This window comes from Chelonoidis abingdonii, chromosome 11 (assembly GCF_003597395.2).
Source record: "Chelonoidis abingdonii isolate Lonesome George chromosome 11, CheloAbing_2.0, whole genome shotgun sequence".
Lineage (NCBI taxonomy): Eukaryota > Metazoa > Chordata > Testudines > Testudinidae > Chelonoidis > Chelonoidis abingdonii.
In genome coordinates this window covers 49,162,270-49,232,225 of record NC_133779.1, presented here as the reverse complement: position 1 = coordinate 49,232,225, position 69,956 = coordinate 49,162,270, and the positions used below count along the sequence as shown (strand labels likewise).

Genomic DNA, 69,956 nt, shown 5'->3' with positions numbered 1-69,956 from the left:
ATTTCTCCCACCATGGCTCTCTCACAAGAGCTCACATATTTCTGGCTGCTGTCACCAGTGCACCGCATCCTTGCCGCCACAGGTTCTATTGGCAAAAGATGCACCACCCCGCCAGGTCTCCAATGCCAGAGCCATCCCAGCAACCCCAGGACTGAGAATTGTGGGTGCATCCAAGGCTGTGTGGAGGGAAGGCAGGATTTCCCAGTGAGGATCTGTCACAGGTCACTAAGGGAAGAGAGATGCCCTCTCTTAAAGGCAAGGGGAGCAGAGATCAAGTCACTGGGAGAAGCATGGGATGCTTGACTGAGGGAGTGGACTGCTCATAAACACACCCACTCCTGCTAGAGATTTGTGTTTATGGCTTTCTTGGAAATCATTAAACTTGGTAAGAACAGGCCCTGGAGCCTTTCACCTCTTAATCACTGGATCAAAGGCAGGTCTATACTTCGCAGCTACCATGGATTATCTGAGCACCTAACAATCTTCACAGATTTAGCCTCAGTCCCACTGCGAGTTAGAGCAGGGATATGATCACCATTTACAGAGGGGGAACAGAAGCACAGAGACAACACTTGACAGGCAGGGAATCAAACTCCTGTTTCCTAAGTCACAGGCAAGCGCTATAAACATTAGGCAATCCTGCCTCTCTCCAAACAGCCTTGGCTGACGGCTGTTCTATCAAGTAAGTTCGGTGGTCTCAGCCCAGCTTCCAAGTGACAAGTACACCACTCACCCAAAATGCTGACCCAAGTAGGCCAAACTCCATCACAGGACTGACAGACCTCCAGGTCAGTAGCCTCAGCGGGGAGGCCAGTGATTGAATGAAGCATGGAGGGGGATGTGGGGGGGAGAAGGGAGCTCACCCTGCCACTGCCCTATGAATAAATAGCACAGCACTTCTCATCAGCAGATTTCAGAGCACTTTACACAGGACATCAGCCCCATTTTACAGATGGGGAAACTGAGGCACGGGCAAGTCACTTCACTTCCCTAAGGTCACCCACCAGCAGAGAGAGACACCACTAAGACCAAAGCCCCAGGACGACACACTATCCGCTAGGCCATACTGCCTGTTGGTGGGCTTTGCTCTGTCCAGCCAACATTGTTCCCACAAGCGCTAACAGTAAAGCACTCTCCTTCCCCAGAAGTGTATCCTTTTCCAAATAGCCCTTCAGGCCTCTAGGAAAGGAGCAGACATTTCCTTGCTGGTTATAATCCTTTAGAAAACAGGCCAGCAGGGGAAGCTGGGTAGGATGTGATTTCAGCCCAGCCTCCACCTAGCAGAGGAAAATCGCCTCCCTAGAATTGAAACAAAGCTTGGGCAAAGGAAGAGGAAAGGGAGAGGACGACAGGACAGGAAACTCCTGCTCTTCAGACAGCGACACAAAACCTGCTTCTAATTCAGTCTGTAGGAGGCTGATGGCGCTTGGTGTTTGCACAGGCAAGGAGACAGCAAGGCCTCTGGCCAGGAGGAGGGGAGAGGCTTTTGTCCTGGTGTGTAAAAAAAGAACCAATGTCAAGTCTCCAGGCGAGAGCCTGGTGCAGGCGCCTGCCCTGTAATGGGGTGCAGCCACCCTGGGGGACACAGAGCGCCTGCTATCTCTGCAGATGGGCTGAAGACAGGGAAGGCAAAAGCAGTAACGCTTTCACACACCCAGGGCCGGTGCAACCATTTAGGCGAACTCAGCGGTTGCCTAGGGCGCCAAGATTTGGGGGCGCCAAAAAGTGGCGCCCCAAAAATTTTTTTTAAATGGTTGCAGCCGCTGCTGCTGGAGGGGCTGCGTTGCCCCCGGGGTCAGCGAGCCGCAGCCACAGCCCGGCAGCCCAGGGCGCCCCCTCCCTTGGGTAAGGAGCCCACTGGGGGTCAGTCCGCCACCTTGCAGACAGCCCGGCAGCACAGGCGCCCCCGCCTTCCCAGGGTCCATGCGAGCCGCCGCCGACCAGCCCGGACAGCCAAGTGGGTTCCCCTGCCAGGGAAATCCCTCCGGCTGACCGCTTGCCGCGGCAGGCGGCTCTAACCTGTGGTCAGGGGCCTGCCGGCTGCAGCGCAGCCCGGAGATTTTCCCTGGTCACGGCGCCGCCGATGGTGGGTGGCAGGGAGCGCTCCTCGGTAGCGTCCTGTATGTTGTGGCCTGTCGTGATGGTCCAGTACGTCTCAGCGCGGTCTCGGTGAAGGACCGCCCACAGGCACCACTGCGGCAGCTCCACCGGAGCCGGGACACGCCGGGGGCGGCAAAATTGCGTCGCCTAGGGCGCTCAAATCCTAGCGCCGGTCCTGCACACACCTCAGAAGCGTTTGTCTCCAGTAGTGTTCAGACCCCTGACTGCACAGGCAGGGACTTGGCCACAGTCACTCTAGCCTCAGTTCCCCCTCTGTTAACAATCAAGTAAATCAGGGTTGGCAGGACCTCAGGAGTGTATCTAGTCCAACCCTGCTCAGAGCAGGACCAATCCCTCAACTAAATCATCCCCGCCAGGACTTTGTCAAACCTGACCTTAAAAACCTCTAAGGAAGGAGATTCCACCTACCTAGGCACCCATTCCAGTGCTTCCATCCTCCTGTGAAAAAGCGTTCCTAATATTCATTTAAAACTGCAACTTGAGAACATATACTCCTTGTCTGTCATCTGCTACCACTGAGAACAACTAATCCACTCTTTGGAACATCCTTCCCTTTCGGACAAGGTAGTTGAAAGCAGCTGTCAAATCCTCCTCATTCTTCTCTTCTGCAGACTAATAATCCCAGTTCCCTCACCTCTCCTCATAACATGTGCTCCAGCCCCTAATCATTTTTGTTGCCCTGTGCTGGACTCTTCCCAATTTTTCCACATCCTTCTTGTAGTGTGGGCCCAAAACTGGACACAGTACTCCAGATGAGGCCTCACCAATGTCAAATAGAGGGAATGATCACATCCCTCGATCTGCTGGCAGGCCCCACTTATACAGCCCAAAATGCTGTTAGCCTTCTTGGCAACAAGGGCACACTGTCGCCTGATATCCAGCTTCTCATCCACTGTAACTGCTAGGTCCTTTCTGCAGACTGCTGCCTAGCCATTCGGTCCCTAGTCCTGTAACAGTGAATGGGATTCTTCTGTCCTATATGCAGGACTCTGCACTTGTCCTGTTTGAACCGCACAATTCTTTTGGCCCAGTCCTCTAATTTATCTAGGTCCCTCTATATCCTATCCCTACCCTCCAGTGTATCTACCACTCCTCTAAGTTTAGTGTCATCTGCAAACTTGCTGAGGGTGCAATCCACACCATCCTCCAGATCATTAATGAAGATATCGAACAAAAGCAGTCCCAGGACCGGCCCTTGAGGTACAATGGAGATAAGATACTTTGAAATGTACAGAGGGAAGATGCTACATAAGAGCAGGGCTGCCCAGAGGGTAGGCAAGTGGGGTGATTTGCCCCAGGCCCCAGGCTCTGCAAGGGCCCCCCGAGACTATAGTAGTCTATAACATTGCAACTTATTTTTATGGAAAAGGCCCCCGAAATTGCTTTGCCCCAAGCCCCCTGCATCCTCTGGGCGGCTCTGCATAAGAGCAAGGCAATTTTAATCTCTAAACGTCCCTGCTCTCTGTCTCAGGCCCATCGCTGTAAAAGTCTTCACCAAAACGGTGTAAATAAACCAGTGTCACCGACCCCTGCCTTGCAAAAGGAGCTGATGCTGCGTGCTCACCGGCCACAGCACCACTTCCTTGGCCTGTGAGGCTGCGAACAGCATGTTCCCTTCTCCCAGGAGTTCCTGTCATACCACAAGACTGAAGCCCTCTGTGGAGCCCTTGCAAACACAGATCTTACAGCTTCGCTTAGCTCAGCATGTCTCGCTGCAGAGAGCAGAGGAGGAAACTTTTAACAGCCCCTTTCTGCTGAATAGCAGTTTAAAAATATGACAGTGAAGGGTTCAACAGGGTTCGGCAGCCTCTTCTTTTGAATCCCGTGTTACAGGAAGAGGAACAGACTCTGCAGTGACAGCAGCTAGGGGGAGAGTAACAATGACTGGATATGGGGAGACAGCATAGACAACCCATTGAACTCCTGGCCACATGCTATTCATGATATTAACCTGGGGAACTAACTGAGGCAAAGGATTACTGAGGTTAATTTATGGAACTCACTCCCCCCTGACATGAATTAGAGCTGGGTAAGGAACAGCAATTCCATCAGATTTTGAGATTTCAAAACTTGGTTTCATTCCCATTTGGAACAAACACCAACAATTTCAAAGTTCTTCACCCATTTTGACTAGGAGGCAGAGGGGGGTCTCACCTAGGGGTCAGAGCAGGCATCCAGGGCAGAGAAACAAGACCGAGGGTTAAGGCCAAGGCAGAATCAGAACTGAGAAGGGCCAGACCAGGTTACCTGGAATCTGAGAAGGCAGGAACAGGACTGGGCCAAAGCCAGCACCCTGCTGCTGCTGCTAAGAGCAGGTGTGCTGATCCCCTCAGCCAGTCAGGCAGCTGGGCCAGTCTGGAGGCTTAACTGGGCCCAGATGCACTCGTTAGACTGCAGGGTAAGCTGGCAGGTAAGCGCCTAGCAGTGGGCCCTTCCATCAGACAGAACAGGGACAGTCACATGGTGGGTTCCCTCAGAGACAGGGTAACTGGACTTTGAGGAGCTGGGAGCCAGGATTCACAGGGTACATCTACGCAGGGATAAAAGACCCGCGGCACAGCCATGTCTGGCCAGCGTCAGCTGACTCTGGTTCCAGGGCTAAAAATTGCTGTGTAGACGTTCAGGCTTGGGCTGGAAGCCCGAGTTCTGGGACCCTCCATCCTTGCAGGCCAGCCGTGGGTTTTTTATCCTGTGTAGTCGTACTCTCAGGGCCTCCCGGTTCCCAGCCAGAGGAGCAGGCAGGGTAGGGTGACCAGACAGCAAGTGTGAAAAATCAGGACTGGGGTGGGGGATAATAGGAATCTATATAAGAAAAAGACCCCAAAATCAGGACAGGACTGTCCCTATAAAATCGGGACATCTGGTCACCCTAAGGCAGGGAACCGCCTCCACCAGAAACCTGTCCATTTTCTGGCAGAATTTCATGGCAATCGGCGCCGTCGTGCAAAAAGTTTCAGTCGCCGCAGACTGACCAATTCCAACCCTGTCACCATCCCTGCCTCCAGCTCTCCCTGCCGGGCTGAGGGGGTCAGCCTCATAGGTACCCGGCCGCACTGGGCTGCATCCACCCAGATCTGCTTCGCAAGCTCCAGCCCCCAGGTGAAATGAAAATAAAACCCCATTGTGGGCAAAGAGGGCAGGAGAAAAAGGAGCAGAATCTGGCCTGTCGGTCTTTCGGAGAAAGCCCCTGGGAATGTTTTCCTTTCGCACTGAGTCATAGGTTGTGAAATCCATGCTGCTGCAAGGGTGGGGAATAACCCCATGGTTATGTAACTGGCTCCGAGGAAGGGCAGCTGGCAGCACATGAACAGACAGAGCCTGGGCGGGAGCAGGACCGGGACCCCAGCAGCCTACCTGGGACATCGTCTTTGTGCAGGGAGACGCAAGTTGGTGACAGGGACAGCCCTGGAGACACAAGGGGCCTTATTCTGAGTCACATCACAGGGCCTGATTCTCTGGTTACGTTCTGGGCCCTGTTCTCAGACACAGCCAGGCCCCTCTTGGCTTCTCTGGTGGCGGGAGGGGCCCCCTGAGACCAGGTGAAAACGCCCCCCTGAGAATCCCCCCTGCGCCTCCCTGGCCAGTGTGGATCCATTAGCATAAGGGTCCTGTACCCCCCGCCCCCAGCATAGGGGGTTGCTTGGGGTGTGGCTGGAGCACGTGTGCTGCAACAATTCTCTGCTCCCAGGGGGCCATGTAGGGTGACCAGATGTCTCAATTTTATAGGGACCATCCTGCTTTTTGGGTCTTTTTCTTATATAGGCTCCTGTTACCCCCCACCTTGTGTCCCGATTTTTCACATTTGCTGTCTGGTCACCCCAGCCATGGGTATCAGCACGTGATTCAGAACAGGCTGGAGGCTGCTGAGCTCAGTGCTCCGCGGGTTAATCCAGCACCCAGGGGGCTGGGGAGTATCAAAGCTTCCCTCTCCTCAGGTTATTACAGTGCCTGCCTGACTGATGACAAGTGGGACATGCAGCGCTGGGAAGAGGAACAATTTCCCAGCCTTCCTGCTCTGCCAGGTGTCTGTCCCTGATCATTTCTGTCAGGCAATTACACCCTCACCTCCCTCGGCTTTGAGAATTTGCAGCCAGGCTGGAATGGTTCCACCTACTGCGGCCACCAGGTCTCCTGAGCGCAGCTGGGAAAGTGTTTATCAGCAAGAAACATTTGTTGTTCAGCCCTCAGGAGGCTGATGACATGGGGGCTTGCGGATGTGCAAACACACACCAGACGCACGCACACACAGACACGTACACACACGTGCGTGTGCACATACTGTACCCACATAAACATGCACACACGTGTACCCCCACACACAGACACACACGCACTGGCGTGCACATGCACCAACGTGCTCCTGTGCGCACACATGCATGTACACACACAGCCCCACCCACGCACACATAATCATGTACACACATATGTTAGAGAGCTTATTCCTTCACTCTCTCACTTCCCTGGTCCTTCTCGCATGAACAGAAAGCAACAATACCCGATGTCTGAAGGTGCAAACCATTCAGTGTTTATTGGGGTAAACTTCCGGCAAGCTTAAATCGAGTGAAAGATGGCCCTTACACGGATTCTTTCTTGTATACCTCTATAACGAGCTAAATGATAAACATATACCTACATTCTTAAAGTATAAGCCTTTACAGACAGGCTTGAATATCTATATCCTAACAACATATATACAGCCCCCCGCCCCCCCCATAAACATGCACACGTGTACCCACACACATACACACACACTCCTATGCATATCCACATGCACACACGTGCATACACACATGCCATTTCCCCATCGGTAAGTTGGGGACAATGTTAACTCCCCTACTGCACCTCACTGATATATTGCAAGGCCTAATTAAAGCAGGTTCCTCCAGCACTTGGAGACCCTCTGCAGAAGCACTGAGCGCATGATCACACTGGCTGAGTGGCTTTGCCAGGTAATGCTCGCAGAGGGCTTGGACGATGGAAAGCCCTGTCATAGCACTATACTAAGCAGGATGAATCTGCGTTCTGGAAAGGTGGAATAGGGTTAGCCGACTGGAATGCTGAGGTTCTGATGGGCATTCACAAATGGGAAAGAAAGAAAGAAAGAAAAGAAAAATCATAATATACAAGGGATCCAGAGCAGCGCCGGTGTTAGTCCTTTGGGGGCCGAAGCAGGAGTATTTGGGGATCTACACGTACTAATAATTAATAGAGCTAGGCAGGGCTATAAGCAATTGATGAGTCTACCTATGCCTAGCACTGGGTCTGATCCAGAGTGAATCCAGCACCAACTTGTCCCATTCCATTAGATAAGGGGTTGCCAGGAGTAAATGCCCCTGCACTCTGTGCCAGCTCCCCTCCTCTGCTCCTTGGCCCTGGGAGAGGTAGCTGGAGGGTGAAATGGTGCAGTACAGGATGTTCTGTCTCAGCCACAGAGGCATCAAAGTGCCTGTGAATTACAAGCAGCCGAGTGACGTTAACAAGCAGTTGGTGCCCCAGGTACGCACAGCCAGACTCAGGGCGGGGGGTAGGTGCATGTGCGTTCACTGCTTCACTCTCCTAACTGCTCATTACTTTCACTCAGCCTTGCTGCCTTGGGGGAGTTGCCCCAAAAGTTAGTGAGGGAGGCGAGCTGCAATTACATTATGTAACAAATGAAAGAGGAGCAACGTTCCAAGTGCAACCCAAGCTCTTGGGGGGCGAGGGGGGGGTGATGGATGGGAGCTGGGAGGAGCTGTCTACCAGGAGCCTTTCGTAGCCCTTGTCATTTCTAGTGGGTTGCAGAGACTTTTCAAGGTCGCATCTCCCGAGGCCTGATCACCAAGTGATCTAACTCATCATATCTGCAATGGAGTCCTAGCAATTAACACCAGCTAAAAATCTTGCCCACTGACTTCCATGAAGCTATGGCCGATTTACACTGGCTGGGGAGCTGGCCCCTCAGCTTGCTAGCCAAATCCAGCCTGGGTTGGTAATGATGGGAATTAACCTGGAAGCAACTGGTAACCTCGTTCCCACCTGAAGGCCGTTAGGTGACGTGCGTGAAATAAATTTGGTGGGTGAAGCTTGTCCTGCCGCTGTCCTTGCGGCTATTTTGCCAGGAAGAGGCCTGGTGAGAGGTATAAACCAGGGCAAATGATGCCAACTGGTGTGGCCCAGAAGAAAGATCTCCCTCTCCCCCATTCATGCTTCTCTTCATCTGGAGCCTGGGTTTGAATCCTCACTAGGAAGCCTGCTGTGGAACTAAAAGGCATTACCCTTAAAACTGATACAAGGAAAGACTTTAGCTGCATAGTTAATCTGTGGAACTCTCTGCTACAGGAGATCATGGATGCTAAGACCTTAGTAATAGATAGGTATCCAGTCAGTGCCCAGCACAGAAACAAAGGGTTAATCCTTTAAACTTTTCTGATTGACAGGCAAATGAATGCTTAGGAAGATACTTAGCTATCACAATACTCTAACTTCATATCTGTATACTATTTTTTCCCCAAGGCATCTATCACTGAACTAACTATACCACTAGAGGCATTAGTCCTTCTGTCAAGACGACAATAGGTTCCGTCCACTCTGCCTCCCCACCCTCTTCCCCTCTGATTTCTTCCGGCCCAGTCTCCGCGCAAGCGATCTGAAATGCCAGATCTCAGCACGGAAACCCATTTCTGCCCACGCAGCACCTTGCATCACGAGCCCAGAAGCTGCTTTCTGGTCTGTGCTGCAGAGCTGGCTTCCTCCGGAAAGCGAAGTAAAGCTCCATCCAGAACAACATGTTCTTTCCTGTGCAAAGCACCTCAGCAGTACATATAGAAACAACACATGTAGAAACAGGGCTGGCTCTGTGGTGGAGTTGACCAGAGAAGTCACCAGGGCTGGCGCTTCCATTTAGGCTACCTAGGTGATCACCTAGGGCACCAGGATTTGGGGGGCATCATTTTGCCACCCTCGGCGGCAATTCGGCCGTGGGGGGTCCTTCTGCGCTCCGGGTCTTCGGCGGCAATTCTGCAGTGGGTCCTTCACTTGCTCCAGGACCCCCCGCTGAAGTGCCCAGAAGACCAGGAGCTGCGGAAGGACCCTCCCACCGCAGAATTGCCGCCGACCGGGGCACGGAAGGACCCCCGCCTAGGGCGCCAAAAACCCTGGCGCCGCTCCTGGAAGTCACCGCCATGGGACTGAGCTATAACTGTGGTCCAGGGTGCCCTGGAAGAAGAGCTGTGTCTGTAGCTGATTTTTCAGCTGATGAGCACTTCTGAAAAGTGTGTGGGGGGGGAGGGATTGAGGGGGGTGGAAGTCTTTGGTGTTAATGTGAAAACGAGATTTTATTTCCCCAAATTTTTTTATGGCAAATAGAAAAGTTGGGGGGAAAAATAGCTTCAAGTCAAACGAAGCATTTTGTACAACTCCAAATGAAATGGTGCGTGTTGAGTTTTGAGCCGTTTATTAGGGATTCTTTGGGGGCAGGTCTCTGGCGGGTGTTAGCCAGGAGGGCAGATGAAATGATCACAGTGGTCTCTTCTGGCCTCGGAATCTGGGAGTCTATCCAGGAGCTTTTTTAATGTTTGAAAAATAAAATTGAAATCAATTTCAAAGAGAAAGTCAAAAAAATCAAGATGGCCGGCCTCTTTCGGCATTTCTTTGGAGGGAGATTGATTTTGTTGGGGGGTTTTTTTGGAGGGGGGGAGGGTGTTACATGAACAATTCGATGAAACTGGTGCAAATTTGTGAAACGTTTCAGTGTCGCCGTGTCTGGATTTTTTGCTGTTTTTTTTTTTATTATTATTTTATTTTTTTTGCCCAGCTCTAACAGGAAGCCCCGTATGGGATCTGCCTCCGTGGCCATCTCAGCTGAGAAGCATCCCTGAGCTGTAACCAGATCAGGTTCCTCATGGCCTGGGTCTCGGGGACTTGAAACAGGCTGCAGTAGGGCCAGGCGGCCGTGAGCAGCCCCGTCCCACAGCGAGGGGCCAGGAGATCCTGGCCTAACCAGCTGCAAGCCCCCGTGCTTGTGGCACTGTGCCGGTGCAGCCCCATTCGTTCTCCTAGGGGCGAGCTGGTCTGGGAATAACAAGGACCACTGAGAAACGGTACCTACTCCATCACGCCTCCTCTCTCCCCCTGTGCCACAGGCAGCCCTTAGTCATATCATCTGAGAGTCTGCGGTCAGATTGTCCAGTCTGACCTCCTCCACATTATGGGCCACCAGACACCACCCAAGCCCGACTACCCGGATGAGACCAAAGTCTCACAGCCCTCAGGAGACTCAGCTGTAGTGTGCCACGGGCGGAGAACGGAGGGGACCGAGTTAAACCAAGCCCCGAGGCCCCCGCAACGGCAAGGAATTGATCAAGTGCAGCGCTCTGTGCTGGTGTGAACAGGGCCTACATATCTGTAGACAGGCCTTCAGATATCTCCACAGGCCAAAGAGGCCAGAGTGTTGCCAGGTGTCAAGGCATCTCTTTGGGGCAGACCCTGCATCCCCAGTGGCTACCCGTCTGAGCCCACTCTGGCTCTGCTTCCAGATGGCCAAGAACCTAGTGTCTTTGCCAAGATGCCTACAAAAACACTCGACAGTGGTTAGCCCGCCAGATCAAACCCATAGTCAATGCAGTCCAGCATACCCTGCTTCCTGTCTATATCAGATCAGCCCGGAGGTCCCATGTGGCACGGTACCTGCCTTCCAGAAGCCGTTAACACCTGACACTTCCATTAATTGGCAGAAATAAGCCAACCCCAGAGTGCACCTGTCTGATTGCAGCACCACATGCACGGGGACAAGGGAATCCATGTGCAAACGTTTTCCAATTGCCTCGGCCACCTTTCAGTGCTGACACTCTCCCCCCCCGCCCCCGCTCCTGGGGCAAGAACCTCCGATAATAATCCTTGTTACATAGTTTCATTCCTAGCAGCCCAGCACTCGAACAAAAAGAATCTGCAGACAGCCTGGGGCTGGTGTCAGCTCCACTGGTGCCAGCAAGGTGGGACTGGCCCGGCTGGGCACGTGCAGGGCAACCTGCCCAGTAAGTACCTGAGCAAAAGAGACATCTGCCGTCGACAGCAACTTCCAGTCCCTGGGTGCTTGTGAGTCACGTCCAGCTGGGGCAAGGAGAGCCTGGAATGAGTGAAGCACAGATCAGCCTGCCCGAGCAGCGCTAGCATCCAGGGCAGGGGGATGCCCAGGACAGAGCTGAGGGCGTGACTGCAAGTGAAAACATTCACATTCACACCCCAGTGCCCGCTCCACCCTGGAAAACAGCCTCAGCCGCATGAGAGGATCCCCGGCTGCTGTCAATCAGCAGCTCTTCCCCAGCTCCTGTTTTCGCCAGCGGAGCCTCTGACCCAACGTGGTTTCAAATCGCACAAGGGTCCAGCTGAGCCTGAAGGCCAAAGGTCATGACACTGCAGGGTTGTGGCCTTCCGTAGGGAGGTGCTGCCACCTGTCAGGCAGAACCGTCTAGCACCCAGCCGGGGCACTGAGGTCAGCAGTGATGGAGCAAGGGTGTCTCAAGCCAGCCATCCTACTGCACAGCACCCCTTGGGGACCAGCACTGGCCCAGAAGGGAGAGCACCCCCTGCTGAGCTTACAACCCCCTTCCTGGCCCCTCCGTGGGGTTTCCTAGCTGGTCTCCCCCAGGCAGGTTCTGAAGGGGCAGTGCCCTGCTTCACGCAGGGAGATGGGCTGCAGAGGCCAACCCGACCCTCAATGAACAGGGCTGCCTTGGCCTCAGCCGGCTCCGCGGGGGTCACTGGGCTTTTCCTGTCCCTGTCCTGTGGGAAGTGATTGTCGGTGGTGTCACCAATGCACCAACACTGCTGGCCACAGAACTTATCCCCCCGGCTGCCTGCTTTCAGCATCGGGGAGGGCTCCAAATGCCCATAAACTGCCTGCCACCAGGGACGTGGTAACAGGATGGGGATGGTGTCATTACTGGGCTGGCTCTGTGGGCATTGAGGGGAAAGGAATGAAAGCGGCGTCTCTTCAGCGCAAATGGCTGGGCTGGAGCATGCTGGGAAGTGTTATCACGTCTCACACTACAGCCAACGGGTGGGAGCAGGTCAGTGAGCATGAGCAACCCTACAATAACAACCAGCGTGCGCTGATCACTGCTCACCAGTGACCCTACAATAACAACCAGAGCGCGCTGATCACTGTTCACCAGTGACCCTACAATAAAAACCAGAGCGCGCTGATCAGTGCTCACAAGTGACCCTACAATAACAACCAGTGTGCGCTGATCACTGCTCACCAGTGACCCTACAATAACAACCAGAGCGCGCTGATCAGTGCTCACAAGTGACCCTACAATAACAAACCAGAGTGTGCTGATCACTGTTCACAAGTGACCCTACAATAACAACCAGAGTGGCTGATCACTGCTCACAAGTGACCCTACAATAACAGCCAGAGTGCGCTGATCACTGCTCACAAGTGACCCTACAATAACAACCAGAGTGTGCTGACAATAACAAACCAGTTCTGGGCATGGTTGGGACCAGGAGTCGGTGAGGTGACCTGGCAGGGATGGTGCGCAATCTCGAGGCAGATAGTTGAGGGGAGGAGGTCGCCCCTGGGGCCAGGGGCTGAGATCCCAAGGCTGGGGCAGACGGCTCCGATTCGTAAACCTCACTGGGAACAGGCTGTGCCGTGCACAGTGAGCCAGGAGATCGAGTTCTCGCTAGTCCCTCCCTAGTTCCCCGCCTGGGGAGACAACACTCTGCACGTAGGCTCCTGCTCCGTCTCAGCAGCCTGGGATAAACAACGGCCACAGGCCCTGGAAGGGTGGGACGGTTTCCATGAACCCGACCCATCTGAGCTGCTCCTGACGTTCACCCTGTTCCCTGAGCCACAAGCACAAGGGCACATAAACACGGCCAGCTGCTGTGTGGATAAGGCAGCACATCTGGCCTGTGCAGCCAGATCCCCCGTCCCATGAGTGGCCCGAGAAGGCGAGGAGTGAGGCTGGCGCTTTAAAGCTGTCCCTCTCTTAGCTGCGATGAGTTTTGGAGCAGGGGATGTCTCAGCTGGATTCCCACTTCTCCAAACCACCACTACCCTCTGCGCTAACTGCCCTCCTTCACTGGCCTCTTGGATGGCGCACGGAGGCTGAGCTCCCCCTTTCTCGTGCAAGGGCAGAGATGAGCAATACTGGGAAGGGAGCAGCTTGCACTACTGCCTGGTGCCCTGTGGAGTAATTGAACGCAGGAAATCCAGCACCTTCTAACTGGAGCACAGACAATTTCCACGTTTCTTTCCAAAGAACGAAAGAAAGGGGCTCTCTGTTATTTCCTACAGGTGGAGGTTGCACTGAATTAACTGAAATCAGTGTAAAAACCATGCAGTTGAAAACGGGTGCAAATTTGTGCCTGGCCATTTCACGCCATTTAAACTCTGTTCCCTCTGTTTCATAGATTCTCTTGCTTTCTCTGTCTCTGGGGAGAGGATGAGAGAACAAACAACACGTGAGAGATGTGCAGTCACTTTGCGTAACACACGCCTGGAAGGAGCTCAGAGACTCCGGCAATGAGCGTGGTACGTAGTAACAAGGCGTAGTACAGTTTAGATTCATAGACTATAAAACCAGAGGGGCAGCTGTAATCATCTTACCTGCCTTGTATTACCACAGGCCTTCCCTGAATTAATTCCTTTTTGAACCAGAGCATAGCTTTAGCTTGCGTCTGTAAATGTATCCAGGTGAGCTGAATGGCAACAAGCCAGATTGAAATCAATTTAAGACATCCGTGCACAGGGTTGCATCAGTTTCACTTCAGTGGGTTTAGAATCAGGCCTACAGGCCTGATCTATACACACAAGGGTGTATCTAGCTCGGTGTAAGGAAAGCGGAACTGTACAGTCCTCCGCAGTGTTGGTCCAGTTGTGGGTAGCGATCAATCTATCGGGGATAAATCCACCCCCGAACGCGTTCCCGTGGACTCCAGGACTCCACCAGGGCGAGAAGCAGAAGTGGAGTCGACGGGGGAGCTGCGGCCATCGATCCCGCACCGTGAGGACAGAAGGTAAGTCAATCTAAGATACGTCTACTTCAGCTACGCTATTCTCATAGCTGAAGTTGCGTATCTTAGATCAATTCCCCCCACCCCAGTGTAGACCAGGCCAAAACAGAAGAGCTCTTGGGGGAGAGGACTAAGCTACACTGGTATGTTATAGGGCACCTTTATACCAGCAATACTGTGTCCGCACCAGGAGTTGTACTGGTGTAACTGTCAGTGAAAATCACACCCCTAACTGACATAGTTAGACTAGGGCAAAAATCTGTGTGTCAGCTCCACCAGGCCTCAGTCAAACTGCTACAACTTTGCGTTTACCGTTATACCAGCCCTTAATCCAATGTACTGCAGGCTACCCTGCTGTCCTACTCCGAGCGCTGCTTGGCTGTGCATCTCCAGGTGAGGCCAAATCACCCACCGAATAGCCACAGGTCACCCAGTGACCGTGCCACATCCAGAGATTCGACAGCTGCCCATTCTCCCTGGACGTCATCCCAACTCCCCCTCTCCGGCCACGGCAGGCCAAAGGAAAATTCCATGCCGCTAAAAATCCCAGCTTGGTGCCTTGCCCCACACCTGCCCCTTCCAGCTGCCACCTGCCAAGCCCTCAAGCCCTTTGCATGGAAAACATCTGAGACTCTTTGGCTTTGACATGGAGCACCACGAGCAGGGACCGCGTTGGATTTAGGGACAGGGCGCTGGAAACAGGCATGATCCAAACAGGACGTCACAGAGGAGCCGTGACGTCGTTGGGAGACAGCCTGGACACTCCCAGCTTTGTCACTGCTTTGCTCTATGACTGTGGGCAAGTCAAGGAGCTGCTCTGTGCCTCAGTTTCCCCACTTACAAAACAGGGAGGATGACACTGACCTCACCAGGAGGCATTAGGGGCCTAATTCTTTTCTCACCTATGCTGGGGAAAAAGTGGAGTAATTCCATTGACATCAATGGGGTAACATGGGTGGGAGACACATTAAGCCAGCCCTCTGCTTGTAAAGGGCTTTGAGAGCCTCAGACAAAAGGCACTACTGAGGGGCAAGCTAAAAATTACCCAAAGCACGTGCCCAGGCCTCATTTTCCATTGCCTCATTCCTTGGGCAGCTGCCCACCCCACTGCAAAGTGGGCAAAGGGAGACATTTTCAAACGAGCTTAGGTGACTTGGGTGCCTAAATCCCACTGGCTTTCTCCATGCAATGCTCCTTCTTGTATGGGAATGAACTACATTGCTCCAAGGCACTTTCTTACCACTAGAACTGCTGCCGTGCCAGGGTTACACTGCTTTATCTAGCCTGGAGGAGCTGCAGGGGGACGGCTTGAGTGTAGGCAAGACCTGAGAGAGCGAAACCAGTGAAGCAAAAGAAATTTAGTTGGAGAAAAAAAGAGAAAACAAACGAGGGGAGAGAGGATAAACAGGCAAAATTAACCACTGGTAAATGGGCCCAGATCCTGTGCTGATGTAAATCAGTGACTGATGGCATTGGTGCCAATTGAGGGTCTGGGGCAAAGGCAGAGAACCCTGCACTCTTTCTGTGCCCTGTGGAAATCTCGCCCCATCCCCGTGTATCCACTCCCCTTCCCAGCACCAGCTGTTTTTCTGCAGTGGAATAAGCCTCGGAAAAGGGGCGGTTCCCCTCTTCTGCTCTTACTCATGCCTGGCTGCTTCTTGGAAGTGGCTAAATATAAGAGTTCTTGGAAAGCGGCTGGAAAACAGGGCTGAGAGGACATTCCAGCGGGCGCTGCAGGAGAAAGGCATGTGCAGCTCTGTAAACAGCTCCCGTTTCCCACCCACCTGCCACCTCTGGCTAGAGCCAGCTCCTGCCTTGCCAGAGCCCGCGCACACACGACAGCTGCAGCCAGACAATCCAGCCTTTGGCGGTTGATCAAGCGCAGGCCCGGCTCCAGCAACTTATTCTCAGAGAGGGAGACAAACAACCCGGGATGAATTTCACACGCATGCTTGGTCCCACAGCCGAGCCTTGGGGCTAGGAGCCAGATCCAGGAGGGCCTGAGTGGGTCTGAATCGCCCCGCACCTCTCTGTCTTTCCAGCTGGAGCAGACGTACCCGCATGGGACTGTGATCCAGCGAGCACATTAACCACAGCAGCGCAGGCACACTGGCACTAACGGCTAGCCGCAGTGAGCTACTCAGTACATAGTCAGGCTACTCTGAGCTAGCACTGGAAATTACATCCCCCGTCCGAACGCAGACATCCCCAAGCGACAAAGATGCGCTCGCAACGCCCGTTCCGGTCCAAGGGAAGACAAGGCAGTTTGCAGCTGTCCCACCAGTTAGCAGGTCAAGTGAAAGACTACAGGGGAACGTAGGTGACAACAGCAAACTGCCTCGTCTTCCCGCGCATTTTACCTTGAGTTAGGAACACACTGTTATTCCTAAACCTGGTCTACACTTACAAGTTTTGCCTGCATAGATCAGCTGGTTAGTGTGAAAAATACCCTCCTGGAACAACCTAACTCCACTGGCCACAGCCCCAGCGTAAATGCAGCTGCTTTCAATCGGAGAGTTGGTATAAGCGATACCAGCAAGAGCTGAAGCTGGATCTCCGCTAGGAGGGTTTGCGACTGGAGGGCTGCCAGGAACGCTCCACTGTCAAACCCTCATGAATGGGCTTACGGAAGAAGCAGACGTTGATTGAGACAAACCTCATCCTGACGTGCTTGCAATCTAGGACCTGGACTAGACACAAAACTGTCCCACTGTAGCTATTCTGGGATAGTTAAAGGGGTACAACCACCCAGTATAACTTCTCCCCTTTTCGGGATGGTCTGAGCACCTTTATACTGGTATGACTGCACCCACACTCAGAGGGAGTGGGCTGCTTTCACTGTCCCGTTAAACTAGACTGGTTAAAGCAGCTCCCCTTTGGCATGGAGACACCCCTGTAAAGAAAGACACACTGAAAGTGCAAGGGGAAACTGAGGCACAGAGAGGGGGAAGTTGCCCAGGGTCCACAGCACAAGCCAGGAATAGGGTTAGGCATCACTCAAATCCCACTCAGCAGTGGTTGGGGGAAGATCCCACCAGCTTGGACCGCAAAGAACGAGCTGGGCTAACAACAGACAAATCCTTTTATTCCAACCGTGATTAAAAAGAGACAATGTTAAAAAGCTGCAACAAGTCAACCAGACTGTGATGCCACCTATTGTCCGAGTCCAGACAACAAAAGCTGCTACTTTAAAAACACCTGGCAGAGCCTGTACCATAAAGGTTTTCCAACTGGTGTGTTTCGTTTTGTGGTGGACCTTGGTGGGTTTTGCTTTTGCAACTCTGTCGACACCTAACAGTCACACACACACACTCTCTCTCTCTCTGACACAGACAGCTCTGCTTGGAACGCAAACAAGCAGCCTTCCTTTCGAATTTCTCAACGACAGCTTCGCAGAGAGGAATCCAAATGATTTCCTCCTATCTCTGGCTGCTCTGCTGTTCCAGGGGCCTGATCTGAAGCCCAGCGAAATCCGTGCTAACCTTTCAATTGACTTCAAATGGCTTCAGCTCAGACTTGGTGAGAGTTTAGTCTCTTGGGTGACTCTGTTTTCTTCAAGATTTAGATTCTCATCTCACACCAGACTGACACCTACGTGGCTTCACTGACTCCTGATTTATGCCAGAATAAGTAAGCTCTGAATCAGGCCGTTATTTCTACTGTCTGTACTGCATGGTGCCTATGAGCACTGGAGTCATGGACCACGTCCCCATGGCGCCAGGTGCTGGACAAACACAGAAAGAAGAGATAGGTCCTGTCCCAAAGAGCTTCCAATCTAGGTACATTCATTTCATGTCATTTCCATTCCAAACCCATCCCTTTCCCTCGAATTAACCCCGAGGTCCAAATTCCGCTCGCTTCAACTCCATGGACTTGCACTTATGGCTCCGAAAGGAGAATTTGGATCTCAGGGCTCTGGAAATTAATAAAACCCAGAGCGCCTCCCGCTGCCTGATCCTAGCCCCCAAGCTCCCAGTAAAACCAATTTCTCTGGCCAAGTTGCAGGAGGGGTGGGAAGCAGCTAATAGGCCTCCTGGCAAGGGCTTCAGTGTTTGAGGCATTGGCCATGGGCTACAGGCTCCTTCAGGAATGACCATCCTAAAGCCACCGGCCCACCCTGTGGAATCAGATGCACAGGGGGTGTCATCTGCGAGGGCACTGAAGAGAACGAGGGTGAACAATGGCTGGTCTGCCAGGATTCAGTCTAAACCTGGAATGCCCATGCACCATACACACCCAGGCACATCCCCCGTGCCACACACGCACACACCATACACACCCACGCACATCCCCCGTGCCACACATGCACCACACACACCCACGCACATCCCCCATGCCACACACGCACCAGACATGCACACACCATACACATCCACGCACATCCCATGCCACACACGCACACACCATACACACCCACACATATCCCTGTGCCACACATGCACCACACACATCCACGCACACCCCCCATGCCACACACGCACCACTGACACGCACACACCATACTCATGCACATCCCCGTGCCACACACGCACCAGAGACATGCACACACCATACACATCCACACACATCCCCTGTGCTACACAAGCACCAGACACGCATACACCATACACATGTACACACCCATCCCCTGTACCACACACACACAGCCATGCACATCCCCCGTGCCACACACCAGACACACCCACACACCATATACATCTACGGAATCCTCCGTGCCTACTCACACATACATCCACACACATCCCCCGTGCCACATATGCACGATACACATACACCCATGCACATCCTCCATGCCCACAGGCACCAGACACGCACATCCTCCGTGCCACACACATACCAGAGATGCAAACACATGGAGCACACAACATACAATCGACACAGACATACACAACACAGCTCCCATCCCCAACAAACACCAACCCTTACAAACATGCAAAAATGCCACATGCAGAAACGCACAAGGAGCACACAACAAACTCAACAAATTCACACGTGAGAATGCCACAAATGCCACAACAAAACACATGTGCAAACACCTTGTATACAAACACAACATGCACACACACAATTCTGTGTGCAGAATCTTTCTTTAAAACTCATCCAAATACATTTTAGGGGCACTCACCAGTTTCTTTCAACAGGGGGTCAAACCAAAGAGTTGCCCCTCCCCCCGACACCCTGTCCCTGCAGCCTGGCTCAAGTCCAGAAGGGGGGGGGGGGCTGTAGGGCCTGGGGGTTATAAGCCAGGCAGGATGTGGCAGGGGAGAATACATTACAACCATCCTCAACCACTGAGCAGCATAAAATCATTGTGGGGGAGGGAGACGTTCCCTCGTTTATTAACCCACCTGCTCTAAAATATTTTAAAGTAACAGTAAAAACACCCTCATTTATTAAAACTTTGCAGACTGGGGAGATCCAAGTCACTGACGTGAAGAAGGATGGATCCCATTCTGAGATGAACCTCAGGAGATGTCAGGACACCAGCCACATGAGAAACCTGTATAGGGCACCTCCAGGACTGGGGCTAGATCCCTCAAAGTCAGCTGGTGACTCCTCAGGGCAAGGGGAGGCAGGGAAGCGGGTGGCTGCCCGGGGTCTGAAATGAGATTAAGATCCTCTGTGAACCCCACCCCCACAAAAGACCCGATTCTTTGTGGCCCTGCATCTGGTGTGGTTGTTTACCCCCCATGCAAAATGCTGGTGCAACCTCCCACTTCGCACCCCACCAGGCCGCTCACACTGGTGCAAAGCGGCTGGCTGCACGAGGCATCAGGCCCTGGAGAATCAGGCCCAGGACTGGGAAGGGACGTGGGTCTGGAGAACAGCTCCATTCATGTTCCCCCTTAGAGCCCTACGAGCCTGCTGGTGCAGTGAGATTTCCTATTAAAATCCTGGACTAACACACCCACTCCGTGTGCGCAGATCAAACAGCTGGAGTGGAGATCAGTTCCAGATCATAGGGGGAGACAGGTGGGAGTGAAGCAGACCAGATGACAAGGAGGTGGGGGTGGGAGCCGCTCACCACTCCTTGCTGGGTTTCAATGCTGGTTTCACCTCCTCCTTCGGGGTAGATGCCAATTAACACAGGACATGACAGTCCCAGGAAGGTGGTGTTCTGGTCAGTTTCTCCTGCAGCTGAGCTAGCCGGACCCCTTGGGGAAGCTGGGGGTGGGGGGGTGGGGTGTCCGAAGGCAGAGCATGTCTGTCACTTGGACATGCTGGTTATGTCAGCCGGAGTTCAATCCTCTATCCTAGTTCAATTCTCTAGCCGTCCCAGCAGAATTTTCCATCCGCCTGCAAGCGGCAGCTGCTGGGAAAATGGATCAAAAGCACCACCTAGGGGTGAAGCGCGAGATCGTCCTCTGGAGGGTTCCAAGGTGAGGCCCCATCAGCACCCCCAGCTGGCCCACTCGAAGGGGGGTGGAGGCCAGGCAGGAAGCAAAGGGCCGTGTCCCAGCGGCTGATCTGAATCCAAGCCTCCCACTGCGGGGACAGAAATGGTGACCGAGCTGGAGGAAGGACGGGGGTGTCCCCAGCGAGCCCAGACATGGCCCCTCCTTCCCCCGAGGGATCGGCCGTCCCCAACGTGGCACACCCGTCCGTCCCTGCTGCGGGCAGACGGCTGGAGTCCGCGACACCAGGCGTCCGAGCACCGTCCACGCCAGTCTGGTATCCGAGCAACCCGGCTCCCCTCAGTATATCGCCTCGTCCATGTTGTCATCACTGTCGGCCCCAAATTCCTCCCCGTTGTCGAAGTAGGACATGATGTAATCTGTCTCCTAGGGAACCAGAGGGCAAAGGTCAACGGCCCCAGGTGGGCAAGCAATGGCATCTCCCCTGCCGGGAGTGCAGCGGCTGCTGGGTGGGAAGGGGCGGCTGTTCAACAGCGCGCAGCAACGCTGCAGTTTGGGACAGGAACTGGAAGGGATGGACACGTCCCATGGAAGCCACGAGGACGGGGAGTCAGGGAGGTAGAATGGAATTAGCCGTTCTAGGACAAGACACTGCACTATAATGCTGGGGAACAGGACCAGCGACTGGCGCATTTGCAGAACAGGCCGTGGCTTTGACAAGTTGCCCCCGTTCCTCACCCTGCCCTGGAGGGACCTGCGCTAGGGTACAACGAACCGCTCGCTCAGCCTCTCTGCCGAGACTGGAGCCAACCGGGATGATGACGTTTGCAACGTGGACCCCTGCCCGCTGGGAACTGGGATCAGACCTGAACAACTCAACCCTTGAGCCAGCTGCTTCCCATGGGAATAAAAGGCCCCGATCCTGCAGTCCCTTGCACAGCCAAAGCTCCCATCACTGAGAGCAACGGGTGCAGGATGGGGTCCAGAGACTTCAGTGACAGAGAGCGTGGCTGGCCGGCCTCTCCAGAGGCGCCTCACCTCTTCGTGCTCCTCCTCATCATACTCCTCCTCCTCTTCTTCCTTGCCTTCCTCTTCCTCCTCTTTCTCTCCTTCTTCCTCCGATGTCACTTCCTCCTCCTTCTTCTCAAGGGTCTGGGATTTAATAAGAAACAAAAGCCCAGAGGATGATCAAGCAGCAGCAACGCTCCTGTGCTATTCCCTGTGTCAAGCCAGGCTGGTGGAGAGCGAACACCGCCCCGGCGTCCCACTGGCTCCATCCCACCTCGCAGAGCCATCAGCTGAGAGCCTGACACTTCCCTCTTCAGCTCCCCGGCGACCCACGCTGTAATGCAGCCACTTCTGGCCAAATATACAGAGCACAGCCGGGCACGGACAGCCACCTGCAAAGTGTATCCTGGGGTACCTCATGCCCCAGTGAGTAACGGCAAGTGTGATGTCCCCGGAGCTGCCCCTCATGGCTACCTGAATGAGTGTGCCACAGAATGGCGGTGGGGGGTGGACGGGGCCAGAGGGGTAGTTCAGCAATCCAGGATGGAAATAATACCCTTCTGATGCCCAACAGTGCCGTGGCGCAGAAAGATTCCCCACACAGGAAATCAGAGGGAAATCATTGTTACCTCCAGTTTCTTAATGGCTTCCTCCTTGTCCACCGGGAGCCGCTGTTTGTGCTTGGGGATCAGAATGGTGGTTCCTATCCCAGAGGAGGAGAGGAGGTCAGAACACAGCCAGACAATGGGGCATTCCTGGGGGACAGCATGCGATGGGCAGTGGGAGAGTTGGTTTCATTACCTTCATGCATCATGATAAAGCTGCAGTCGACTGACATGCTCCAAACCCTGCCACACGCCACCGGGCCAAGCTCCCATTGCTGGGATAAGGGCTTGGGATAAGGGCTGACGCTGTCACACACACCTTGTTAATTATTGGGCTACATTTCTGGGTTATGTGCGAGGTCACCCTGTTAGGTTTTGGCAGAAGGTAGGGCTATTCTGCTGACTCAGGCTAGAAACCAGACCAGGTGGGGCTCCTTGCCTCCAAATCTGGGCATGAGAGGACCAGAAGGGAGCTAGGAGGAAGCCAGATAGGAGCTCTTGTGGGAACACCAAGCACAGGCTAAGGATTGTTTCTTTTCTTCTGTTAGGAATAAAATGCAGCCACTATCAAATCTGTGTAGCCTGGTAGATAAGGCACTGGCCAGGCACTCAGGAGCTGTGGTTCTAATCCTTGCTCTGCTGGGTGACCTTGCATTAATCATTATTTTCTTTAATACTCACTCTCCTTCCGGAGCTTTCGAACTCGGATTTTTAGCTCCCGCGGTAAGCGCCGCCAATCTGCAAAGACAAATAAGGAAATCACCAGACTGAGTCAGACTCATAGTACATCTACTCCAATAGCTCATTTCCGAGAATGGCCAGAACCAACTACTTCAGAAGGTGCAATAACCCTTGAGTGGACAATGATGGAAGAACAAAAGTTTCTTCCTTCCTACTAATTAGTGATTAGTCTGTGCCCTGAAGTATGAGGGTTTATAATTTATGTACCTATCATTATTTGTTCTTATTTAGCAATCTATCTAATGTAACCATGAATGTTCTTATCCATATAAATGTCTAAACTTCTTTTAACTCCTCTATGCTTTTTATTCTGGCAATATCCTGTGGCACAGAGTTCCACAGACTATATAAAAACATTTCTTTCACTACTCCTCTATGTGCTGCCTTTCAGTTTCACTGGATCTCCTGTCCTGCCATATAGTTGTGTCTCTGGTGTTGTTATAAAGGTGATAAATCTAGCTGTGTCTTTCGCAATTCTCCACAGCTGTGAATCACAGTTTTCCCAGAATAAAACTCTGAAGAGAAAGGTGAGCAAGGGTTAGACTGTAAAATATTCCCATGCATACCTGGGTTCCAATCAATAGCATTATCAATGGGGCCAGACATCTGATATTTATCCGAGTAGCGCTCAACATCTGAAAAGAAACATACAAACAGAGGTCAACACTGCAGTTTTATAATAAGCATATAAATGGGCTTGAATTCTCAGGGGATGCCTATGCTACCCGCCGAATTGGCGGGCAGCCATCGATCCAGCAGGGATCGATTTATCGTGTCTAGTCTAGACACGATAAATCGACCCCTGAGCCCTCTTCCCTCAACTCCTGTACTCCAGCGCCATGAGCACGTAGCTGAAGTTGCGTAACTTAGATCGATCCTTCCCCCCTCTGTGTAGACTAGGGCTTAGTTAAACTCAGACCTTGTCTACACATTTAACTAACCCAGTGTAGTAAAGCCATACAACCCCTGTAGTGTGGACACAATATAAAATGCTTACACTGGTACAGCTATACCAGAATAAACTAGCCCAGTAGAAGGCACCTTTATACCGCTAAAACTGCGTCCGCACTAGGAGTTGCACTGATATAACGATATTGGCAAAAAAAATCACACCACTGCCCAACAGAGTTATACCAGTACAAGTTTTAAGCACAGACCAGATTTAAGCCCCTTTATACCAATCTGAAAGTATAAAGGGGCCTTAAAATGGGTATAACTTATATTTAAGGCTGCTTTATGCTTGCTGACTGGTATAATAATAAAAAAAAAACCTATTGCTTATCATCAGTAGGTCCATTTTATGTATGGGGAAACTGGGGCAGGGAAGTGAGTTGCCCAAGGTAACCCAGCAGGTTAGTGAAGGAGCTAGGAATAGAACCCAGGGCTCATCTGTCCTAGCCATGTGCACCAGCCACTAGGTCCCACCGCCTCATGTGTAAAAGGACTTTAGCATCACTGAGAATTCAGGCCCAGTGTTTTCATTTGCATTAAGCTGCCTAAAGTACTTTTTTTTTTAGGGGGGGCAGGGAACCCAGTTAATATGTTGGTCCTAAATCAACTGGAGCTGCCCCCGGTACCTTTCTTGGGGGCGGCTGGCTTGACATAATATGGCAGATTCTTCATGGCTCCCCTCAGCTCTTGCTTCAGTGCCAGCATGTATTCCACCTCCTCACCTGTCTGCAGAGGGACTGGCTTGTACTCCATGGGCTACAGAGACAGGATGAGAGAGAAGCAAGTATCAGCTTCAAAGCTGGGGCTGCCAAGCTGATGATACATACACAGGGGTCCAGCATCATGAGAGAAGGGGCCCAGCTGTGAAATCCAGACCTTAAAGTTGGGAGAGGGAGTTAGGATCCAGGGCTTTGGTCTGAGCCCAGCTCTGATGTGTAAACATAATGGTGTGTGTGTACGTACATATGTGTAAGTGTATGTCCGGGTACAGAGATGTATGCATGGGTGTGTGTATGTACACATATGCATGGCTATCTATGTATATACGTACATGTGGGTGCACGTGTGTGTACATACATAGGCAGTGGTGTGAATAGGTGTATACATATGGATGGGTGTGTCTGTACACATGCATTAGTGTGTGCGTCTAGGCACAGATGCGTGTGTTTGTGTATACAGATGTGAGGGGGGTGGGGCTATGTAGATTTTATAGAGTGCTCTTCAGCAGCGGTTTGGGACCTCCTGGCAGGGGTGTGAGCAGGTTTCAGGGGCTCCGCCAAGCAGGGCTGGCATTAGACTGGTTGGGGCCAAAGGCAGAAAGCCAAAGCACCAGTGCATGGGGCTGAAGCTGGTGACCCAAGGCCTGCCACCCCAAGCCTGAGCAAAGGCCCTGCTTGCTACCCCTGAATGTTAGTAATAAGTGGAGATATACCAATCTCCTAGAAGTGGAAGGGACCTTGAAAGGTCATTGAGTCCAGCCCCCGCCTTCACTAGCAGGACCAATTTTTGCCCCAAATCCCTAGGTGGGCCCCTCAAGGATTGAACTCACAACCCTGGGTTTAGTAGGCCAATACTCAAACCACTGAGCTATCCCTTCCCCCATTAGCCCTGGCTTTTATATGTAGAAAAACAGTAGTTATGAGCCAGGCAGTTTGTATAGCACATTGGGGGGCTCAGAAGGAAAAAGGCTGAAACCCCGATCTACAGCCTGAATTCACTTAAATTCCAGGCTGGCAGCAACCAGAAGCTACTCCCTCCTGATGGCTGGGGAAGAGCCATGAGCTGGGGGGTCTCAGCTCCCAGAGGACACACTTCCACATCCCCCTTTGGCACCAGTCGGCCGCCTTGCTAGTGGGGGGGGGGCTGAAAGGCCAAGCAGACTCCCCCCAGGTCAAGAGAGAGGCACTGGCAGGGCAGCATGCGGGGGATGTTTGTCCCGCCGCTCTCCCTGCTCTGTGCACAGGGGTCTCCCTGCCTCAGTGCTGCCAGTCCAGCACCTTTCACCCATGCCACAGTGACTGTGTGTTTAACGGGACTCCGACGCGACTGACTCACAGGGAAGAGTGGCGAGGGTTGGAGAGTGGATGGGGGCAGCGAGTCACCTTTCCCAATGCCCACAGCTTCCACATTGAAGGTCATCTGGCTCCGACCCCTCCCTCTGCCTCCTCTTCCAGCCATGGCTCACTCTGCGAGAAGAGGTGGACATAGAGCTGGGATCCAACACAGCCGAGACCTGCACAGGGGATAGGAGAGCCTTTTCTGATCCTCAGGAACCTAGAGAATGGCATCTTCCCAAAGCCACCGTCCCAGAAAGCCCTGGGACAGAGCTCCATGCTAGGAATACCCTGCACTTAGTAACATGAGAGCCACCTCACTTGGAGGAAGTTAGTTTAATCTCAGCACCTCAAAAGTCTTCAACTGATTTATTCTGTGCACCTCTAGAGCAGTGCTTGACCCCAGTTTGGGGATGTAGAAACAGACAGCCATGGGGAAATAAGGCCTTAAACCCAGATCTCCCGCAGCCTAGAACAGTATGCTAGCCACTGCTCTATGCTCCTTCCAACACTAATAGGGAAACACACCTTCCATTTTGTCTGGTGTACTCACCCTTCTGCTGCTTGGCCTACAAACCACTGCAACCATCCTCTTAATATCTAGCAGCATGCTAAGGGGAGTTAAACAGTGTCCAACCTGTGCATCAGCCAACCACACAAGTTGCCCTGATGCGGTACAGAACAAGAGTGCGCAATCCAGGACCCAGGGCTCAGAGCTGAGGGTGGATGGGGCACGAACCAGAGTACGTGGAGCTGGATTCATAAATCAGCACGTATAGTATCTAGGGCATGGCTCAAGCTGAGGGTGCATGATGCTCAATGAATGGCTCCTAGCAGACAGTTCAAGCCCAATGCTCCAGAGGCTCAGTAAATAACACAGGGCCCAGAGTGTGTGAGAGACAGGGCTCAGAACTGAGAGTATGTGGTGCAGGGTCAGGGTCCTATGGTACACGGTGCCAGGCCCCAGGCTGCACAATGCATGGTACAGGAGCCCTGCACAATGTACAGGAGCTGCAGTGGCGGACAGCGGGTGCAGTGCCAGGCCCCAGACTGCACAATGCACAGTACAGGAGCTGCAGTGCCAGGCCCCAGGCTGCACAATGCACAGTACAGGAGCTGCAGTGCCAGGCCCCAGGCTGCACAAAGCACAGTACAGGAGCTGCAAGGCAGGACAACGGGTGCAGTGCCAGGCCCCAGGCTGCACAAAGCACGGTACAGGAGCTGCAGTGCAGGACAGCGGGTGCAGTGCCAGGCCCCAGGCTGCACAATGCACGTACAGGAGCTGCAGTGCCAGGCCCCAGGCTGCACAAAGCACGGTACAGGAGCTGCAGTGCCAGGCCCCAGGCTGCACAAAGCACGGTACAGGAGCTGCAGCGCAGGACAGCGGGTGCAGTGCCAGGCCCAAGGCTGCACAATGCACGGTACAGAAGCTGCAGTGCAGGACCCAATGCCCAGCAGGACACAGGCCCAGGCCCAGGCCCAGGCCCAGGCCCCATGCCCAGGACGCAAGACGCAGGGCTCGGGCGCGCCACCAGGCCCAGGGCGCACCGGGCCAAGGCCAGGCAGGGCTCGATGCTCATTAAGATGCTCCCGGGCCCCGGGGAAGGGGTGTGTCGGGGCGGGGCGCTGCCAGCCGCTCCCCGCCTCCCATTGGGCCGCCGCAGACGGGACCGGACCGAACCGAATCAGCGCTTTACCCGGGCCGCCCTCCCCGACGACTCCACGTGGGTTCCGCCCGGAAGCGACTCGGATACACAACGTTCCGAAGGGGCGTGGCCCAAAGGCGGCCGCTCAGTGGTGCGCGTCGCGGCCAATCAAGGGACGGAGGAGGCGGGCGTGAGGGGCGGAGCCTGAGACTTTTGCTGGAGGAGAGAGAGATAAAGAAAGAGCTAAAGAGGGATAAGAGAGAGAGAAGGAGGGATGGACGGACGGATGGGTGGACGGACGGACGAGAAGAAAGAAAGAAAAGATGGATGGGGAAAAATGGATGGATGAGAAAGAGAGACAAGGAGAGAGAAGTGTAGGGGGTGTGGAAGGAGCAAAGAAGGTGGAGCAGAGCCCTGCACAGTCCAGGAGGGTCTTCAAGCCCCCAGCCCTCTTTCTGCCCTGCTTTCTTCCCCCTCACTGCTCTGCCCTGCTAGCCAGGGGCACAGGAACCCCATGGGGGCAGCGTAGGATTACATGAGCATGGGGAGAGGGTTAGGCTGGATGGAGGGATCTGCCATGTGCTGGGCTAGGACGGCCCCAAAGGGAGAAACCCCCTGATTCCCTATTGGCCAGGGAGTTATTTGTCCTTGTTAAACCTATCCTGGAGGTCAGGCCTCTAGAACTGGGGTTCTCTGGAGTGGCAGGTTTGACAGCATAGTCTGACCTGGAGCCAGCTCTCTAGGCATTTCTACCCTAACAGCTGAGCATGCAAAGCTCCCTGGGTAGCCTAGATCCTCAACTCTGCTTTACTGCTACTGCCCAGCGAGCTGGAGCTGACTCCAAGGGCCTTGGTTCCCAAGGCTGATGACCTCTGACAGTAAAAAAAAGGGCTTCAGAGCTAAGGCAGCTCCTGCCCCCTTCTACTGGGACAAGTTAGTACATGACATGGAGCCTTGCAAAGCTGCCAATGACACAGGTTGTTGGAACTAGAAAGATACTAGTGTGTGGTGCATTGGCATGAGCCCCTGTGGGAGATCTCCCATCCAAGCATTAGCTAGACCCAACCTTGTAGGACCTGAGATGCACCTCTTCCATTAGGCTCATAGAGTATCAGGGTTGGAAGGAACCTCAGAAGATCATCTACTCCAATCCCCTGCTCAAAGCAGGCCAAATTCCCAGGCAGTTTTTGTTTGTTTGTTTTTTAAACCCCACTTCCCTAACTAGCCCCCTCAAGGATTGAGCTCACAACCCTGAGTTTAGCAGGTCAATGCTCAAACCACTGAGCTAGCCATCTCCCCTTGCTCCCTTCTTCAGCCTTTCCTAAAGTTGCCTCTACAATGGGAACAAACACATCCATTTCCTGACAATACAGAGCTCTATAAAGGATTTTCCACCCTACACTATCTCAGGAGCCAGATCTGCTCCAAGTTACACAGATATAAATAGCAAAGAACTGGCTGCTTTCAGGAACGGCTCTTCTGTACTCCTTGCTCTAAGATAAAATTTCGCTCTCCCTCTTCCTCTGATTATTCAGCACCTTGCTGTTTTGCTTCTGCATGCAAACGAGTCCCTCACAATAAACAGGCCACTGATCTTCCTGACTTGTAAAGAATGATTTTGAGACTGGAAGAGGAAGGCTGGAGCAATGGTTAGGAGGCTGGCCTCCAACTGAAGAGACCTGCATTCAGTTCTGGCCTTATGCGAGTCATTTAGCCGCTAAGTGCCTCAGTTTCCCCATCTGCACAATGGGGATAACAGCGCTGCCCTGCCTCACATGCAGGGGTGTGAGGATAAATGTGTTAAAGGTTGTGAGATGAGCTGATACTACAATGATTGAGACGGGATAAATACCTCAGATAGAGGAGTTTATTGCAACACTATCGACCGAGTCAGGTTGGACCCGTTTTCTAATAGGAGATTAGTGCTTTCATATGGCTGCTGTAGGTTTAAATCCTGCTCAGGTTGCAGGCTGGGCTGAGATCTTGTGAGTGTCTAGCTGACCTGTTGGGGATGTTTAGCCACATAACACAAATCAACTGTCTCTGCTCAAGTGGGGCTTGGCGCTCAGATATATCAGAACTGGGAAAGTGCTCCCGAATCAGGAGAAAGAGGTTGGGGAGGAGGACTAGGGCTGGGAGAGCAGGGGGCTGCAGGTTGAGACTGAGAAGTGCTGTGGGGTGGGGATCCTAGGGCAGGGCTGGACTATGTGGGGGGGAGGCTGCGAATTGGGATTGAGGTGCATTGGCAGAGCCAGTGTGGGAGGGAGCCCAAGGCTGAATTAATATGGGGGTTGGGACTGAGGGGCATGAGCAGAGTTCGGAGAAGAGCGGCTGACACTAAACTGGACTAGGACGGAGTCTGCAGGTCAGGACTGAGGTACATTGGCAGAGCTCTAGGGGATTGGGAAGCCAGGGATGGATTACCCAGGGAGGTGTGGGTCAGGATTGAGGGGTATCAGCAGAGCTGAGGGAAAAGAGCTTAGGGCTAGAATAACAGGGTCCATTTAGCAGGAAACTCCAGCTACCCCTGGGGGTCCTGCTGACGCCGAGAAGGGTTAATGGGCTGGTGGCCGCTCAGCTGGCAACCCCAGTGAGCCGGCCCAGAAAAGGTTGCAGCTATTTTTCTCTGGGGAATCAAGGAGAGGCTACCCCCTCCCTCCTGGCTTGCTCCTTGCAGACATACATTGTTGCTCCTGAAGCTGCTCTCTCTGCTGCAGCTTCTGTCCCCAGGCAGCGCAGAGGGAGGTGGGGGGGTAAATGTCAGACCCAACAGGGAAGTTGCTGGGGTGAGCAAATCATCTCACACTGCGGCCTCCTCACGCCAGGCACATGGCGCTTTGGCTGCTGCCACTAACGGTTTCACGATGCGAAGGAAGGGGACTTCATGCTGGAGGGGGAGCTGCGGGAGCCTTTGGCTGCTCCCATTCCACCCCAGAAAGACCCCTTACCCCAAAGGATCACTGCTCTGAAAAGCGCACGAACAAGCCCCTAGCAGCTAAGGCAGGTGGCGCATAGAGCAGGGTAGCTGCAGGGACCACAGCTGCTTGGCTAAAGCTTTCACACCTCCACATGATCCAGATCTCCCTTCCCTGGACCAGGGCTGCTCCATCCTTTATACGGGAGGCAAGGGCTTGTGTGGGGAGCCCCTTACAGCTAAACTGACTTGGGGTCTGTGAGCTGAGACTCTCCTGATGCTCTGTGTGTACACAGCTCTGCGTGTGTGTGTGTGTGTGTGTACACAGATGTGTGCTTGTGTGATCTGTCTGCCTGGCCTAGACTATAGGGGTGTCATTTGCTGTGGGGCAGGCCCCTTGACCTCATTCCACCCCCCGGCCTTCTCATAGGTCCATAGGCTCCATTGTGTCCTCCCCTTCCCCCCCGCTCGCTGCCCCCAACATTGCAGGTTATCATATAATCACATATTCGTTGATTACAAGGCCACTTTGATCATCTCGTCTGACCCTCCCACAGAGCACAGGCCAGAGACCTGCCCCGAAATAACTCCCAGAGCAGAGCTTTTTAGAAAACCCTCCAATCTAATATAATATTCTAGAGGCTGTCACAGTTCCCCTCTCCCCTGAATTTTTCTGAAATGGTGCCTATGCCAGACTAGAGCATGAAATCAGGGCTTCCCGACTCCAGCCGTGTAGCTTGATTCCAGCCCACACAACAGCGTTGGCCTACAGTCTATTCGCACACACAAGGGCGAGAGTGTGTGTGTGTGTCTAGAATATTATATTAATATTGGAGGGTTTTCTAAAAGCTCTGCTATAGGACCAAATTTTCACAAGAGCTCAGCTCTCATTTGGACACTGAATTAAGTTGCCGGATTTTCCAATGCGTGGGAATCTGCCCCGGGCAGAACTGCTGGGTGCTGATTCCTCTGGAGGGTCCAGGCCCCGGGTGCAGGTACCTCTTTGAAAGATCCCAGCCACACTGCGCCGCTTTTTGCAGCATGATGAAGCATCCCTGCTACCTCTGACGCCAGCCCCCCGCCTAGAGGATGCTTTCTGCCGAGCGGCTCCTTGGGTGCGCTGCAGATGGGGTGACTCATCTCCCTCTCCCTTCCACTCTGATTCCGACAGGGTGGCCGAAAATAGAAACGAGGGGGGAGGGCGGAACCCAAAATAACTGCCAGCACCTGGCTGGTGCCGGGATGAGAAGCAGAGAGAAAATGCGCTTGGCTCCTGCCTCCTGCTCCCAGGGAGCTGTGATTCTATTCTCAATCTGCAGCAGAAGCAGGGCTCTGGGAGCCTGTGTGCTGCAGGCCCAGCTGTGAAGTTGCCATGGCAACCAAGATTGAGGGGGGAGGAAGGGAAAGAAAGAAAGAAAGAAGGAAAGAAAGAGAGACCAACATCTAGAAAGAGAGTCCCCTTCCCCCGACCAGCTGTCCCGGTTTCATAGTTCATTTCCTCTCTATGGTCCTGGAATAAATCATTCCTCTCTCCACCTGGCTGAATGTCAGCTGCAAAAGGGGCCCAAGGGACTTAGGAACCTCACCACCATTGAATTTCACTGGCAGGCAGCCACCTGGATCCCTTTGAAAATAGCCATGGAAGAGCTCAGGGGCAGGGGGGAGGGGGGAGGGCGGAGCTGTAGGGTTTGGATACTGTGAAGTCCTCACAAAAATCAATTTAATATACCGTCCTCAAATAAAGGACATATCAGATAATCAACTGATAAGAACAGATATTGGCTTAGGAGATAATGTTTGTGCTTCACAGTCCAAGAGACACAGAAAAGGTTTTCATCTCGAGACCAAAAGACCAAATACATCAAGACACTTGATCATAAACTTCAATAGGCTGAGAGACGACTTACACTTGATCTTAGCTCTCACGGCGAGCAGGCACCCAGCCAGACTCCGCAGTCCCCCCCATGCTGCTCTCGCTCCGGCACCGTGCCATCCGCTTCAGTGGGAATCGCTCCGGAGTCCATCTGGTGTTAATGAGAAGGGTGGGGGTCAGCCCTTGACATCTATACTGGAAAAAAAACCATCACCACCCCAGGGCAGCAAGTGTCAGCACCCAGATAACTGACTCGAGCTCCCTGGGCTCACATGCTGGGGCTAAAAATAGCAGTGTAGACATTTCTGTAACTAATCTCATTCCCTGAAAGGCCCAGGCGGCTTTAACTGACAATGTCTCTCACCACAGAATCAGCTGGAGGCAGACACTGGGGCACGGGAAATTCCAGCCCAGATGGTTAAAGTTTGGCAAAGTTCAGAGGAGCAACTGAAAACAGGCTCTTATAATGGAATCTTACCAAGAGGCGGTGCTACCCACGCTGCCGGTGAGCAGTTCTGTGCTGTGGCTGAGTTCTGGACCACGCTGGCAGTTAGATGAGGTGGGGCTGAGCTCCAGGTGCACAGCACGGCTGAAAAGGTCCATGATGCATTCCGGTGTCCCTCTTCACCATGGCAGCTGAGCATCTCCCAGTCATTAACAGGCTTCTGTCTCACAACATCCCTGGGAGGCAGGGAAGGATTATACCCATTTTACAGATGGTGCAAGATGACTTGATGACACAGGAGGACTGTGGCAGTACTGGATTTGAGCTCGGGTCTCCTGAATCCCACTCTCCACTAAGCCAGCTCTCCTACCGCCCGCCTTTGTGTAACTCACCAGGGCAATCAGTTAATACATAGCATCCCTATAGCGCAAGCCCCGCTGGCCCAACTTGGCCATATATGTTTCATAGTGTCACTCCGCTTTACAGATGGTTGTAGGGCTATGGTCACTGTTGTGGGTGTCAGCCCATCCTGCATCAAGCCACGGGAACCAAATAATGCCTACTAAGCCTGCCAAATCACACAGCAAAGGCAGGGCGAATGAAGCCAAGAAATTGATGGGAAATGAGCTTTCCAGCTGCGAACCTATAAAGTCAGGGCCTCTCTTTCTCACATGTCAGCCTATAGGTTGTTTGCTGGAGACTACATCAGAAGTCAGAAGACCTGAGTTTGATGCCTAGTTCTGCTACTGACCGACTGTGTGACCTTGGGTAAATCACTTCTCTCGTGACTATAACTTCTGCAGGGCCAGCACTGTGTCTGCACACCACCTAGCATAATGGTGCTCTAATCTCTGCTGGCATTACTCCCATAATAATAACAACTCGGTTTTAAACCCACAATGAAAGGCCTTCTCTATACAACAGTTGTAGTGCATTAACTCTACCAGCACGGTTAAAGCCATACAATTCCCTGACTGTGGGTGGCGTTATACCCGTATAAGTCTGCTTATACCAGCATGGCTATTGTCAGAACTCAATTTTTGTTATTTTAAAACAAACAAAAGGAAGTATTTCCTCTCACAGCACTCAGTCAACCTGTGGAACTCCTTGCAAGAGGATGTTGTGAAAGCCAAGACTATAACAGGGTTCAAAAAAGAGCTAGATAAGTTCACGGAGGATACATCCATCAACGTCTATTATTTAGGATGGGCGGAGATGGTGTCCCTAGTCTCTGTTTGCCAGAAGCTGGGAATGAGTGACAACGGATGGATCATTTGATGATCACCTGTTCCATTCATTCCCTCTGGGGCACCTGGCACTGGCCACTATTGAAAGACAGGATACTGGACTAGATGGACCTTTGGTCTGACCCAGCAGGGCCAGTCTTATGTTTTTATAATTTTGATGGATGATATCAACATTTGTTTTTAAGCATTTTTTGCTGATTTTTATCGATTTAAATTTTGTCCAGTTGGAAGAAATTTTGGGAGGGGAGGTCAGACAATGGCAGGGGTCAGACAATAATTATTTCATGACAGTCAACCTTGAGATTCCAGAACTTAGAGGTTTATGACCGTTAAAACTCAAATTGCCAACATCCGCTGCAAAATATGCAAAGTAACTCTCCTTCGATCAAACTCCAAGAAGCAGTCAAACAGCATTTTTCATATTTCATGAATTTCAATCATCAATGAAAGGACTTTTGGGGGGGGGTTGTGTGTAGTGCAGTGAAATTGACGTTTACCGATAAAAATCGAATCATTGAAAGCCTAAATATCACTTATTCCTGTATGAGAAGGGGAATAACCTATACCAATATAAGGCCCCTTTTTACAGTATAAGTGTGGACACAGTAGGGGCTCTACTAACTATATTGTAGGGTGACCAGATGTTCTGATTTTATAGGGACAGACCCAATTTTTGGGTCTTTTTCTTAAATAGGCTCCTATTATCTCCCACCTCCATCCTGATTTTTCACACTTGCTGTCTGGTCACCCTAACTATACTGGTAAACAATCGCTTCCATAGCCAACACAGTTATACCAGTCCAAAAATTGTGTGTCTGTCCAGCATCTAGCATTCCTGGCTTGAATGTCTGTACAGTCCCTGACACAATGGTGCCCTGATCTCAGTTGGCCTTATTGCAATAACAGCAACAACTCAATTTTCATCAATCCACTGCCTGGGTTTGGCTGAGGTCAAAGGTCTTCTGGGGCTGAAGCATTATGAAGGAAACTGACTTTTCCCTGCTAACACCTAGCATATTTGGAATCGGGCAGGGAGCAATAGGAATACAATTAGTCAAGGTAACCATGGCAACCATGAAGGGCAGGCACAAGGGATTACAAAACCTTCTGAAGAGGTGCTTATGAAAAGTGCAGTCCCTGTGTGGAGAGCCATGGACATGCACACCCACACATAGAATTGGACAGGACCTCAGAAGGTCATCTAGTCCAACCCCCTGCTCAAAGCAGGCCCAATCCCCAAACAGATTTTTGCCCTAGATTCCTCACTGGCCCCCTCAAGGATTGAACTCACAACCCTGGGTTTAGCAGGCCAATACTGAGCTATCCCCTCCCCCCCCGTGCCCATTATACCTGGTGACCTCAGACCTTGGCCACTTTTCCTCTCTTCCCTTAGCATGAGTGACTCTCCTAGCATAGGCACCAAGAAGCTGGCAGTGGTTGTGAGCTATCACTCGTGCAACTCCCCGAGACAGCGCTCACCGTACAAACATGGAGCAGGTTCCATCCTCAAAGTGCTTCGTGCAACCGGGTCCATGCCAGTCTCTCCATTCTACAGGTGGGGAAACTGAGGCATGGAGAAAGGGATGGACTCGCCCAAGAGCATGTAAGGAGCCCATGGCAGAGCTGGAGGTAGAAGCCAGAAGTCCAGATTTCCAGTCCCCTGCTCTAACCACTAGCCAACACTTCTCATCTCCACCCTTGATGGGATCCAAAATGAATCTTTGAGGCAAGTATGGGCGTGGGGAAACTGGGATTATGTCTACACTGAACCGTAAACCTGGGCTTAGGCTCAGATTTGAACCCAACCTCCACCCCCTGTAATGCCTACACACAAAGCTGTATGTGATGGATCAGCAATCATTCAGGATCTGAATCCTAGGATGCGCCTAGCAGGGGGGTGGTCTGAGTCCTAGTCCCACCGAGACTCGGGTCCAAGCCCCATCATTTTGCAGTGTGGACACAACTCAAGCCGCAGACCCAAGTCAGAAGCTCTGTGTAGCGCAGTATGGAGCCGTTGCTGCAGTAGTGAGTTATGGGTCTAGCAATTGTTAGCCCAGGTTGCCAGTGCACCATGGAGTCCACAAGCCCGGATGCCACAGATCCAGTTTTACAAAGCAGTGGAGACAGACCCTGGGAGGACGCTGAGTATCTTACACCCCTCCCTTGCTTTGCGACTTGCGAAGTCATTTACAGCCCTGCCACGTGAGAGGTAGCATGGGGGTAGTGGGTAGGGCACTGGTCTGAAACGTGGGGAGACCAGGGCTCTTTTCTTGGTTCTGCCACTACCCAGCTTGGGTCATGTTGGGCAAGTCACATCCCCACTCTGTGCCTCAGTTTCCCCTCCCCCTATTGTCTGTCTGGTCTAGTTGGTTTGTAAGACACTATGGCAAAGACTGTCTCTCACTCTGGGTCAATGCAGTGCCTGGCACAATGGGGCCAGTGGCATTATTTATCCCTGAGGTGCTTGAATTAGGGGTGCCGGGGCAGGAAGACCTCCTGGCTTGAAGTGGTTTCCATCATATACAGGGTTTACAATTTGGTCCAATGGCTCTCAGCACCCCCACTATACACATTGATCCAGCCCCCCCCGGTTTATCCTCTGGCAGCCCCCTGCAAAGCTCAGTTGTGGGAGTGGGGTCTGCTGATGTTGCTGTCCAACACCAGGGCTGCCCAGAGAAATTCAGGGGACCTGGGGTCTTCGGCGGCAGGGCACCCCCGCTGCCGAATTGCTGCCAACAACCCGGCACTTCAGCTGCCGGACCTGGGGCGGAACTACCTCCCGCTGCTGAAGACCCGGAGCAGAAGAAGCTCCGGGGGCCCGGGCCCCATGAGAGTTTTCCAGGGCCCCCGGAGCGAGTGAAGGACCCTGCTCCAGGAGCTCAAAAACACTCTCATGGGGGCCCCTGTGGGGCCCGGGGCCTGGGGCAAATTGCCCCACTTGCTCTCCCCTTCTGGGCAGCCCTTTCCAACATGCTGGACAGGGTTTGCGTCTGTCCCTGCATCATCATGTTGGGCGGGGGGGAGAGTTACGCTTCACCTTGGCTTTTGCTTTGTCACCAGAGCCAAGTAACTGACACCATGCGGGTGGGGGGCCCCCTTGCTGCTTGGGGGCCCCTCCGCCATTGCAGAGGCTTAACACTGCCACTGAATGGGGCCCTGATCCCCACTGAGGCCTGGAGGCCTTGCTGCCATGCAAGTCACTAATATTCCTAAAACGAGACGACTTGGCGAGGTGTGTTAGGGGGACACAAAGGAGCAGGGCAGTGGAGGATCAAGGGTTAATGGTGCCCAGCATTGCAGTGGGCAGGGGCTGGTATTTACAGTACAGTAGCATGCACTGGACTCATCCCCAGCATCCTAAGCAGACAGTGCCGGAGGTGCTGGAACAAGGGGTGCACCGGCACCCCCTGGCTTGAAGTGGTTCCCATCATCTGCAGGGCTTGCGGTTCGGTTTGGCGGCTCTCAGCACAATGCACGTTGTTCCGGTGCCCCTGGAGAGTGCCACCAAATTGCTACCGAGAGAGATCGAGGGATTAGACCAGGACTGAGCATAATTCATAAGCCCTCGCAGGGGAGGAGGGGGGAGTGGAAGAGGCGGGCCCCTTTCCCATGTATATTGGTGCAGTGTGATTGCTCTGTGTAGCTGAATGGAATAGCTACTTCTGGTCTATGGGAAGGCAGCTTAAAAATAGCAGCCTGGCTCTGTCTCTGCAAGAGCCGGGCAGGCTGTGACAGTAAGTGGAAAACACCGGCGCTCAGGCACCTATCCGCAGGGCTGCAACCGGCGTGGGGAGGGAGGAGAGGTGTGCAAGAGAGGGAAATGCTGCTAAAAAAATTGCAGAGAAGGGCTTTGATGGACTGAATTATTCGGCTTCGCTGTGTCTATCCCCCTGTCTCAAGCTGAATGGGGTCGATTTCCTTTAAACACCCGCACGCACCCAGTGCACAAAAGGAGAGCAAAGGTCTCAAGCCATGAAAACTCTGCAGGCTTCTGCTCCGCTTTACCTGGGGTGAGGAGGAAGCATGTGGCCCAGAAGAGCCGGTGGCAGGTGACGGGAGAGGGTCCAACCGAGCCAGGTACGATACCGCTTTTCAAAAAGAAGAGAGCGGCAGGGGGGCTGGAACAATGTGTGTAGTGGGGGTGCTGAGAGCCGGTGAACCAAACTGTAAACCCTGTATGTGATGGAAACCACTTCAAGCCAGGGGGTGCGGCAGCCCCCCTAGTTCCAGAATGACATAGCAGCTAATGGGTGCTGAAAGGAGCAAGCACCACCACTGCTTCTGGCCGGGGATCCGCACATGGGTCCTGAGCTTAGGCTAAAATGCAGACAGGGATGGGAGAGAAAGTCTCCTGGACAGTATGAAGATCTTGTCTATCTGTCACATTCACTGTCAGTTTGTCCTAAGATCCCATTCCCCAATTGCTGCTGGTTTGTCGAACAGCCCAGCTTGCACTGGAACTCTGGGATTCTTTGGCTGCACTTATTTAATGAATGACTGGTTTATTATTATTAATTATTAATTATTATTATTATTAAATGTGTTTCTTTTTCATCAGACTGATCATTAATTTCTCTGTGGCTATATATCCACTCAGGTGTCTTTCTGCTCTTACCCGTTCTGGTCTCTTTGGCGTTTTATTCTGCTGATCCAAACCAAGCCAGAAATCTGTTTTATATTAAAATCTAATCAGGTTTTATTGCCACTAGTTGATGTATTGCTTTAAATCCATCTGTTTAATAGAATTAGAACAGGAATAGGATTATCCTTTGATTTAAATGTATTTCACTCGCTGTACCCATCCTGAACTACAATATTCAGCATCACAAGTTCCTTTAAATTCCATATATAAATATAATTTCTCCCCCTCCATTCAGTAGGTTGCATTCATTCTTATGTGGTTATGTAACTAGAAGTGGGTGAAAGCTCTTGCTAATTTAGACCAGAATATTTTCTTTAGGTTTCGCTCATCACCCACAAGTAAATCCCTTTGCATCTGAAATCCCAGGAAAAAAAGATCCCAGGAAGAATTCTGCTTCCAATAAATTCCCCTCAGATCATTTCTACACTGAAATCCACTAGGCATTCCCAGTTCACTCCGTAGCAATTTGCCAAAACCCAAATCTCTTCCTTTTCTAGCTGCAACCCCCAAATGCAAAGATGCGGCAAAGAATCGATCTGGCTTTTCCCCCTTTGTTGTCTCTTTTTTGCATCCATTGCTTCCCTCGATATTCAGCGTCGCTGTCAGAGCTTTAAACCTTTGTTTCCTAAAGCTGTAGTGCTCTGCATGGATTTGGGATGGGTTTTTTAAATGAAAAAAAAGGAACTGCTTCATCTGAAAAAGGCTGTGGTTTTTTCACCCAAAAGCACGCGACTTGTCTTTGAAAGATTCCAAAGGTAAAATGGCTTTTTATACTTAGAGGTCCTATGGGGACAAGCAGAGTGAGATCTTACCAGACCATAGCTTATTTAGCCTGCATTCCTGGACAATAAATGATGACGGGTTTACAGGATTCCCGAGATGAAATTGCCCGCTTTATTATACCCCAGCATGACAGATGGATTTTTCTGATATGATATAGGGCTCTCATAGATTTCCTAAGGTGGAGCTCAGGAAAGAAACCGGAGGAATGAGAGAGGTAATTGCTCATTCATTCCCTGAGCAATGTGGAAGACAGTGTATCAACATCGCCTTGAAACTGAGACAGTAGCTGGGGTGGAAGGGATGATGGTCTCACAGGGAGGACACTCGAGTAGGACCCAGACGATCTGGTTTAATTCCTGGCTCTGCTACAGATTCCCTGTGTGCCCTGGTCAAGTTGCTTCATCTCTCCTAGGCCTTTAGTTCCCGACCTAAAACGAGGATAATCCCCAGGAGAGGCTAAAACCCGTTTCTGATTGTGAAGAGAACGGATGGGATGCTGATGAGGGCAAGTTACATAGACAGAGGGGAGGGACATTGTCTAAGACGTTTAAGCCAGAAGGGGTCCAATCCTATGGTGATGGTAAATGACCCATTGTGGTCTTAAAAACCTATGAACCCTGAGCAGTTCCATTAACCCCAGGGGAGAAGGGGTGACTCATACTGAAGCGAGCCCAAGCCCACTGAAATCAGTCCAGAGGCCCTGCCTTTGGATCAGGGCTCGAGGCTCCCGCTCCCGCAACCCTCACTCGGGTGAGCGATCCTGGTGAATCCCTAGAAGTGACCGAGGCTACTCAGGTGAGTAAGGATTACTTGTGGGATCAAGGGCAGCAGATTCATCCTGTAAGAGCCCAACTTTGCCCGCCTTGCCGGAGCCAAGCTCCCGTTGGGGTCGTCGCACGTAAGTTGTGCAGGATTGGGCCCAAAAGTCATTTTGGGTTCCCTTTGGCAAAGGATGGGGGAAAAAGGGGGGGACGGACATTCCAAGCTAGCAACACAATGGGCCAGATCCTGCGTGGGTGCAAATCAGGACAGTTCTGGGGAAGTCACTCGAGCAATGCTCATTGACAACAGCTGAACCTTGGCCCACTGATTTCCGTGGCGCTCTGGCCCAGTGACACCAGTTGGGACTCTGACCCACTGACTCCCACGGGGCTCTGCCGATTTCCACCCCAGCTGGGGATCTGACACAATCACCTCTTTTTATTTCTAAAGCCCCCCTGCCCCAGTCCCCACTTCACCACTGGGGAGCCTGTTAATGAGCCATCAATAGTGCAGTCGCCGGTGATGCAAACATAGGTTGTAAGATCTCTGGGTCCAGGGCTGGCTTTTTGCTTTGTGTGCGAACAGCACTTAGCGCTCAGGGGGACCTGATCCATAACGGGCTCCTAAGTGCTACTGAGATACAGATAATAAATAATAACAAGTAACCACCCAAGAAGCCCTGCCAGCACCAGACCCTTGAAAAAGTCCCCAGAAAGTAGCGGCAAGAGAAAAAATAATATAAAATAAGGAGCGGGGTTTGAGCTTTAAATGGTGAATCTGACAGCTTTAGGTATATTCACAGAGGCCTCAACAGTGGGGATTGAGGGAACAGGGGTTGTTCCGGAGAGGAACAAAAGCATCCCACTCTGGTTGCATTCTCTTGCTTCCAGACTTGTGACTGTGAGGTCCAGAGGAGAGAAACTGATGCAGGAGGAGAGCTCCTCATTTTTGAAGCGTCTTGCTGGTCAATATTGACTCCAGCATCTTGGGGGCTAGATGCTTTTCTGTAAGGGAAGATGTGCAGAAATTATAGCGCTTGCTGCTTCTTATCGATCGACTTGTTTTCTCTTGCGTGCCTTTTGGTGTTACTGAAATGTTGGCGGCTGCTCAGGATAAAATCCGTCAGAAATAAAATCCCCATCAGAGGGCATCGCACTTCAGTTCTGATCCGCAGCCTGCTAAGGTCAATGGAAAAGCTGTCGCTGATTTCAGTGGAGGCCCTTATGTGACACTTTTCAGTTGGGCTTTTCAATGGGCCTCTGAGATTTAAGAGACCACTGGGCATAGCGGGCACCTAACTCCTTTAGATTTCTTTGAAAATCCCTCGCCTCTTGCTAGAGATCGCAAAAGTGTTTTGAAAAAGGTGGGTAAGTCGCTGTGCTCCCCGGTCTATAGTTGGGGAAACTGAAGCACAGAGTGGGGACATGATTTGGTAGAGCCAAGAAGAGAACCCAGGAGTTCTCTAGTCTAATCACTAGATTGCACTCTGGCCTACAACTGGTAATAGAACCCAGGAGTCCTGATTCCCAGTCCACTTTCCCAACTGCTGTACAGCATTCCCTGCTACAGATATTATAAAAAAGCTAAAAAATAAACTCGAGGAGTTCTGATCATCAGACCCCTTCTGCCCACTTTAACTACCAGTGTGCACTGCCTGCAAAGCTGCTAATAAAGCCCAGGAACACAGATGCCCTGGTCCATGCTCAAACCATACTGGATTCCGTCCCCTCTCTCCCCCCGCCACCCGTGAAAGCTCTGAGGACGCTGAGTTAAATCTAGAAGTAATGAGGAAATGACTGGGTGCTAATAACAAAAGAGATAAAGCAGGTCACTTAGTGTGGGTTAGCCGGCAGCTCAGTCATTGTCTGACAAATGACAGATGATTCCAGGGCCCTCCTGCGGCTTTGTATTGCTGCACATGGATGGGTTTTGAAATGACACTTTAACAGAGCTAGTCACTGCAAGTTAATCCAGTGTTTTCTCAAAAGGAATGCTCCACTGGCTCAGAGGGACGTGCCAGCCTTTCTAATATGCTTAATTTGAAAGCCCGTAGGACATGTTGTATGTGACAGATAGATTGAGAGAGATGCAGACGAAGATTAGGTAGATAGATAGGAAGATTAGAGAAGAAAGCTCAAATGTTTCAAGTTGCTGAGAGTATTTGGATGCCCAGTTCCTATTAGTTTCATTGGGAACTGACCATCCAAATCCCACACAAAACACCAGCCCATCTATTTTCAATCTTCCCCATTTTCTCCTCCGTCAGCCGGGGCTCTTGAGCTGAGCTGGCCTCTTCCAGCTTCACTCCCAGGTCCAGCCAGCCACACAGACTAATTGTCCTGGGCAGAATTAATGACCCGGCCAATCCTTGCGGAGGGCAGGGGGGCAGTTTTGTTCCTAGAAGGGTTTGAGAAGGCTACGTGAGAACGACAGTTCATATGCCAGGATCTGACCCGGCCCACAAGTAGGCTCAGGAGACAAATCCTGAGCATAAACCTTTTGCCTCGGTACCTACAGAAACATCGTCTGCCTCTTACACATCCACAGATGCTCACTGTGTTACACGTTCACCAGGAGATAGGGATTCAGTGCCCAGCTCTGTCACCGACTTCCCGGGTGACCTCGGTAATGTCACATTGGATCAGATTTCCAAGCTCCCAGTGTAGTTACTCTAACCACTCTTTCCCAGCCTGTGCACAGAACCCAGGTGTCCTGGCTTGCAGTCTCCTGTTCTAACTATTGGACAACACTCTCTCCAGCACTTTAGGATAGGAAGCAAAGATCATTGTGGCCAGTGACTACCCCAGTCATGCCTCGATCAGGCCACCAGCTTTAGCAAGAAGTGGACTGCTGATGACCACACATGGTGAGGCCTTCCAAGAAGAACACTCCTCATCAAGTCACCAACGCCACTGGGGGCAGGGGGTATCTCATCTAAGCCATAACCCCAATCAACCCTTCTCAGCCTGCTGCCTCTTACTGGAAGGGCTCTGAGCAGGCCGATTATTCAGTGCCATTAATCTGCCGCGCTCGACGTCCGTGATTCAATCAGGCCCTGGCTCCCAGGGCACCAGGTCAGGGGATGGCGCCAGCCTCTGATGATTTGTAGGACACTGCTCGTTCATTAGCCCTGCTAATTAGCTTCCCTTTCCTGCCTCTTCTCTTTCCACACCTCTTTTATTCTCTTCTACTTTGCTCTCCTCTGCATCCCCTCTGTTCACCCTCAGTCTGCCAGGTCCCTTTTTCTCTCCTCTTCCCCTGCTTTTCCCCCCTCGTGCCTTCCTTCTTCTCCTCCTCCTGGCCTTTTTGTTCCTTCCCCCATTCTTTACCTTCCCTCATCGCTTTTCTTTCCATCTATCTCATTCTTCCTCTGCTGCACTCTTCCTTTCTCTCCTCCCCCTGCTTCCTCCCTCTTGCCTCTCCTTTGGCTTCCATTTCCCAGCGTGGGCCCATGTGGGAGCCAGCGTGAACCAATCCAGCAGAACATATGGCTGGGTTTTTCCAAAGAGCTGCCCATGCCGGAAGCCGGGCCTTTCTGAAAAGCTGCTGCCCATCTGTGTGTCCCAGTGGGATCCACACAGAGGCCTTTGGGAAATTTGAATTTATTCAGGTGCTGATGCTGGCAGCTTGCCCTGATTTTGGGGGGGAGGTCTGAGCCTTCGGGAATCCAACCTGCAGCTCTTTGGGCAAGCTGGTCCTGTTTGCATCGGACTCCACAAGCTGGCACCAATAGACACTGTGTCACCTACACCCCCGAGTGAGATATTTCCGGTAAATTAGGCAGGACAGGCAACCCTTCTCCAATGCCCCTCCAGCCAACCAGCTCACCAGCTGCCAGGGCAGAAGGGGCTGGGGGTGGAGGGGGGGAGGACGCACTCATCAGCCAAACTCCTTTTGATTAGTGAACTTGTTTTTTTCCAGCGTTGAATTAATTACCCTTTTCCACATGGGCGCCAGCTGGTAGGATTTTGAGTCAGGCAGGCAGGTTGGGATGGGAAGCCAGGGGGATCTGCCAGCACTTGGTGACATTTTTAACGGCACACGCTTGTGAGTTGAGCGTTTAACTCTTTGGCGACCTGCTAGTGGCTGTTGGGGAGCATCTCTCACAGTAGACAAGAATCTAGCCTGGGCTATGGTGAAGTGAAAGAGAGCAGGCCGTGCTGCATAAGAACGGCCATACTGGGTCAGACCAATGGTCCATCCAGCCCAGTATCCTGTCTTCCGATGCCAGGTGCTTCGGAGGAAATGAACAGAACAGGCAACCATTGTGTGATCCGTCCCGTCGTCCACACCGAGATCCTGGCAATCCGAGGCTAGGGACGCCCAGAGCATGGGTCGCCTCCTTGCCCATCTTGGCAAATAGCCATCGATGGACCTTTCCTTCCGTGAACGTGTCTAATGCATTTTGAAGCTCGTCACACAATCCCCTGGCAATGAGTTCCACAGATCAACTGTGCATGGTGTGAAGAAGTCACCTAGCACCACCAGAGAGGGTCTGCCTAGATCCTGGTTTGGATTAATGGAAAGTGTGTAAAGCTATACCTGAGACATGCAGGACAATGCCCCGGAGTGGTCCCATGTGCCATGAGTGCAGGATGAGTGAGACTCAGGCAAACCTGGATTCTATTCCCAGCTCTGCTGCTGGGTGGCCTTGGGCAAGACCCCCGTGCCTCGGTTTTCCTCATCTGTAAAATGGGGGTAATGAGTCTCCCCTCCTTTGAGACCCACCGGTGATAAGCGAGAGAGATTAATATTGTCTGGATTGTTCTATTGCCACCCCCTCCGTTGACAACAGGGTGGGACGAAGGTGGGTTTTTTTGCGGCAGAAGCTGCTGAATTCCTAAGTGTTTTTGCCTTGGTTCTCTGGGAAGTCTGAACATGGACGCAGAGGTGAGGTGGAAGGAGGGGGCCTGCAAACCAGACACATGGGTGTGAAACTGAGGCCACTTCCCAAAGAGACCTTAAAAATCCCAGGGCACTTCTTAGCCAGGCCCAATTTCAGTATGAATAAGGAGATTCTGCCTACCTAGCTTCGCCTGTTCGAGCCTTCACTTCCTGTCCTAAACTGTTGTGCAGCCTTGCGGTACACCATTAAGCAGCTCCCCAGAATTGGCTGCACTTCAGTGTTGGGTCATCAAACAGGTGCAGCACTGCTATGTGGTCATCAAACAGGTGTTGTTCTCCACCTCAGAGGTGGCTGCAATCCAGTGTTGGGTGAGTGTCCCTGTGGAGCGTTGCTGGGGCTTTTAAGCAGCTGCCATGCTGCACCCCAGAACTTGCTGCATTTCAGTATTGGGTGAGTGTTCCCTGTGCAGCATGGCTGTGCAGCTGTTAAAGAACTGCCCTGTTCCACTCCAGAGCTGGCTGCTTTTCAGTGCTGGGTGAGTGATCCTTTTGTGGCGTGGCCGTGGTCTATTAAGCAGCTGCACACCAGAGCTGGCTGTATGTCAGAAGTGGTTGTGTGCTCTCTCTGCAGTGTTGCTGTGTGGCTGTTAAACAGCTGCCATGTTCCACCCCAGAGCAGGCTGCATTTCAGCACCTGCTGCGTGGTCACTGTGAAGCCCGGCTATGCGACTGTTAACCATCTGCTGCATTGCAGCCCAGAGGTAGCAGCTCAGTGGTGAAGGAGTTGCTTGGCGATGAACGATGCTGGAGCAGGGTAAAATTTCATGATGTGCTCTCCCTCTCTCTCTCTCTCTCTCTGTCCAGGGAGGTCCTCTGCCTGTGCAATGCCCCGCCCTGCTGCCTACAACCCCGGCTTGCCCCCACGAGACCGCCTGGCCCCAGGCCCCGTCTGGCGATGAACGACCCGGCCGCCATGCTGCACGCGGAAGGGAATGCCCTGCTGAAGGCCGTGTGGCAGGGCAAGTTCCGCCTCACTCGCCTCTTGCTGGAAGGCGGGGCCTACATCAACGAGGGCAACGCGCAGGGCGAGACCCCGCTGATCGCCGCCTGCCTGGCCCACTACGACGACCCGCACAACAAGCCCCGCATGGTGCGCTACCTGCTGGAGAATGGCGCCGATCCCAACATCCCCGACAAGATGGGTAAGACGGCCCTGATGCACGCCTGCGCCGACCGGGCCGGGCCCTCGGTGGCTTCGGTCCTGCTGGAGCACGGGGCCGACCCCAGCGCCAGGGACTACGCGGGGGCGTCCGCCCTGGTGTACGCCATCAACCGGGGCGACCGGGAGACCTTGCAGGTGCTGCTGGACGCCTGCAAGGCCAAGGGAAAGGAGGTGATTATCATCACCACCGACACGTCCCCCTCGGGCACCAAGAAGACCAAGCAGTACTTGAACTCACCCCCCTCCCCGGGCCTGGAGGAGAAGTCACCTGCCCTGTGCATGTCGCCCTCTGACATCGAAGTCAAGACCACCCAGTCGCCCGGGGCCAGCGAGAAGGAGGAGGCGAGGGACGTCTTCAACTTCACCATGACCACCCGGCTGACCTGCCCCCCGCCGCCTCTTCCCAAAAGGCTGGAGGCCGAGGCCTCCGCGGAGCAGCCGTCAGTAGCCCCGCCGCCCAAGGGCCGGCCCAGGCAACTCAAGAGACTCAACTCAGAGCCATGGGGGCTGGTGGCGCCCTCCGCCTTGGCCGCCTCCCATCCAGAGAAGGCCCGGACGCCGGAGGAGAGGATCACGGCTGAGATGAACGGCTTGAGCATCACCAAGAGGTCCGTGCTATCACGAAGGCACAGCATCGAGGGCCAGGAGCCCCCCGGTTTCAAGATGTTTGCCCCCCACGGCTCTGGGGAAGAGGACCCAGGTCCGGAGGCATCCTGGGCCGAGAAGGTTCATTTTGGCCACCTCCACCAGCCTCTGTCACGGCGCAACACAGCCCCCGAGGCCCAGGAGAGCGGGGGCGGCCCGGCGCCCGGTCTGCGGGGCGTGGCCCACCATAATCTGGCCCGCATGGAGCACTGCGAGTCAGACGCGCATCTCTGCCCAGACTCCATCCCCAGCTCCCCGGATTCAGGCCGTATCTCCCTGGAGAGAAGGAAATACAATGCCTCCCCCCTGACCCTGCCGGCCAGCTCCTCCCGGGAGTCCCTAGAGAGCATCCCCAGTGCCGTGTCCCCCATGACTGGGCGGCGTCGCTCCCCAGGGCTGCTGGAGAGGAGGGGATCGGGGACCTTCCTCCTGGATCACATTGCTCACACTCGACCTGGCTTCCTGCCCCCACTCAACATCAACCCCCACCCTCCCATCCCTGACATCCGGGCCAATGGCCGGCCCCCCTCGCCCGTGCACAGGGGGCTCGTCCCCATGGCCCTCAGCTCCCCTAAGGCAAAGAAGAAGCTGTTCAGAAGGCATTCTATGCAGACGGAACAGATCAAACAGCTGGTCAATTTCCAGAACCTGCTGGCCCAGGACGACCGGGCCACTTAAAGGGACAGAAGCCTCAACAAGGGAAAGGAGAAGAGGTCTAGATTTATTCTATCCCCATCCCATTTGCTGCTCCTGGAGTGGGGAGGAGCTGGAGACACCCCCCATCCCATCTCTCCCACCCCATCCTGGGTGGCGAGCCCATTGTGTCTGGGTAGCTGTGTATCCTCCGCCTTCCTGTGTATCTATCCTAGCGACGGGCCGCGCCCAGGGTCCAGGGAATCTGACCAGAACAGGAGCACTCCAGTGGGCCAGGATCCCCACACGACCAACTTCTGGATGGCACTGGGTCCCTTCGGTGGAGGCCTGGAGGCTGCGGCCTGGCAGCAGAACGCCCCAAAGCATTACCACCCATGACTGTGCCACATGGCCACAGAGCGCTGGGAAACCTGGCCTATGCTGGGGGTGGGACGGTGACAGTTTCCAACGGCTGCTCCCACGTGCCAGTCAGGAACCAGAGGGGAGGTGCGTGGGTCCTGTCCCTCCAGGTCCTGCCGGGCACAGCCTGGAGATGCAGAGGAGGGGAAAGAAAAAGGGAATGAAAGGGTCAATTTGGGTTCGAGATCAGGAACGTGGCCAGCCGGAGCCTCTTCCAATTTCCGGCAGCGGTTTGTGCCCGACCCAGGTTCAAAGCCAAAGGCAGCCCTGCTCGGTTTGCCCGGCTTTCCGACCTGGAAGGCAGCGGCGGTAATCCTAAATACAGGCACACACACCCCACCCCCGGTGGCCTTGCACCCCACCTGCTGCTCCCTGCAATATCCTATTGATTAGTGTGAATGCCGTCGGGACTCCTGGGTTCGCGCCCCACCTCTGAGAGGGCAGCATTGTCTGGCGGGTGCAGTAAAAGGAGATCTGGGGCTACGTTTGCAAAAAGGCTAGTGATTTGGAGTGCCCACTGGAAACCAGGCCTCTTCAAGGTGTCTTAGACAGAAGCACTCAAAAACGGACACACTTTAGGCACGGGGCTCTGTTCCCAGCTCCAGGAGGGGGAGTGTTGTCTAGTGGTCAGAGGACTGGGCGCTAACGACTCTCGGGTTCTCTGCCTGTCTCTGCCACTGACTCACTGGGTAACTGTGGACTAGTGACGCTCCCTCCCCATGCCTCAGTCTCCCCCACCTGTCAAATGGAGGGAATGACACCGACCTGTGTCTGTAAAGCGCTTGGAGATCAGAGGCGCTCTAGAAATGCTACGTCCTATTTGTTATTTATTTAGCATTCGGTCTCTGGCAGAGCCGCACCCCTAGACAAAGCAATATGACTGGGGACGCACAAGAAGTTACCCCCAAACACTAGTGGGAGGGCTGGAATAAACCCTCTAGGCACAGGGTGCAGGATTGAGCAGAGCATCACTGATGCAGCAGAGAAACCATTTCAGAGGGGAGTGAGGGAACTGAGTGTAAATAGACATAAACACCCATTGCTATCCCCACAGTGCAGACCCAGTGCACTGGCATGGGTTACCCTGCTTTTCTACCAGGGGAAGCTGTGGAATTGTGCATTGTCATTGTGCATTGCACAACTGCAGTGGTGCAAACAAACCCCAAGTCCTCAAAGGTATTTAGGTGCCTGACTCCCAGCGGGAAGATCTGGCCCCTAGTTACCAAGCTATGAATCTGCAGAATGCTCAGGTTTCCTTGCACTTCCCTGAGTGATGCTGCAAAGTCCAAGTTAACTAAGGGAGTTAACATTTGCACAGGTCACCCTATAAGCACAAGGAGACTGTAATCAGGGCCCCATGTATCCGCTACTCTGCAGAACCCACCCCCTGGCTGTGCTTCCTTTTCTGTTTGCAGAAATACGCTTGTAGCCCTGATTGACATGTATCTGATGCCATGTGGCCTGACCTAGTCTTTAGACAGCCTACAATGATCACTCTAGATGTGAACCCCTTGATGCCAAATGGGTGTTGACTCTGAAACCTACTGACTACCAAAAAGACAACAACGTTGTTAACTATTCCACTGCTGATTTTGGCAGAAATGTTGCATTGTATTGTGCGTTTCTCACAACTCCCAGTTAAATCCCCAGATGCCTAACGCCCCCAACTGCCACCCGACCCCCTCTTCTGATTGCTCCTGCTAAGCACTTATGCCTTTTTTGTTACAAAATTCTGCAGCACATTGAAAATGAAGGGCCATATTCTTGGCTAGTGTAAATTGACACCTCTTTTGACTGACATCAGCTGAGAATTTGAGCTTAAAATGGCAGGGGCAGCATCTGATTAAATTGGCCAGAGGATTAGCTAGCACACTTTATCCCGTGCTGACTGCATTAGCCACTGCTCTGTTTAGTTTCATAGAAACCTTATTATTTCAGTGTATCTGATGCTGTTTGGGATTTCCAGTTTCATACAGGATTTGGGGCTTTTTGCGGCAGGATTTGGGGGCTAGTTTGCTGCAGATACATGGGGCCTTCCTCGACTAGGGCAAATGCCCTCTCCGGCTGTGTATGTCAAAGAACATACAGCATGATGTGAGTATGGTTTCAGGTCTGTATCTGGGACACTTGTAGGGTTCGATCTGGGGTTTTCAGTCAGCAGGTTAGAAGGTTGGAGCTCAGTGGTGAAATTTGGAACCAAATTCACGTTGCAATTTCAGAGGTTATCAAAACTGCTTTGAGCACAGCTGTCTCCAGTATATGTGTGGCTATAAGCCACCGGTGAGTGTCCATTACAGGCCCCCATCTGTGTCTATTCACAGAGGACCCGTCTGCTACAGCCCCAGCTAAGGACTAGTGCTGGGTGGGACTTATTCCAGAAAACGATTTGCCATCAGAAAGCGCCGATTCATCAAAACCAAAACGTCCCATGGGAATGTGTCAATTCTGCTGAATTTTTCATTTAGAAAAAATGGAGATGAAAACATTTTGAAAATGTCAAAATGTCCCTTTTCGCCAGCCTCGGAACGAAATGTTTCAGTTTCTCAGCTCAGAGTGATGTTTCTTTTGGCAGCATAGCTTATTTGCTAGTTTAAACGTTTACAAGGTCAAAATTGAAATGAAATGTTTCAAATTTACCCAAACAAAATATCAGCGAAAAAGATTTTTGGGAACTGGGTTTGCAAAAAAAAAAAAAAAAAAAATGTTGAGATTTTGGAATTTGGTTTCAATTTGGGATGAGAAAAATTTTGAAATTGCAAGTTTTGTCTGAGGATGCGAAATCCCCAGCAGCTGTAGCCCGCCCCAGGTATCACCTTTAGCTCAGGCTGCAGCTCCTGCTTTTAGCTCTTGAAGTCGCTTGTTCAAGCCCTGATATCGTCCAAAATAGCAGCTGTCACACCTGGAACACACACATGCATTTCTAGCAGGCCTGGACAGATCCCTTGATGAATCTGTAATCACACACAGCTTATTAACCCTTTAAGAAGCAAGGCTCTTGGAACGAGCCTGCCCCTGGGTCTCCCACCCAGTACCACACCCCTTTCCCTGTGCCAATGGTGGCACTAGCCAGAATGCTTCCCCCTGCTGGTCAAATGCACAAACTGCTGGGTGGCTATTTCCTAGCCAGGGGTTGTCTTATAGCTTTTAGGTAGGAGGTTCTAGATCAGTGATACTCAGACCTCCGTGGCTCAAGAGTCAAATTAGCGACCAACAGAGCCACAGGAGTGTGAATTCATTGTTTCACTTACTATATATATTTCATTTGCACAGCAAAATGACTGACGGAGTATTATTATTTGATCAACGACAATTGGTTAGTAACATGGTAAAAACCTCCTGACTGGTTAATAAATTTGACTGGTTAATAATTAAATCACCCAGTGTTTTCATATCATGTGCTGCAAAGAGCCGCAGGAGACACGTTAAAGAGTCACTCATGACTCGAAGCCTCAGTCTGAGCAACACTGGTCTGTATGGACAAAAGGAACTCGTGTGTGTGTGTGTGTGTGTGTGCGTGTGTGTGTGTGACTTCTCCATTCCTGCCTTGGGTATATTGTGTGCATGTGTGTGTGACTCCTTGACCCCTCCGTCCCCACCTTGGGTGTATTAAAGGCAGCCACAGAGAAGGTTTTGCTTTAAATCAGTTGCAGATAACGAAGCAGAACTGGGTCCTTTTCTCAGCTCATCCCCCCGCCTGTAGAGTTCTGGATGAAACCAGGTGGCTGGTCCCTTTGGGTTTTGCTAAATCAAAACCCAATGGACAAGGGGATGTTTGACTGAAACAATTTCCAGGGGCATTTTTACTCCTTTATCAAGTAGCCCGTGGGGAATATTCCTGAGCATTGGGTGGCATCCCAGCCACTGTGGCCAACCAGGAGGTCTCTACACCCTATGCATATTGTGACGTGATCAGTTTAACCCTTTCCCGTAACCCAGTCCCTGCGTGTGTCTCTGAGCTGCGTCCTCCCCGACAATCCAGGCTCAGAGGTTCTCAGTCTTTTCCATAGCAGAACTCTGCCCCCACTTACCCTTCCCTAGAGGGAGCCCGAGCTTGGTTCTGGGGCTGCCCAGATGCCAGGGTGATGGTGGTTATAGATCTGTCTAGCCGGGTCTGCATTTAGCAGTGTGAGAAGGGCAGGTAGGTCATGACTCCCCCTGGTTGTCTTGCAACCCACAGACGTGTGTAACTATGCTCACCAGTCCTCCTGATTCCCAGCTGTCCATGCGGGAGCACTGCCCCAACTCCATTCTAGAAGTCACCTTCTGCCTTCGTGTCCTCCTGGGGCTCTGTTCCCCTTTGCCTGGGAGGTGAGAGTCAGGACTCCTGAGCTCCATTCTCAGTCCTAGGAGGAAATGTAGCCTTATGGTTAGAGCAGATGAAGCGGAGGCAGGATGCGTGGGTTCTCATCCAAGCTCTGGCGCTTAGAGCGGGAGGCATGAGACCAGAGTGAAATCCCATTGTGCCGCAGGTGGGGAGAGAAGCTGCAGTGTGGGTGCTATTGCGGATCAGAACATGCTTAGTGCAGGAGGGAGGGATAGCACTGGCCTGCTAAACCCAGGGTTGTGAGTTCAACACTTTGAGACATTTGGGGATTGGTCCTGCTTTGAGCAGGGGGTTGGACAAGATGCTCTCCTGAGGTCCCTTCCAACCCTAATAGCCTAAGCTGGTTTCTGCAGCTGCCCAGACACAGTGGTGATGTGGGGGCAGGTAAGTACAGAGCTAGCCAGAGAATTCTGTCTGGCAGGCCAGGCCTCAGAGCTCTGTTGGGGTGGGCAGCTCACTCATCCAATCCCAGCACTGGTGCTGCCCAGAGAAATCAACTGGGGTGAGAGCCGAGGCACCAGCTGCTGCTTCCAGGGACCATTTCAGCCCCAGGCAGGCAGATGCCCAGGAACACAGTCTCTGTCCTTGTCAGAGCTGAGCTAAAAAAACCAATCCACGCAGCTGCTGACTCAGGAGGAAGCTTGGATCCAGACATATGCTTCAGTCCAGCTTTAAATCCTTTACACTAAGGGTGAGATTTCCAGAAGTTCCTGACAAGGCACCTAATTCCCATTGGCTTTCAAGGGGAATTAAGCACCTAAATAACCACAAGTACCTTTGAAAATACCCCCTCTCCCTCAGATACGTGGGGTTATCATCTCAGCAGACACAAGCTCCAGTCACCACCTGAGCTCCTGCCATGTCACGTGAGGGACAATCGGAAATAACGCAGTGCCTGGCTTGTCAGCAGGAGCAAATGATTTTCCATTTCATTCCACCAGATCTCAATGCTATTTGCAATATAGACAGAAATCCCCTTCCCCCATCCCGCCCAGGGCTGAAATGCTGCCAGTTCTGGGGAGCAGTGCAGCAGCAACTCTGCGCAGCCATTTAGGGCAGGACGCAAAGAGGAAGCATGTGACCAACGCAAGTCAAAAACGTGGCCAGGACAAAGTGACCAGGGCTCATTGATGAATATCACTAATCAGGCCCACAGTGTTCAGGCCTTCCCTGAAGACCCATGTGCAGCGTCGCCTTTTGGGGCTGGGGGAAGCGACTCCTCTGCACAGAGCTTGTGTAGGAGCTTCCGGGGCCCCGTGGGCTGAAAGTCCACAGGCGAAGTGTACAGCGAGTTCTCCCTGTTAGAAACAGAGCTGGGTGAATACGCACAGGCCCCTGCAGCTGTGATGGGCTGTGTGCTAGGTTAGTGCAGGGTCCAGCTGTCCGTTCAGCCAATCGCTGGATAATATTGCCAAAGGGCCAGAGGCAGGCAGAGGACTCACACACTCCGCTGTGCATATTCATATGCTCTGCTGATCCCTCGGCTCTCAGACCCGCCTCTGAGCTAGACAGGATGGCAGGATTCCTGGGTCCACCTCCCCATCCCATGAGGGAGTGATTCCTAATGGTTAGAGCAGAGGAACTTGGCATCAGGATGCCCGAGTGATCATCCCAATGCCTCAAGGGTAGCCTTATCTAGTGGTTAGAGCAGGGAACTGGGCATCAGGACACCTGGCTCTGCTGCTGACTCACTGCATAACCTTTGGCGAGCTGCGGCCCTCCTTGGTGCCTCGGTTTTCCCACATGCACCATAGGGCTAATGACCCTGACCCATCCGTAGGATTAAGTAGCTAATGTGTGAACACCTACCATCTGTGCTCTAGAACACAAGACCCTCCCCAATTTAGTGAACGAGGGTGTGTGGGGGGGAAACCCCTCTGAGCTGAAGTGAGTCATGTTTGTGAGTGTGGTCACCATTCCACCCCAAAGGTGGCGAGATTTGTGCTGACGAGGCTGCCTGCTGTCTCTGCCTTGGGTGGTGTCTGATCTCCTTCCTCCACCCCCGGTCCACACCCCTCTCCACTGTGCTCTTCCTTTGGGCTGGCCAGGGTGCTCCTGTCCCCAGCTGGGGCATGGCAGGTGAGGAGGAGAGATGGGAACGGAAAAGAACTCGGTTGGGAGAAGTAATTCCAGCCTGCCCCAGCTGCTCTCCCAGCTGCGGGTGTCGGGGGATCTCTTGGTCTTTACCTAGCAGTGAATAAAAGCCCAACATTGCTCAGTCTGGCTCGCACCTGCGTCTTCTTGGGGCTGGGGCTGGGGGTTATTCTGCCACCAGTGGCCGAGTATTGGAACAGAAGGTTTTGGGAAGGCCACTGGTCCATCCGTGTCAAGTTTCAGGGGGCAGCCGTGTTAGTCTGTACCCACAAAAACAACAAGGAGTCCGATGGCATCAAAAAACCCACTTCTTCAGATGCACCATCTGAAGAAGTGGGATTTTTACCCACGAAAGCTTATGCCCAAATAAATCTGTTAGTCTTTAAGGTGCCACCAGATTCCTTGGTCCATCAGTATCCTCCTGTTTCTTCCCTATGCCAGATAAGATAACCAGTCTGTCTATTCCTGTATCCCTCCGCCTGCTGCACCAGATCAAACCCGACCAATCCTTAGACTCCCCCATCTCCTCCCTGAACTGGCTCAGATAACTGGTCCATCGATTCCTGTATCCTCTCTTGTGCTGCACCGAATCAGAGCACTGCTCCCTCTAGTCAAGCATTCCTCCACCTGCCACACTAGACCCCCACCACTGGTGCATCCAGGCCAGTGTCCCTGCCTCCGGCAGTGGCTAATGTCCAGTGTTTCAGAGGAAGGTTTAAATACCATACCTAGCTATACACATGGGGATAAAAGGCAAATCCTGGCTGACCCCAGCATGTGTCCCACTTAGGCCCTGAAGCATGCTGGTTCCCCAAGCCATTATCACAGCTGGCATAGCTAGATGTGGGATCCCTGTGTACTGTGTTTCCAAACACCTGCGTGAGAAGGAGAGCACAGTGCGTGCACCTCCTCTGCAACATGCTGCAGCAACCCCGGGGGACTCTGCATTGCAGAGTTTTGGGGAACTAAAAGCCCCCCACACACACAAAAAAAACCCCAACCCCCCCCCCCATCGTAGAACGATCCAGCCCTCACTGAAAAGTCTCTGTTCCTGGCAGGAGACCTGCAATGTGAGATGGAGATGGAGAAGCGCCTCTCTTGCTTCGTCCGTGCCTGCGATGCTGCTCCCTAATGCACAACCCACTGGGCAGCAGGCTGGGGGGAGGGATAGCTCAGTGGTTTGAGCATTGGCCTGCTAAATCCAGGGTTGTGAGTTTGATCCCTGAGGGGGCCATTTGGGGCAAAAATCTGTCTGGGGATTGGTCCTGCCCTGAGCAGGGGGTTGGACTAGATGACTTCCTGAGGTCCCTTCCAACCCTGATACTCTTTGATTCTATGAACCCAAGAGCAAGAGGCAGAGAGGACAATCCAGGGCTTCTGTCTCTGCCTGGATCCCCGCTCCCTTCCACCTGCCTAGCAGAGACATTCCCTATAGCCAGACCTCACTGGCTCTGCTAGGCAGGGGCTCTCCTCCTTGGTACTTGTATGGGAGAGCCAGGATGCTATCGGCCTCAGGGAGAGGTGGGTTGACCACACTGACAGGAAAGCCCCTTCTGTGGTTGCAAGAAGTGTCGACACGACATGCAGCTGTCCTGCTGTAACAGCCATGCATACCTCTAGGATGAGGCACAAAGCTAAGGCCCGGATTGTCTGAGGCTGATAAACCCAAGACACTATTCCTGAGAGGTAAGTTACTGGGCAGCCTGGCACCCTGTCCTCATTCTAGCTTGGATAATTCCATTCGGCCTCAGGGGCGTAGCCAGGTTTTCAGGATAGGGGGAGAAAAAACAAAAAAAAGGCACCCCCCTCTGGCCATGCCCCCAGACCAGACCGCTCCCCTCGCTCACTTTCGCTTCTGCGCCAGCCTGCCACCCTGAGGCTTCTCCAGTTGTGCGGCAGGCGCAGCTTCTGAGCCAGCCTGCCACCCCACGGCTCCTCTGGCCGTGCGGTGGCAGCGCAGCTGGGAGGCGCTGCTTCCGCGCCAGGCAGCCGCTGCCGCCCTCTGGCTCCTCCAGCCAGCAGGCACCGCTTCTGCGCCTGCTGGCCTGAGCGGAAGCAGCTGCTTCCGCTGAATCCCACCAGCTACACTACTGTTTGGGCTCCAAAAACCCCTCCTGCTGTTTCACTTGTATGCAGTATTCTTTTTCATTTTCTGCCCTAAATCCTTACCTCTTGTTGGTGAACACGACTAAGCACCTGATGCATTCCACCCTAGAGGCAGCTGCATTTCAACACTGGGGGAGTGATCCCTGGGCCACATGGCTGGGAGGCTTTTAAAGAGCTGCCGCATTCCACCCCAGAGGTGGCTGCCTTTTGGTGTCTGCCAAGCCCTTTGGAATGGATGTTACCGAACGAATGTCAGCATTGATTGGCATTGTCCATCTGGGGCTCCTACAGCAAGCCCTGACTGGCTCAGTGGGAACAGGGAGACCAAGGCACCCACATAAAATCCGTGCCCACTCCTCCCATCACTGCATGTCCCTTCCAGGACCAGTAAGGCCCTGCCACACCATTCCTCTCTCTTTGAGTCATGCTGCCATCTGGTGGCTCTAACCGGGGTTGCTACATCCCGAACGCCGTCCATGGTTTCAGTGCAACCCTATTGTTGGCATCTCAGATTTTCCCATTCTCCCTCCCCACATTTGAAGTCAGGCCCGTTTGGGGAGGACTCCACCAGCCCTGGCCACTAAGAGAGGCTCACAGAAGCAGCTGAGCCGTGGCAGAAAGGACATCAATTGCTAAGGAGTGTCACAAGTTCTCGGGACTTAGATGGGGATCGGAGCTTTCCCGTAGGTCGTGATGTCTGAATCTAGGACGCTGGCTCTGGTCTGCACTAAGTTTTCCATGGTGGGGGGATACATTCATGTGCCATTACACTAAAATCCACCACTATTTCATCTCCTCAATACAGCTTAGCAGTCACACAAACACCTCCCCCCCGACTTGGTACATTAGCTCTTGCCAAGAACCCGGTGTCGATGGAAGGGGATTTAAACCCTCATTATGAACAGCCACCGATGTGGGATCAAGTAGGGAACAAGACTCACGGGACTCACAGCTGCTTGATACAAATGATCTTACACAGAATTAATTGGTTCAGGGCAGAGACTAACTCAGAGGGCTGAGACAGGAGCTTTCCCACATGGGGGCTGCTTGGATCCAGGAGTTCAGTTCTGCCTGTTATGGAGATTGGGGACTGGCTGCCAGGCTGGCCCTGGCTTATCTGGGGGGATTGTTTCAATAACGAATATGTGTGGGCCTGGAAGTCGATACACAGAAGTCAACACTTTGCTGTAGTGTGGGAAGGTGGATAAATTTCATCCCCATTTTGCAGATGGGGAAACTGAGGCCTCTTAGGCTAAATCCACCCCTAGGGTAACACTTCTGCGGTCCCAGAGTAATAAGGGGATTTCCCCAGGGCCACACAGTGAGTCTGTGACAGAGCCAGAATAAAAACCTGGATGAGTCCTGGCTCCCAGTCCCCTGCTCTGACCAATAGACCATGGTGTGGTGTAAACAGAGGAAGGGAGGGGAGAATTATCTCTGGGGAAATTGAGGCAGGGGAAAAATTATGTGTGCAATGGAGTGATTTTGGTAGAGTCTCTCTTGTTTTCAATGCACTGCTCTGTGTTTACATTAGCAAAGGCTGGTCAGAGGAGCACCCTGGGGCTGTTGAAGCTGGGGGAGGTGAGGTTTGGGACAATCTTTCTTCCCCAGAGGGGTGAGTCCCACAGTCTGGGACCAGCCCCTGGGAAAGCTCCATCTTCCACACGAGCTTTCCCTGCTGGTAGAAAGTTCCACTGGGCCTGCCATAGGTGCTGGAACTAGGGGTGCTGGGGGGCTGACGCCCCCTGACTTGAAGTGGTTTCCATCCTATACGGGATTTACAGTTTGGTTCAATGAATCTCAGCACCCCCACTGCACACATTGTTCCAGCGCCCCTGGGGCCTGCGGAGCAGAACTGGCAGCCCCAGCCCACCGCCCACCGTTTCAGGCTCTTTGAGATACGCTGGGCCCAGGCTACTGAGCGCCGTGAAGCTACGGACATTGCTAACAGGGTAGGTGCCAGTGCAGAGCTAAGGGGAAAACCCAGAGCCAGCAGAGGGGTCCTCACCTCTGCACTCCTGGCCTCCTTTCTGTTCCATGCTTCAGCCATTTTCTCCGAGCTGTTCTGTTCTGGAACCCTCCCAAGAACCAGACCATCCAGCTGCCGGGACAAAGACACGAACCCTTCGCTCAGCCATCGCTCCACTCCCTGCCTGATCTGGGAATAGAACCCAGGGGTCCTGGACCCCAGCCCTCTTCTCTGACCCTAAATGAGAAGCTCTGTGGGGGGCAGAGACTGGCTTTTTGTTCCTTCTATACAGCACCTAGCATTGTCAGGTCTTGGTCCATGACTGGGCTCGTAGGCGTCACGGCTAGTGATCACACTCCCTTCCAGCTCCAACAGCAGAACCCAGGAGTCCTGGTGCCCAGTCCCCTGCTCCAGATCACACTGCTGGGCTCTAGATCACGTCCAGCTCTGTGGGTGGACTTCCAGTCCCATGTTCACTGCACGAGACCTTGTATCTTCCAAAGCACCGGTTTGGGAAACACAGCTGCAATTCCCTTGGCGCTGGCCCAGCTCTCTCTTTTCAGAGCCACATGGCGGAGCATGTGGAGCTCTGACACCTTTCGCTGCTGGGATGAGGGGGAGAAATCCAATTTTCTCTCTCACTGCCCCTCAATCCTGACTCACACTCCTAGGCTCCTCTAACCTGCTGTTTCCCTATTAGTCCAGTTCTGGGATTTCCTCCCCGACCCCCTCGCTGCGCTGATGCAACCTCATTCCCAGCCTGGAGCCTCCTTCACTCCTGGGGCCCTCTGAGGAGAGATTGCACAGCTGGAGCTATAGGCGCAGCAGTTTGGGGCATGTGCAGAAGTGGGACCAGGCGAGAGAGACCCACCAAACCTCACATCACCAGTGAGTTGCGCCCGATTGTGTCCAGCGGCCCTGTTCTAAGAAAGGGGAAAAAAGGCTGGATTGGGAGTCAGGAGTCCTGAATTTTACCACAAGTTCTGGAAGAGCATGTGATCAGTTGCTTAGATCAGGAGCCTAGGAATCCTGAGTTCTGGTCTCAGATCTGCTGCTGAAGTGCTGAATGGGACGCCAACTCTCTGTGCCTCTGTTTCCCCAGATTTAAGAACTGGGGATGATGCTAAGAGCATGAGGTAGTGTTTGTAAAGTACTTTGAGACTGCTGTACTGAAGGGCAAAAAGTCATGAACCATTTGTCTTAGCATGTTCATGTTCTCTGGCCTCTTCCAGACAGCTGATCGGAGAGAGTCCCGCATCCTACAATGCTTGCGGACAGGAAGATTGGCTGCAGATGCTAACATGGGAGGTTTAATCTGCCAGGAACGGGGGCCAAAGGGCCCAGCTGAAAAAAATCCATCATGCTAATTAAGACAGCACTGAGCGCCAATAGGGAGAACTGGGGTCAGCAGCAGGCTATGGCGAACTTTGCTAGGTAGCTCAGGGGATTGGGATCCTTTGGGCTGTAGGTTGCTGGTTCAAATGTGGGTATGAGACTGTTTAGCCTCCCAAGGACCGAAATGCTTCAGTCTAACCCTCCCGATGGGCTCCCCAGAGGGTAAGTGAGTGCAGTTCAATGCCTGTGCTATGCAGATCAGACTAAGTGATCTAACAGTTCCTTGAGCTTTAAGGGTACATCTCCCCAGTCCCTGGCAGCAAGCCTCCAGGCTGACAGGCTCACGCAGCTGGGTACATGCTGCAGCTTGAGTTCCCACTTAGGAGCATAGGTTGTACTTCAAAGAACTGGCTAGACAGCTGTTTTTAGCAGGAGCCCCAGTCTGTCAAGATGGGCTCCGAGGCTGGCTGCCGCTGGCTGTGTCCACAGCGTCCCCTTTGAAACGTCCTGGCTTTAAGGCCAGCAGGGCTCAGCAGATCATCCAGTCTGACCTGCTGCCTGAGAACCTCTCCCAGCGATTCCTGCATCAAGCCCCATGGCTTGTGGGTTTCTTATAAGCAGTCACCTGGTCCTGAGTTAAAGCCTCCAAGTGCCAGCCAATCCACTGTGTCCTTTGGGAATCCAACCGTGAGTTACCCTCCCTCTGACAAATACACAGCTTCTTTGAGCTTGAATTTTTCTGCAAAACCCTCCCTGGGCTGCGGTGATGCTCAGCTGACGAATTAGCCAGCATGACTGGCAGCATATGGCCTACCGGGAGCTAACTTGCTGTGTCAGCCACTAACATGACCCCTCTGTAGCCTGGCCTCAGGCTAACACCGTGCAAGAATTGGCAGCTTTTAAGCAGGGGCCATCTTTTTCTGCCGTGATTGTACAGCGCCTAGCATAAAGGGGCCTGGCCCATGACTCCTATGTGCTATGGTCACACAAATAATAATAAAATAGCCCGCCTATGTGACTGTGCAGCGCCCAACTTCACTATTAAAAATAAAAACACTTTTTAAAAAGCCAATGGAAAATAAGAGAAATTCTAAGAAGAGTGAAGTTGTCAGATGAATGGTGCATCTGACCCAATACCTGGTGCCTGGAGCCAGCTGCTTCTGAGGACACCTGGTTGCAATTTTACAAACAAAACCAAATTTTCATTTTTTAAAAATGGCCTTTTTACAAAAGTGAAACAGTTTGCAATTTTTTTTTTTACTTCTCAATTTTTTCCCTTCCTCCATCTTCATTTATGAGCACCAAAATGGAGGTGAGGAATGGGGGTGTGGAGAGACAGGAAAGAATAAAATCTAACCTCCTCGTCCCTTTTCGAAACTGAAAATATCCTAGAAAAAGGTATGCCTGAAATGTCAACGGAAGTTTCTGTGCCAGATTTCCATCAAATGAACAATTGTTTCTTTTTTAAAAAAACAGCCAGATTTTGAAATTTTCAAAACCTTTCCCCCAAACATGCATTACCTATCTTTTGACCAGCAGAGCCAGGTGAAGAGAATGCTGCAGTCACATCACCAGCTTCAGACATTCCAACGTCATGATTCAGGACCCCTAAAAAAAATTATCAGTCATCATCATCACTAGCCACCTTTTTAATTCAACTTCCAGATTTGGAGCATTTAAGGGTCAGGCTTGCGAGCTTTTCTCTGCAACTCTCACAGCTAGAAACCTGTATGTTTTAACAAAAGCTCATGTTGCACATCACATCACAGTCTCACATCATTACATGACTCCAGGAGCTGGGGATGTAAGGAAAAGACCAAATGTTAACAACGATCCTGCACAACGATGTAGCTGCTGCAGAAAAATCTCTTTGCGGGGGGAAGTGAAGAGCCCTTATCTAGCATTTGTCAAAGCACTTTAGAAAGGAGGACAGTATTCTTATCACCGCCTTATAGATGGGGAAACTGAGGCACAGAACAGGGACGTGACTTACCCCAGCAGCAGAGGCAGGAATAGAACCCATCTCTCCTGAATCACAGCCCAGTGCTCTTTATACTAGAGGTTAGTTTATACCCTGGAGTAGATGGGTTTAAAACCCTGCTAAACTCCCTCTCATTTATAACTCTCTGAGGGAACGCTGCCCCATAACTCTCCACCGGGGGCATTTCTTGCACCTGCCTCTAAAGCAGTGGGCGATGCTAGTCCAGTCTGGGAATTCCTAGGGTGTTTCCCTTAGCTCCCGACTCCTAGAGCCAAGAAGCATGTCCTCATTGCACAGGCCCCTGCCAGCCCATCAAGAAATGATGTCCTGTGCGCCGCTTTCCAATTCAGCCTCTACAGGACCCTGACAGTTCCATCAATCTAGCGCCGCCTCACAAGATCCAGCTGCTGCTGCTCAGCTGGCATCTCTCGGGGATAACAGCCTGCTGCCCCGCAAAGCCAGGTGCCTGACGCGGAGCCGGCAGGGAAGCGGTGCACCTTTAAATAGCTGGGGGTTTTGTGGCCTGCCTTGTGCAGGAGGTCAGACTAGATGATCATATTGGTCCCTTCTGACTTATGAGTCTATGAGTCTATGAGCTGGGAGAAGGGGTGGGGTAAGGCAGCAACAGAAGGCAGCAGAAGGCAACCAGGCACTGCAGTGACCTCCAGGAGCATGAGGAGCAGGTCCAGAGTGCTGAGTAATTAACCGGCGTGGTGTCACGGGATGCGGAGACGGGAGGTCCAGCCTTGCAGCGGAGGGCTTTGCCAAGGAGCTGGGGTACAGCGCTGGGAAGAAGCCAAGGGGCTCGGGGAACGCTCTTCCTCCCCCCTGCTGGAAGGATCTTTCTGCAGCAGTCGCGCTGCTGTGCAGGGTTGCAGAGGCGGCAAAGGCACAGGGATGGTAAGGGAAGTTCCACCCACGCAGGCTGTGCAGGGCGGCCCTGAGACAGGGCAGAGGGAGCGGGCAAACGAAGGAGGCACCGCTAGGCAAATGGATCGTGCCGTGCTCCGAGCTGGGGGAAGCGGGAGCAGGTGTTGATGGCGGGGGGGCTAGAGGCAAGCTGCAAATTTGATTGGAGAGATCTATTTCTAAGGGATGATTCAAAGAGCTGAATAGAGTGTGAGAGAGTCTAGGTGTCTGGTGTGTGTAAACAGGGATGGGGCAGGAGTGTTACATATTGGGGGGGATCATGGGGAATATTGGGGTGAAATATAGGATCAGATCACCCCTGAGAGTGAGATCTCCTAGGTTGCGGCCTTGTCTCCCCGTCAGAGCCCACATCGCCTGGTGGGACTTTTCAAATTAGACCAGGACAAGCCCTTGGGGACTGATCCCCTCTGGCTTGCCCTGTGCCTTCATCTACATCACCACAGCAAGGGGTGGGGGAACCACCACCAAGCCAAGCCAGCATGGGACCAACTTCCCGCCGCTGCATCAGGTGCCAGGCTGCAGAGACTCAGCCCCCTGGCAAACAGGCCTTAGGACCAGACTAGCTCCTGGGACCAGCCAGCCCTGCTCGCTGTGGGTTAGTGCGTGGCAGCGAAAGACAGCAAGGAGGTGGGTGCAGAGACCTTTCCAGCAAAGATCTCATTGTTCTATCTGTGCTGGACCGAGCCCATCATCCCCCCGGGGGACAGAAGATGGGACAGGGATAATGGATTCATAGGGTTATTGATTCCAATGCCAGACGGGCCCATGGGGACCTAGTCTGACCCCCTCCCTATATAACACAGATGGATGGCAGCGGGATGGAGGGGGCAGGGCTGCGATCAGGGGTCGTGGCCGAGTGTCCGTCAGCCTTGCCATGTCTAGGCTAGGTTCTCCAGCAGGTATGACTCACAGGGCTAGATCTGGGCCTGAAGAAAGGGTGGAGGAGGGAGACAAGGGGGTGCAGCGATGCTCCCAGAGAGGAAGGGGTTAAAAGGTCAACCTCCCTTGGCTGCCTGCTGGGTGCCCCTCACTGTTTAATGACTTCCTTCCTTTGCAGCTAGCTCCTTGCTCCCCAAGCAGAGAGGGGGACCCAGGGCAGATCCCCAACCCCAGCTGCCAACTTCCCTCATTCCCCCCACAGGAATCAAAGAATTGGGCTCCCCTCTTGAAGAGCCGCAGGGTACAAAGGCCCATTAAGCAGAGTGGAAGGGCCGTGGCTCAGGGCAGAGTGGGGTGGGGGGAGCTGAGGACATGCCCCCCAAGGAGGGGAGTCAGTGCGGTCCATCCCACTCTAACCCCACTCCTCTCCCAGAGCTGGGCACAGAACCCAGGAGTCCTGATGCCCCAGCTCTCCTTGTTCTAGATCCCACTCCCCTCCCATGGACTAGAAGCTCCAAGAGCCCTGACTCCCCGGACCCCCTGCTCTGGAAGGCATCAGGAGGTTCAGAGCAGGACAGGGGCTGGAGGGGAAGCCAGGCTTGCCAGCTGTTGTGTTCTCCTCCTCCCAGACTGGATGAGGCAAAAAATGCACCATGTACTAGTAAAAAAAAACCCCAGCCTCAAACCCCCTTTGGAGCCACAATACTCAGCAGCTCTGCTGGGCTCTGCCCCTCAAGCCAACACCAACAGCCAAAGAGAAGCTACAGGCAATTTTGCGACTGGTTAGTGGCTTAAAGTATTAGCCTCCCAAATTGGTGCATGGTCGCTATTATTTATATTGGAGTGGTACCTAGAGGCCTCATACCAAGATCAGGGCCCCATGGTGCTAGCTGCTGTACATACACATAGCAGGAGGCAGCCCCTGCCCCAAAGAGCTGACCATCTACATACACAAGGGAAACTGAGGCACCGAGAGGGGACGTGACTTACCCAAAGTCACTAGCAAAGTCAGGACTAGAATCCAGGTCTCCCAAGATTTAGTCCATTGCACTATCCCCCAGGAAACACTGCCTTCCCTCCGAGATTGCAGCTGTTTCCCCCAATCCCAGCATTACTCAGTGGCTACAGCGAGGTATGAGGGAGGAGCTCGGTGTTAGCTGTATAACTGCTGGGAGAATGGAACCGAATACTTGCCCTGCTTTCCTGTGTCTCGGCTGCACTCCCATCAGGGGAAAGGGGGGGCTCCCAGGAGAACCAAATCCCAATCAGGAGACTTGGGAGCTGCTCCTCTTCTGAGGTACAAAAAACCCCGTGACACCTGGGGTGACCCTGAGCCCATAAAACTGACCAGCTGGCAATGTCCTAGGCCCCCGTCGAGATGTCCTGGGACAGCTCCCTCAAACAAGGGATGATCCTGAGAAAACCCGGATGGGGGGCAGTCCTGGGAAGGGAATTGGGCTGGAGCCTGATGCCTGCTGAACTGAGCAGCAGTGAGTCCATGGCAATTCCTACTTCTCAACACTAGAGGGAGACAAAAGGGAGGCAGGTGGGCAGAGCTACCATGACAGGTGTCCTCGGTGTGCTGGCATCTGCCCGCAGTGTCAGGACAATGGCAGAGCCGGCCGGGGGCTCACCCAGATCCCAGCGCAGGATGGCATCAGATTAGCTGAACTTGACTGTGGAACTTTGAAGCTAAACCGAAATAAGCGACTGTTAACTTGAAATAAGAACATCCAGACCGAATCCTGCACTGGTTTGACTCAGGTTTAAGGAACAGTTGTATTTAAACTGGCGCAGTTGCCTCAGGCAGACCAGGTCTAAGATGCATGTCAGCAAGTCACGTGAACACAAGTTACAAGCTGAGGGGGTGGATGGGGGTCTGCTTTACACCCTACCCTGCAGGGCAGTGTAACCTAGCAGATAGGGCACCATACTGAGACTCAGGAGACCCGGTTTAATTCCCAGCCCCGACACTGGTCTGCTGGATGACCGTGGGCAAGTAATTTCCCCCGCCTTCCCGTGCCTCAGTTTCTCCAGTGTGAAATGGGGATAATAATCTTGACCTCCTTTGTCAAGCGCTTTGATATCTATGAATGAAACGTAGCCTGGATCCCCACCTCGGGCCGGGGTTTGGTAGTCAAACAGCTCCCTGAGAGGACAGAGCTGCCCAGCTAAATTTTTGGGGGTGAGGGGGCATCCAAAACATCACTCCCCATCTCTACTCCAGCATCATCCAGAGGGGCCTGAGTGTAACTGAGACTCAGCCTCCCTCCCCCATCCCGACACCTTAGTTAGTCGCTCGAACTCCAAGGAAAATCCCAGGGTATTCCACTAGGGAAACCCCCTGGTGACAGCTTCGCCATGAGAATGTGGGACAGGTCTCTGTGCCAGGCCCGTGGAAGGCAGCTGCATTCCCTTGTCCAGGAAATAGCTCCAGCCCTCTGCCTCTTATCACTGGCTCCTCTTTATTCTTCCCTGCCAGCAACTAATAAATCAGCTGCCGGCAAATCCTCCCCGCAGCTGAGCTAAAAATAAAGCGGCTGAGACGGGTCACGGTGAGGTGTCTGAGACTGGCATACGGGGATGTGCTCAGAAGCAGGCCGGCATGCAGAGAGCCTGCACCGGGGTCCAGCTTGGAATCTGCCAGGAGACAGGCAGCCCCTTTGGGCTCGGATCGACCTGGTTGCTGCTCCCCCAGCACCAGGGGAGGCAGGTTGCAAGTCCCATGAACCAGCCGGGCCCGACACTGCTGCTTGCATGGCTAGTGGAGTCCAGGGTTTGTCCGATTCGCAGTCCGTGTGGGCAGCATTCCCACGCGATGTCTTGCCCTTCTGTTGTCCGGGCTGACCTGCGGGCTCCAAGGCTCAGGCTGGCACCTCCTGCCAGCACTGAGTGGGGCCATCTGTTTGTTAATCTCTGAGGAGAATGCTGGGGCAGGAGAGACAGGGACCTGCTGGCAGTCGGGGAGCAGTGGCTGGGGCGCAAGACATTGAAATGCTGCTGGCAGGCATGGGGAGCTGTGGATGGACACAGAGCAAGAATTGGAGGAGCCGTGTCCCCTGGGAGCCACAGAAGATCCCAAACACGGGGCCATAATTGATTAATGAGCCTGCAACTACCAGGGCATAACAGGAATCGATGCCAGCCGGCTGCTGTCGGCCTCTTGTCACTCAGCCAGTCCCTTGGCTCCAATGGACGCTGGATTGATTTCACCTATAGATCACCGGGATCTGGACGTGGCAAGGGTGGTCAGTGACGACTTAGCCATCGGAAGAGCAGTCCTCAGGGAACAGGCCCATGCTCTGAAAGCCACTTTAGGATCTGGAGCCTTTGTCTTTAGAGCACCCATTCCCATCCAGGTTAGCAGTAGCTGGAGGATGACCCCATCTGGCGGCCCGAGTGTGAGGAGTTTGGTGGGTCTCAGACCTGTGCCCAAAGGAAGAAACAAGTGGAGGCTGTGATGGACACAAACCGGAGCAGGGTCTGGCCTCAGCCCGGCCCGGTGGTTCTCTCTGGCACTCCAGTTCCTAGCCCAGGACTGCTCAGCCCTGGAGATGCTGATCGCATGCCAGTTCCCACCTCACCAAAACCACCAGCGGCCCCTGCTACCGTCAGTCCCAGAGGGCTGGTCCTGTGCTCTACCATGGGGCACTCAAGCTCTGATCATCAGCCAAGGGCAGCGTTGACCCTTCTGAGTCATGAACTGCTCCCCAGGGTTGGCACCCTCTGCAGAGGGCCCAATCAAACGGGCTTTGGAGACTGGACCTGCCTTTTGCCCCTTTGTGGCAGGTAGAAAAATAGCAGCTATCTAACACACATCTCTTTTGGTCCATTCACAGATCCCTGGAAACAGAGGCCAGATCTTCAGGCCACCGGCTGCTTTGTCGCATCCCGGGGGGGGGAGTGAGAGATTGATGCACACCCTGTAAAGCACAGCTCGCACTGTACAGATGTCTGTACGCATTGCTCTGCAAGCGCCACAGTGGGCTGGAATTCACCCACGTACATCCACTGACACCATGCAAGAGAGGCTGTATCCTCAGATGCTGCTGGCTGTCAGGGAGTGAAAAGCCCTCGGGGGGGAATCTTACCAAGTAACAGCCAGGGCTAAGGCCTAATTTGCCCTCCAGAAGGAGAGCACCTGCGTTTGGAGCCACGGCACAGAAAGCCTGGAGGCTCTGTATTAAACTTCCACCCACACCAGCAACGGATTGTCTTTAAGAGCAGAATTCAACTACAGGAGCACTTCTCCCAGCTGGGGAGGTGCAAGCCGCCAAATTGAGCTGGCCAATGAGATGCAAGCTAGAATCGTTACCTCCTCAGAACCAATCCTGACTGACTGATCAGAGATTCCCAGGTGCCTGTTCACTCCTGTGAATCTGGCCCACCTCTGGGGCTAGTGGAACCACTGGGAAAGCAGAGGGGAACGACGTTTCCTGCCGGCTCCTCCCAGTGGAGATTTGGATGCCAGAGTTGACCCGAACTCTTTCTGTAACTGGGAGATATTTGTCGCCAAAGGAGCCATCCCTATTCAGTCTCACCAGCACAGGCCACGAAAGAGTTAACTGCTGCTCTGTGAAGAAGGAATAAAGTTCCCTGAGCCAGAAGGTGGTGGTTCTTGTTCAATCCAGAGCAGAAGCCGGGCAGGTCCAGTTTAGCAGAGTCTCCATCCAAGCAGCAAATCATGCTCAGGGTCTCCGAGCCCTGCCACATTGTAGGAGGAGCTTGGCTTCCCGGGAACGAGCCGGATTCGGCCCCCTGGGTCCTGGCTGCTCACATCTCTGTAAGGCTGCAGTGCAGATTCTGGGTGGGAATGCCCAAGCCTCCGATATGAACGCCACTTTCCGCAAGAAGGTCAGTGAACTGCTCGACCCGGGGTCGCCCGCCATGGGCAACCAGAGCCGTGGGCAGCCCTGGGAGGGGGTGGAGGTCTCGCCTAGTGGTAGAGCCAACACCAGCCTGCCCAATGAGGAGGTCTTCCTGTTACCCACTTTCTCCACCGCCGCCAAGGTCCGGGTGGCCATCACCTTCGTCCTCTTCCTCTCCTCCGCCTGCTTCAACATCGCTGTGCTGTGGACCGTCACCCAGAAGTACCGCAAGAGGCCGCACATCCGCATCCTCATTGTCAACCTGGCCGCAGCCGACCTGCTGGTGACCTTTGTGGTGATGCCCTTGGACGCAGCCTGGAACATCACAGTGCAGTGGTATGCAGGCGACCTGGCCTGCCGGGCCCTCATGTTCCTCAAGCTGGTGGCCATGTATGCCTCAGCCTTCATCACCGTGGTGATCAGCCTGGACCGCCAGGCGGCCATCTTACACCCACTGAGTGTGGGCGACGCCAAGAAGAAGAACAAGGCCATGCTGTGTGTGGCCTGGGCCCTGAGCGTGTTGCTGGCACTACCTCAGGTAGGTCGCCATGGCAATGGCGCAGGTAGGAAAGGACCGTGGAATAGACCCCGGGGCAGGCTTCCCATGGTGCAGTCTCCTTTTGCCATGCCATTTGTGGTACTGCCAGGGTCTGGTTTAGGTAGAACAGGCCTCTGATGCACTCTGGTGTGGATGGGCCAATGACCTGATGTAGTATGGGCGGGATGCGGGGCTACCCAACTAGATGGATCAGCTAAAGTGGCTCTCAAACTTTTTTTTTTTTAAACAGGTGACCCCTTTCACACAGCAAGCCTCCGAGTGTGACCCCCCCCCCCAAATTAAAAACACTTTTTTATATCTTTAACACCATTACAAATGCTGGAGGCAAAGCAGGGTTTGAGGTGGAGGTTGACAGCTCATGACCCTCCATGTAATAATCTCGTGACTCCCTGTAGGGTCCCAACCCCCAGTTTGAGAACCCCTGAGCTATAGGGATATAAGATGAGACAGGCCAATGGTTTGATGATGTACAGTCAGGACACCAGCCTGCCGGCAATGGATCTGGGATGGGCAGAGGATGAGCTAGATGGACCAGTTGTCAGATACAGTATGGACTGGAGGTGGCCTAGCTAGATGGATCCAGTATGGGCCAGAGGCAGGGATGCTGGAGCGCCGGTGCAATGGGCAGGAATACGAGGCTGGGTGGCCAGTGCTGTGTCCAGGATGTAGCTCCTGTGGGGGTGCCGAGATCTAACTGTTTCTCCGGGCCGGGAGGGGTGTCTCTCTTTCAGATGTTTGTCTTCCATGCAGTGAGCCGCTCCCAGCCCATCTACTTCATCCAGTGCGCCACAGTGGGCAGCTTCCAAGCCCACTGGCAGGAGACCCTCTACAATATGTTCACCTTCTCCTGCCTCTTCCTGCTGCCGCTGCTCATCATGGTGCTGTGCTACTCCCGAATCCTCATCGATATCTCCGGTAAGATGAAGAGAGTCTGCGGTGAGCCCGGCCTGCCTCTCATGTCCCCTGGCCCTTGCCCGCAGACTCCCAACATGCAT

General features: G+C 53.0%; 3 protein-coding genes and 1 long non-coding RNA gene across 7 annotated transcripts in view; 2 read left to right on the top strand and 2 right to left on the bottom strand.

Annotated features, from left to right (window-relative positions):
• Positions 1–6,624: 6,624 nt before the first annotated feature.
• Positions 6,625–8,981, bottom strand: LOC142047530 (uncharacterized). The gene is made up of 2 exons (XR_012656850.1): positions 8,796–8,981; positions 6,625–7,567 (listed from the first exon to the last, which is right to left on the bottom strand). It is a non-coding gene; the product is annotated as an uncharacterized LOC142047530 (long non-coding RNA).
• An 8,207-nt stretch (positions 8,982–17,188) lies between these two features.
• On the bottom strand, positions 17,189–27,595 carry POLR3GL (RNA polymerase III subunit GL). Of its 4 annotated transcripts, none has more exons than XM_032792186.2 (8): positions 27,537–27,595; positions 25,841–26,018; positions 24,412–24,541; positions 23,401–23,469; positions 22,775–22,831; positions 22,118–22,191; positions 21,519–21,632; positions 17,189–20,906 (listed from the first exon to the last, which is right to left on the bottom strand). In XM_032792186.2, exons 2-8 carry the CDS (start codon positions 25,961–25,963, stop codon positions 20,820–20,822), a joined length of 654 nt encoding a protein of 217 aa, XP_032648077.1. In that variant the 5' UTR covers positions 25,964–26,018; positions 27,537–27,595; the 3' UTR covers positions 17,189–20,819. The 4 variants fall into 4 exon arrangements, with proteins under 4 accessions (XP_032648077.1, XP_032648080.1, XP_032648078.1 ...); XM_032792189.2 differs by lacking the exon at positions 27,537–27,595 and adding an exon at positions 26,579–26,775; XM_032792187.2 differs by lacking the exon at positions 27,537–27,595 and adding an exon at positions 26,393–26,546.
• A 10,020-nt stretch (positions 27,596–37,615) lies between these two features.
• ANKRD34A (ankyrin repeat domain 34A) lies at positions 37,616–47,541 on the top strand. The gene is made up of 2 exons (XM_032792185.2): positions 37,616–38,041; positions 45,861–47,541. The coding sequence occupies exon 2, from the start codon at positions 45,952–45,954 to the stop codon at positions 47,539–47,541; it is 1,590 nt and encodes a 529-aa protein (XP_032648076.1). The 5' UTR covers positions 37,616–38,041; positions 45,861–45,951.
• A 20,797-nt stretch (positions 47,542–68,338) lies between these two features.
• Positions 68,339–69,956, top strand: part of LOC116831855 (gonadotropin-releasing hormone II receptor-like) — a 2,903-nt gene continuing 1,285 nt past the window's right edge. The window contains exons 1-2 of the mRNA XM_032792183.2: positions 68,339–68,940; positions 69,693–69,897. Coding sequence (XP_032648074.1) covers positions 68,365–68,940; positions 69,693–69,897 — 781 coding nt within the window. The 5' untranslated portion in view covers positions 68,339–68,364. The remainder of the gene's footprint in view (positions 68,941–69,692; positions 69,898–69,956) is intronic.

What these genes read in the sequence shown, in the direction of transcription:
- ANKRD34A (XM_032792185.2), top strand. Translation starts at nt 45,952, where the DNA reads ATGAACGACCCGGCCGCCATGCTGCACGCGGAAGGGAATGCCCTGCTG.
- POLR3GL (XM_032792186.2), bottom strand. Translation starts at nt 25,963, where the DNA reads ATGGCTGGAAGAGGAGGCAGAGGGAGGGGTCGGAGCCAGATGACCTTC. An exon ending in GCCAGCCGCCCCCAAGAAAG is followed by an intron (nt 23,470 to 24,411) that starts GTACCGGGGGCA and finishes GTTTCTTTTCAG; the next exon opens with ATGTTGAGCGCTACTCGGAT. An exon ending in TGCTATTGATTGGAACCCAG is followed by an intron (nt 22,832 to 23,400) that starts GTATGCATGGGA and finishes TTGTCTTTGCAG; the next exon opens with ATTGGCGGCGCTTACCGCGG.